General features: G+C 27.9%; 4 protein-coding genes and 1 long non-coding RNA gene across 8 annotated transcripts in view; 2 read left to right on the forward strand and 3 right to left on the reverse strand.

Annotated features, from left to right (window-relative positions):
* The window catches only part of LOC112691695 (ATP-dependent RNA helicase vasa-like), a 10,663-nt gene extending 3,694 nt beyond the window's left edge, over positions 1–6,969 (reverse strand). The window contains exons 1-2 of one of the 2 annotated variants that reach the window (XM_025566054.1): positions 6,704–6,969; positions 22–184 (exon numbers count right to left, since the gene is read on the reverse strand). In XM_025566054.1, coding sequence (XP_025421839.1) covers positions 22–175 — 154 coding nt within the window. In that variant the 5' untranslated portion in view covers positions 176–184; positions 6,704–6,969. Of the gene's footprint in view, positions 1–21; positions 185–3,255; positions 3,841–6,703 lie in introns of those variants that run through there. The other variant, XM_025566053.1, reaches the window with a different exon arrangement.
* Positions 6,970–11,722: 4,753 nt separating this feature from the next.
* On the reverse strand, positions 11,723–39,906 carry LOC112691701 (multiple epidermal growth factor-like domains protein 8). 3 transcript variants are annotated; one of them, XM_025566063.1, is made up of 41 exons: positions 39,793–39,905; positions 39,436–39,718; positions 37,193–37,356; positions 30,570–30,853; positions 30,301–30,479; positions 29,999–30,225; positions 29,692–29,804; positions 29,358–29,605; positions 27,849–28,112; positions 25,830–25,967; positions 25,566–25,749; positions 25,222–25,502; positions 23,898–24,049; positions 23,600–23,809; positions 23,306–23,500; positions 22,920–23,230; positions 22,472–22,583; positions 22,160–22,412; positions 21,838–22,039; positions 21,575–21,766; positions 21,342–21,518; positions 20,795–20,977; positions 19,180–19,364; positions 18,899–19,110; positions 18,549–18,833; positions 18,280–18,489; positions 17,596–17,779; positions 17,297–17,478; positions 16,388–16,532; positions 16,139–16,319; positions 15,728–15,956; positions 15,490–15,659; positions 15,258–15,429; positions 14,951–15,181; positions 14,509–14,887; positions 13,916–14,375; positions 13,538–13,847; positions 13,015–13,175; positions 12,740–12,913; positions 12,440–12,677; positions 11,723–12,364 (listed from the first exon to the last, which is right to left on the reverse strand). In XM_025566063.1, exons 2-41 carry the CDS (start codon positions 39,614–39,616, stop codon positions 12,002–12,004), a joined length of 8,721 nt encoding a protein of 2,906 aa, XP_025421848.1. In that variant the 5' UTR covers positions 39,617–39,718; positions 39,793–39,905; the 3' UTR covers positions 11,723–12,001. The 3 variants fall into 3 exon arrangements, with proteins under 3 accessions (XP_025421848.1, XP_025421845.1, XP_025421846.1); XM_025566060.1 differs by having other exon boundaries at positions 39,789–39,905; XM_025566061.1 differs by having other exon boundaries at positions 39,436–39,906.
* A 4,578-nt stretch (positions 39,907–44,484) lies between these two features.
* LOC112691670 lies at positions 44,485–48,668 on the reverse strand. The gene is made up of 3 exons (XR_003149334.1): positions 48,555–48,668; positions 46,674–47,199; positions 44,485–44,757 (listed from the first exon to the last, which is right to left on the reverse strand). It is a non-coding gene; the product is annotated as an uncharacterized LOC112691670 (long non-coding RNA).
* On the forward strand, positions 48,062–59,421 carry LOC112691669 (coiled-coil-helix-coiled-coil-helix domain-containing protein 2-like). The gene is made up of 2 exons (XM_025566015.1): positions 48,062–48,086; positions 58,959–59,421. The coding sequence occupies exons 1-2, from the start codon at positions 48,077–48,079 to the stop codon at positions 59,321–59,323; spliced, it is 375 nt and encodes a 124-aa protein (XP_025421800.1). The 5' UTR covers positions 48,062–48,076; the 3' UTR covers positions 59,324–59,421.
* Positions 51,616–55,302, forward strand: LOC112691668 (putative GPI-anchored protein pfl2). Its single transcript, XM_025566014.1, has 2 exons — positions 51,616–51,714; positions 53,008–55,302. The coding sequence occupies exons 1-2, from the start codon at positions 51,664–51,666 to the stop codon at positions 55,279–55,281; spliced, it is 2,325 nt and encodes a 774-aa protein (XP_025421799.1). The 5' UTR covers positions 51,616–51,663; the 3' UTR covers positions 55,282–55,302.
* Positions 59,422–61,379: the final 1,958 nt, after the last annotated feature.

A 61,379-nucleotide genomic window follows, 5' to 3' on the forward strand; every position in this document is an offset into this window, starting at 1 on the left:
GAGCAGAAGCAATATCATGACCTGACTGAGCAGAAGCAATATCATGATCTGACTGAGCAGAAGCAATATTATGATCTGACTGAGCAGAAGCAATATCATGATCTGACTGAGCAGAAGCAATATCATGATCTGACTGAGCAGAAGCAATATCATTTTCATTATAGTTGTCGGCCATATTGATATCCTATAAAATTAATAAAAAAGTTAATATTAAATTATGTAAATATATTTTAATATTTTATAGTATTTCTAAAGAAATATATTTAAGCACAATATTAGTATTCAATAAGATATAAGTTTTACTCCTAATACTTAAGTTTCATAAAAAAATTTTTTATATAAATTAAAGTATAAATGAAAAATATGATACTTATACAAAATTTGAAATCATTACATAATTTGTATCTGTACAAAAAATTACTTCAGTTAAGTCACTGAATTTTACAATAAATTCTGTTTCAATCCAATGACTTTCAATAAATTACCAAACTCAAAAACAATAATGTAGTGTTTTATTACTATTCATTTATAGTGTTTAACGAAATCAAGTAATTTATTCATGCATATAATTTATATTTTAAATTAATGCTTTTAGGAAGACTTTTATATTAACTGAATAGTCAGGCACAGATACAAGGGAGAGCTATGGAGGCTGAAGCCCCCCTTAGGTATTAGGTAGAACCATATTGGATGTAGATACTTAAAATATTTAAAAATATAGACATAAGAAAGACTGTACAAATCGACATGAGCAGCAACTCATTTAACTAGCCCTATTTTTTTAATTTCTGGATCGGCAACTGAGTAAACTAAGTATTGTCAAATATAATCATAGGAAATAATCAAATGTATTTTTAATAACTACACACATACATATATATATATATATTACAAATATTTGTACTATTGCCTTCTAACAATAAAAATACTAAAAAAGTTCCCATATCTGTATTAATGTAAGTAAATGACATAAATACACAAAAAGATCCCGCAACAGGTGCCAAAACAAATAAGAATGTTAGTTCAAAAAATTATTATGCATATCGGTTGATGATTAGACGTGATCAGGACTAAGTTATTTTACGATGCATAAGCTTTGTCAACAATTCATGGTCAAAATATATATAAAGATAGATAGCAAACGATTTCGATACTTCGATTTCGATTCAATCAAAAAAAGCTGCGTGCAAAAGATTCTCAAAACAATTGTTAGATATTGGAGATGGGAAAGTTACTACAGATGAAACGGGATGTATAAAATTACCAAACGATTTCTGCACAATCATTTATTCGCACGATGCTTTCATTGACCAGATATGTCCCAGTGTACACAGACAATACAAAAATCATGAGTGGCTGGCAGAAAGAGCAATTTTAGTAGCAAAAAATGTGGAGGTCAACGAATTGAATCTCAAGATACAAAATTTGTTACCAGAAAACTTGGTGTCATACAAATCTAGATACAGTTTGCAATGCTACTGAAGTTGTAAATTATCCAACAGAGTTTTTAAACTCATTGGATTTACTAGGCATGCCACCACATAATTTACAATTGATCATTACAATTTACCATCGATAAAATACTTCCTTCAGAGTCATTTAAAGTTGTAATACATGCAGATAAAAAAACCACCAGAAGAACATAGAGGCAGGTATAATGCACCAACGGCAAATGAAGTTGCTTTAGTGTTAGTAGATCAGCAGTTTGATCAAAGAGACATCATCCTCGAAAACCGAAGTAACTCACTTCACCGTATCAGTGAGATACATCAAGCATACGACGCACTGCAGTATCCTTTAATGTTTTGTTGGGGGGATGATGGGTATGCAATCAATATACCACAACGCAATCCAAAAACCAAGTTACCGCTTAAAAAAACTGTCTCTGCATCAAGTTTTTACTCATATAGAATAATGGTCAGAGAAGGGGAAGACAACTATTTAGTTAATTATCGTTCTCTTTTCAGTCAATATTTGGTAGATGAATACGCCAAAATTGAAACTGAAAGACTAAATTACATCAAAAACAACCAAGCCAAATTGTGTGCAGATAGTTATATTCATTTAAAAGATGCGATTGGACGACGAGACATAGAAGCTAATCAGTTAGGCCAAATGGTTATACTCCCGTTAACTTTTACTGGTGGGCCAAGGTACATGCAAGAAAGAACACAAAATGCTATGACCTACGTTAGACATTACGGTCGTCCTGACCTTTTTATTACTTTTACATGTAATCCTTGCTGGGACGAGATAAAAGAGCTCTTACTTCCCGGTCAAAGATCATATGATCGACATGATATAATTGCAAGAGTGTTTCGGTTAAAAGTCAAAAAGACCATGAACTTATTGACAAAAGGTAAAATATTCGGAGAAGTGAGATTCTATATGTATTCAACAGAATACCAAACTGTAGAGCGGTTCAGGTAGTTGTAAGCTATAACTTATCGAATAGGTTATGATAATAATCATTATCTTAAAAACTAAATTAATATGTATAAAATATTATTTCAAAAATCTTAATTAATTTAAATTTCAATAGATTTAACAAAATTTAATCTTGGCAGGTTACATACATTTATATACTTAAACCCGGCAACGACGGGTAATTCATCTAGTATACATATATATATATATTAGTTACAAATAATAAGTATTAAATACTTAAAATTTCGATTTTTAAAGTTCTCAGTCTATACTATTATATATAACACATAAAAAATAGTTAATTACATAATAATATCGTATGTGATTTACCAACATTTTTAAGATTTATTTATTTGTGATAAACTAAACATAAAAAGGTACCACACTGTTAAAACAATAATTTCCCTTACAACTCTTATTCGTTTGAAAGCCGAATGGTAAAAAAAAAAAAAAAAAAAATGGTGGAGGTCTAACCTAAATCTATGCATGCACAAAAGGATTCAATTTTCAAAAATGTTTAAACGACACGAGAGCAACAGTTTGCGGATGATAAATATAGGTGGTAACAGTAACAGATACCTCGAAATGTTAACATGTTTTAATAAACACGTTGATATATATAATTTGAACGAACAAAGGGCTATATATTTTTAAATCGAGAATTCGAACGCGTCCTACTTGAGGGCGTAATATTTCTCCACGTAGCGATTTTGAACGGTGAACATGATCGTAAAATAACATTTAGTGCGTTGTAGATGAACGTTTTATTTTTATTATTTCTAACCGTATTTTCTATTATCGAGAGGGAGAAAAATAGATTTTACTTACCAACTGCGGACGCGTGTTTTCGGTACGTGCGGGGAGGGTGCGTGATTGTAAGGTTATGCAGCGAAACGTGTATGGCGGACCACTACTGAACGCGTAGACGCGCGTCGACGGGATAACGTTGCCGCGGAACGCGCTGAAAATCGATACGCGCGCGACGGGACGCTGGACCGAAAAACCGAACGTCGGAACAAAGACGATCGGGGAAAAACACGTCGGCGGCAGGTGCAAGAGACTGGCAGTGCGAAAAACGGTACGACGAATGCGGAGAAGAGCGTTGTCGATCGATCGAGGGTGAAAAGCAAATGATGGCCGCGGACAACGACGAAGACGGGTGCGCGAGATCGTACACGATGACGATGACGGGTGCGCGAGATTTTCAAACACGGTTCGGCCTGCGCGCGCGGCGTCGGTGGTGGCGAGGTGTAGTGCCGTGCGCGCGGAACGGGGGTTGCGATTGGTCGAGAGCGGACCGAGGGGGTGCCGTGACGGTGAAAATCGGGCGAGAAATAATGGAGAGGGGAAAAAAAAAAAAACGTTCGAACCACGTGCGTGCGCGTGGGCTCACGTACCCGGCGCGGTATTACCGGGTAACACGACGGAAACCGGTCGTACGCACGCGCGCCCGAAACGATCACATTTTTGGTGATTTCGGGTATTCTACCGATCTTACCAAACGTTCGGTTACACCATAACCGTATCGCACGCACGCGCGTTTTTAACGTTATACGACCGCACGCACGCGCGTTTTTAACGTTTTACGACCGCACGCACGCGCCGCAACGCCACTCCAACACCGGGCAGAGGGACGACAATCGCGTCCCGGGCCCTCACAGCGGTGTAAAAATCACCAATGCACTCGTACACAAAACGTCGTGTTAAAACACGTTGTTCGTTCGTCGTTCGAACGATTGAAAAACACAACTATCGTTACGCACCGTTTATGTACAGCAACAGTACACACCGTACAGCTGTGAATAACGACCACAAGTATCATATTACTGTCTACCGGTTGGTGTCTGCACACACAAACATTATATTACACCGATGAAAAACTGTAATTAAAAACGCGTACGAGTTATTGTTCACGTTAATACGACACAACAGCTATTGTTATTATTATTGTTTTAAAGATGGAATCGAGCACTTGTTAGCCGAATTTATGTATCGGCTGAAACGTAATAATAATGTACCAGTATCCAGTTGATCATTCAACCCCCGGGTCTCTCGATACCCTGTCCGCCCCTGACGCGGACAAGTACCCGATCCGGTGCTCCTCATCGTCTGAGGTACACATTAATTCGATCATTACGCTCTTTTAAGTGTACGGGTTATATCGTAAAACTTCTATATGAAAATGTTCGAAAACAATATTGATGAATCTAAAAAAAATCGTATTTTATAATAACTTTACTTTTTCTTTAATATTACGTTTTATTTTGAAAAAATCAAAACGAGCCGTATTGAATATGTTCGCGGGCCGTAAATTGGGCACCACTGTTGTATACCGTCAATAAACATTTCGTAGTAGATAATACACTAATCGTCTGACGGATGAAAAACTGTATGTCTATTACAAAATAGGTGTCTGTCACAAAATCATGATATGATGCACGTAAAACTAATTGCGTTTAATACGTCTCCGCGAAGTGCCTGAAACTTAAGAGTACACGTATTATACTGGTGAACTTGGAAAATAATGTTAAAAATGTACGGCGTGTACGCAGATACCCTATGGGAACACCGATGTCGATTACGTGTTATGTACCTCAATATATCCACTTGATATGTAGACTATTGTGATTAAAAACGAGTTTTCAGTGTAATATTCATTAATATTTACAAGCAAAAATAACCTGGTCACAGTATATCGCATTATCGGTCAATTTCCCTGGTAAATATCCGCGTTATGTGTACTCGACGCTCGTCGGTATCGTAATGTTATCGCAATACGAATAATAATAATATAGATCTTGCTAGAACCTTCTTCTCAAGATCTTCATCGGTGCTCCAGTAAAATATTTAATACTGAACGCTACGCGCGTGTTGCTCGCCACTGCGTTATTCGTCCATAATTCTATACAATAATATCGTTTTATCAACTTTACGCAGTGCGTACGAGGGCTCACGATCGCACCACGATTTTTGCTCAGATAATATGCGCGCTTCAGAAAAATATCGGTGCGTAGTCCATACTAGCAGGTATTTACGTATTACGTCGAGAATAATATTGTTTGAGCAAATCATGATTGCAGACTGTAATTAACTGTAATTAACGCAAAGGCAACTCTTAGGAAACTCGTGTGACTGGGGGAGGAGGCTTTATCCGAAAATCCTCAAACAAACTTTTTCGCAAACTTATCATATATATATATATATATAAACAAAAGTTATGTGTACGCCGCTGGATGTGCACAACATTAGGTAAAACTATTTCAGCTTGATACACATCACACATAACTACACGGCAGCTGATACTTGAGAGGTTCGAATAATTTTAATGCATTTTAAACACCCACAAGTTGGAGACACGAAATACTGGGACACGGGTGTGCGAATAATCAGAAACATACGATGCCGTTTTTTCGAGTAAACGTTATTCGAACCTCACAAAAACGTTCGTGACAGTAATTCGCTCATACCGCGGCAGGTATAGCCAGGTTCAGATACAAAGGGGGGATATGGGGATTGAAGCCCTCCCACCCCTTATATATCGGTTAGAATCAGGTAGGTATTTAAAATATTTAAAAAATGATACGTTAGAAAGACTTCGTGCATGCGCAACGAATCATGGCAGTAACTCGCTTTACTAGACATCCCCTCTTTTTTTTAATTTCTATGTCCGCCAACCTGTGTACCTACATATAGCGCGGACAGCGGCGTGAGATTTTTCCACGAAGTTCGTCGAAATCGCCGATCGAATCGAAAACGCGTGCGAAACGGATGGAGGTGCGTTTTTCGCGCTGCAGATATCGATCGCGTCGGCGTCAGCGCAAAACGTATGACGCGGCGCAGAAGTGTTTTCCTACAAAACTAGTGGCTGCGCGTCGAACAATTCGGTCGACTAATCCGTACGCGTGACCAGCGTGTACAGCAACGCTACGAGTAAATCATCGGATAGTGTTCGACGATTGCTAACGAATTCGTCCGTCCGAAAAACGAACGTTCGGCCCAACAGGACCATTTTTTTCATACGCGATCGACAGAACAGCAAATCGCGGAACGGAAACAAAACCAACGGTCCGACGGGACGCTGCGCAATGGACCCTCGCTCTACCGCCGCGGTCGGCGAATCGCGGCGCCGAGCTTATTGCGCCGACGCGGAACGTGTTGCGCCCTGTAGGAAAACGTTGCTATAGATTTACAAAAAGAACAAGCGGACCGCGGCGTCAAGCGTACTACGTCGTAGACGACGCAAGAATAAAAAGAAAAAACGCGTCGGAAAACGTACCTTAACGTGCAGGCCCGTCCGGTTCAGCGAACAACAGCAGCGGTACAACAATATTTTGTTATCGCCCCGCGCGTACGTCCACGTACGATGAAATCGATGCGATTAAAATGTAATCTGCGCGTCCGAAAAACTTATCGCGCGCAAACGCTATTACCCGTACACGAATGCCCGGCCCTCCACTGGTAGTGCTCGGGAAAACCGCGCCGTTTTCTCGAACGTCTTAGGGCGTCTTCACACGTAGTCACTCGGCAGCGCTTCTTAGCAGCGCTGCCAATGGAAGAATACCAACGCATACGGATGGTTTCACACACGACCACAGCCACTGATCTGTAGCGCCACAGACAGCGTCAGCGGTTGACTTCGCCACAGAACGCTGCGTCTAAAAGTCGCGCTTCTCGAGACAGAACGTGCTTTTAGATTGGGGGTTTCGTACGCAACCACAATCGCGCGTCTATTTTTGTAGCTGGTCAGCAGCGCGTTAGTATTTCGATTAATCCGCATAACGAGTTCAATTATTATTTTAATATCAGTCTTTATTGATCATTCCGAGTGCTGTCAATAGCTCTTATTTTTTATTTTTGATACCAGATAAAAGTTCTTTGAATGTATTTTTTGACATACGAAAATATGAAAAAAAATTTTCATCATCTCCTTCTATATCATCAAATAGTGTATTAAATAATCCTCTGTTCGGTCTTTCCAGAAGCAGTGGATGTACCCAGAATCTTCTTGGTGTATTTTTACATTTTTCTTTTTTTAATTAATAACATCGCCAGCAATAATTCAGTTTCCACGTCCATTTTGAGACTGATGTGGTATGTTTTTGTCTTCACAAACTGTCTACCGATACACATTCGTAGCACCACTAATTACGCTTCTAAAAATATGAGCAGCACCACTAACGCGCTTCCAAAAACATGAACAGCGCCACTGACGGGCTTCTAAAAACACGAGCAGCGCCATTGACGCGCTGCTAAAAAGCGCCAAGTGGCTACGTGTGAAGGCACCCTAACACTAAGCACGGCGGGGTTCCATGTTGGTCTGAAGAATGTCCCATCCCCACGCGCGAATCAAAATCAAACCAATACCTATGTCGCGATAAAATACCGTGTAAAGTTACTCGTAAATACATACACATTTTATACGCCACTAAATGATATAAATAATTTTACAGTTTTACATTTTTTTTTTTTCAATACATAATTGTATTTATACACCATTCGTAAATAATTTTCCTTTGAAAACGCGAAAAAATCGATTTGTTTTTATGCAGAATATCCGTGTCTACGCTTCCGTACTTGTTCGGGTAAGACCAGGGCCGTAGCAAGGGGGTAGCGATAGGTGCCCACGCCCCGAGCGCAATTCCTGGAAAAGGCGCGGAAACAAAAATCTTGCATTTAACGTTAAAAATTACAACGGTCAATGTCGTGTATTTTGTTTACAAAATCATTAACATCCTTCATACCAATTAAATCGATCATTGAAAACAATATCTAATAAGCGTAATATTTTCAAATTAAAAATACATAAGGGCGCATTTTGAAGTTTCGCCCAGGGCGCAATGTTTGTTTACTTCTGCACTGGGTAAGACGGATCAAGAATTTCAATTTGCAGTAGTAGGTATAATCGAGTTACGTGAAAAAACCGTATGTTACAATATTCAAATGCGAGCAGCGAATAACTAACGGCGCAATGCATGATAAAATATCAATGCACGTCGAACGGATTGTAAAAAAATATGAATAAAACATTTGAAGTACATTGGCCCTTGATGTAGTTTTGCCGATACAGTTGACCGTTCAGCGATCTCCATAATTTTTTCCGTTATTTTTTATTACTATTATTTTTTCTCAACGTTCGCAATCTTATTCGACCGTACGACGCGCGTTTATTGTTTGTCAATAGCGATTTCGGGAATTTTGTGTCTTATGTTGTACACAATATTTGTTTAAGGAAACAAAAACAAAATAATTGTGCTTACGCCGCAGTGAAAAAATTCGCTAATACATATGAGTATAAAATAATCCAATTGTAATTTGATGAACGAAATTATATTAACAATTACTTGAAAGCATACATATATGCATTGCTAAATTTAACGCCGCCAACGATGATTACACCAGTGCTCGTAAACGGTATTTTTCCGCTCCGGTATTTATGCATTGCTCCTTAACATTTAAATACCAAAATACCTGTGTGTCACTTACGTTATCATAAATATAATTCGGTGCGATGTTAGGAATAATTTCCGACCCAGGTATTTGCGTGTTTAGAAAGAAACTCGTAGGTGCCCCACATGTACGTTTACAATAATTGTAAACAACCTGGAGAGGATAACATTTTTTATTTATTCAATCGTATCATCTATCTAGTTTCGAAAATAACGTGTTACATTTTGGATGCGTGCGAGTGTAGGTTATAACTACTAGGTACCTACATTGTTTGTAAGAAAACACCTGAAGATAAGATCATGTGTAACGCGCGAATGCGCTATACATTTTTTATTAAAATTTAGACTCATAAATATTCAATAAAGGGGAATATTGTTTCACCGTACGTAAATGGAAATGTAAATGGTTATTTTTAGAAACGGTTTGAAAAATCATATTTAACAATGTTAATAGACAACGCTGACATAAAATTAAAGTACAGGTTCTGATGTTCATCGAAATATAAGCACATTATAATTGGCGTATCGGATGACGTCAATTAAGGTTTGCATACGACGAATATGTTAATATTACTATTATTTTTGCTGTCGATTTTGATAAACAAATTTGAAATTTTACCCATGTTGGTAAATGTCAAAATTGAAAACAATGGTAAGTTAGAATGTAAGTTGAGAATGAATTATCTTACCATTTATTTTTATCGACAGCCTTGTATTTTGGGATGTGTAGAATATTATAAGCTATAAAAATTAAAACAAAACTAGATAGTAAATATTCAATATCACGTTTTATTATTTAAAGTGTTTTAAACAAAAATGAAATAAAAAACAAAAAAATAATAATAAATTAACAGAGCAAACGCATAAAAACATATATCTGAAGTATAACACTACATTAGAAAATATATTCAATATAATATATAAGTTATGACATTATGTACAATTAACATTTAACAATAGTCAAACTTAATATGTTATATTAAAAAGAGAATCAGAGATGTTATTTTTTTTTTGTCGCTTTTTATATTTGTCAAAAATACATATTAAATATAGGGTTCGAGACTTGCTGCATTTACATATTTTTTAATAATGACTGTGAAATAATCTGAGTAAGATATACCTACATTTGTTTTATGACATAACGGACTGAAATATAAAAATTTGAATTCCATATTTTTCATATTTTGCTGTTTTTTTAGACAAAATATATATTAGACAGATATTTTTAAATTTAATAGTTATTAAGAGCATGTTTACTCATTTTCATGTTTTATGTGAAGTAAATTTATTCTAAAAGTTAACATTTTTTCTTTTTTATTTTACATTTTATTATAATTTTAAACCTTTTTTTTCATTTTAGAAGAAAAGGACAAAGAAAATTAATTCAATCATACAAAGTAGTATTACAGTTTTAAACTTATAGAGTTATAGTTGTCAACAACTAAAAAAAGAAATTAATTGCTATTATAAAAAATTTAGTTGCATGTTTTTGCTTATAGTTTGGTTATTTTAAGTTCATATGTGTATGCATATTTCCTACAATTTGTGTTCAGTAAGTCCCAAACCCTAATTATTACAATTTGAGTTAAAAATGACATTACATTAGAACGAAAAAAAAATCCATCTGAGACGACAGTAGTAAGCGGAAGAACGAATAATAGTTTAAAAGATATACTATACAATTTATGGAATATAACATATTATATTACATTTATATCATTAAGGGATGGAATGGCTGAACAAAATAATACGACTATCAAGAAAGAATGTCATATTTCTATTTGTTCAGGAGGCAACGGGAAACCACTACATATAAATTTCCTGGATAATATTCTAGCTGTAGGCCAAGACCAATCACTAAAATATTGTTAAAAATAAGTGCTAAGCAATACAATTATAATCTTATAATAATATTCATTAAACTCTAGGTATCATCAAAAAATAAATATGATTAAAATCGAATTATAATTACGAAAAATTAATTTTTATAAGGCCGTTATAGCATATTATTATATTTGAATCAATATATATCTACTTAAACTTAATTTGAACTCTTTAATTTGTGTGTTTTTTTTTTTTTTGTTTTTGTATACATGTTTCTAAATAATATAAGCTTTTCTGTTTTGAAAACATAAATAGATGAAAAAAGATACACTTTCTATATTACTACCTTTCCTCAACCAAATATTAAAAACTATTAGATATTCTTAATATTTACTAAATACATATGGTTATTTTAATTATGTACAATTTAACTGAATAAATATGTATTTAATGTTAAGTATGTGGAATGTGGACCCTGTTAAATATAACTAATTTTAATTTGTTTCAATAAAATTAACATTTCATTGGAAGAAATACAACCTTGGAACATGTATCAAAATAAAAAATTTATAAATTAAATTTTAATATATCTTTAAGACTTAATGAAAACATTTATAATAGTTATAGATGTTTACCTACATTTAACTTGTTTACCTAACCACTTTGCCTTAAATTTAACTGTAAAGAGTATTAATTTTTTTTTTTTAAATTTTTTTGATTTATTTACATAAATATAATAGTATATACAAATCAAATTGAAGAGATCAATAAATATAGTTTAATATCATTAAATAATAATAATGCAAAGAGTAGTCAAAAATTATTCAGTTCATTAATGGAAAGACATGGATAATAATTGATACTACTCCTATAAACTAAAAAATACAAATAATAAATAATAGGATAAATCAAAATTAGAGAGTTGATAGAGAATTGGTAACAGCTAAAAAAGGTAAAATTAAACAATCACAAAATTATACTTAGTTAAATTTTCTAATTTCGTGTGGGTAAAATTATGAACATTTATTAAATATTATAATTATTATTGGTCAGTGAGTCATTTGAAGTTGTTCACTTTATTTGTTAAATGCTTATATAAAAATATTTGGACATTAATATTTGAGCTTAATTGATAATCTATGAGGTTTATTGTTTGTAATTAAGAAATTCACGACATATAAGTTAAATTATGAATAAGTGTAATGTATGTGTTAAAAGTACTTAAGTAACGCATATAATTAATATTATTATACAGTAATACTGATAATTTATCTTATTGAATTTGCATGAATTAAATATCACGATTATTGAGGAACATTCCTTCTTTGTCTGGGACCACCAGCATTATAATGGTGTCTGTGCATGTTAGACAAATAACCACCTCTTGGATTGAGCATATTCAACACTAAAGTAGAGCCTAGTGCCAACCTAGTGCCTGTAGACTGTTGTCCACGGTCAGGCAATTTTATCAACAATGTAGTCACTGCAGCATTGGCATCACTGGTAGGTTCGATTGCTATTGGTCTTATGTCACCAAATCTAGCTGCCTGGTTAGTTTCTGGTTGTTGGGATGTGTTCAGAACAATCGCTACAAACGCAAATGGTCTTTTGGCCATGTGCAACATCTCTACGACTTGTTGTCTGCGAGCTCGGCGCATATCAGCTGCCTAGAAAAAATTAAAAACAAACCATTGTTAGTGTTACTGTGTTGTGTTAAAAACGGTAATAATAATGGTATTTACTTGTTTTGCTTTCCATCCGACAACGCACACAGCAAGAAATAGAAAGAAACACGAGAAAAATACAGAGAAAAACACAAAGAGATCAATATGAAGCTGGTCTTGTCTAAAAAATACTGTTCCATACGTAGGTACTGGTACTATATGAGTAGCTTGTACTGGTAACGAGATTGCCATCAATGCCATATAATATCTTGTTGCTGATAAATCATGTTTGTCATGTGGAAGAGTAATAATCAATCTAAAAATCAAGGGGTTAATCTGTGTGTGAATTGATAATCTAAAGACACATTATGTACATACCTATTATTGACATTTTTGACCATTAATAGAGACATACTTTTTTTCATTGTAACATAAGTAGATAAACCTTTTGTTTTGTGCTCTTGATATGTAAATAAATGTTTTGAACCTTTAGAAGTATTTGAACTGCTACTCACTTGTTCAATTGTTTCCATTTCACTATACCACTCAAACCTTAAGCAAAATATATTCTTAGTAGTTGAAAGCATTTAACTTGAATTATTAATTTTAAGTTCTTAAGGATAATTTGATTGCCTGATAAATTGTATAATTACCTCGGATCAAAATCAAAAACATTTCTATTTAGAGATTTATTTTTAGTAACTATGAATATATCTTCATGTGACGTCAAAAAAAAATCAACAGCTCCTTGAGTTATGTCAACAGTGATTCTGATATCAACATTCATAAAACGTGGTTGAACTACAAAAAATGACTGAAAAACAAAAAAAAAGACATCAGGTATTGTAATGAAACTTAAAAATTATAGCTTAAAAAATGTTATGGTAAAATATCATGTAATGCTACTTTATAAATTTGATATTTTATTAATTTTGGTGAAATTAATTTATGTGAACTTCCAAAATAATTTTTTAATTTATATTTCTTTTATTAAAATTGAACTAAATTATTTATCAATTCTGTGTGCATTTGATTTGAATAATTTTAATAATTTATAACACTACATGATTATAAGGTACACTCATATTAATATATTTTTCCAGAGGTTTTTAATTGTTATAAACCTTAAAATTATTTAAATATATGAAATTTAAAACAATTTATTTTTGTACATACTGTTTGTCCCGGATAAAGTGGATTTGGTTTTGTTTTACATTCATCAAGCAGTTTGGCATCAAGGCAAAATCTATAATCAACACTCATTTGCTTGTAACATTGATGACCATCTGTTGGTGTTCCCATGTATGATTCTCTACACTTTGAACACTGGTGCATCCAACAAAGCTGAACAATGTTTTTTAATGACCGATGATGAGGTACACTGCCAGACTGACAATTTGTGTCACTTTCAGTATTATTTTGACAGTCACATTTTTCTCCAGTAATTGGATCACATGTACTTCCGTGACCATGACACTCACAAGGCCTAAATTATGAGGATGAAAGACGAATGTTTATCATTAATTAAAATAAAACTATTAATATGATACTTGCCTACAAGGATCTCGATTATCATTGGAACCTCGAAAGTGGCCAGGTAAACAACCTGAACATGTTGGACCTGTTGTATTGTCCATACAGTTAATACAATAAGCATCAGAGAGAGGGCCATCGTTTTGCATAAGAATGGTATTAGGATCATTAATAATACTTAAAATATTTTCAAATGGTTCAGTATCAAATTTTTCCACACATATATTAGCATGCCCATTGCAGTAATCTGAACAAGGTACACACTGAATGTGTTCCACCGGGTTACCTACATACAATGGTTTACATCGCTGGCATTGGGATCCTTGAGTGTTATTTTTGCAATTCAAACATTCAGTTAAGCGATCAGGGCCAGCACAGTCAGAATGTCCATTACATTCACATTGGATCGTACAATTAGAACCAACATAACCAAAATCACAATGACAGACATCAGGTTTGATGCATTCACCTCTAACACAACCTAAAAAGAAATATGTTATTGTTCTTGACTATTTTTGTTTTTAAATTTTAAATTAAAATCTATGTTAATGTTCATATGATGTGAATATATAATACCAATCAAATAATTTAGATTTTATTTTACTATTTATTACCTTGATTGCAAATAGGTATACATTGAGAATTATCATCTGGTTGATAACCTATTCCACACACACAATGAAATCCTTCAGCGAGATCAACGCATTCTTCACTTTCTGAATTGCAACTATGATGACCATTTTCACATTCATTTTCAGGTGGACAAGTTACATAATACCAAGCGACGGAATTATTTAAGTTTGATTCTTTATTTAATAAAGCTACATCTGTCGATGATATAAGAGTATCATCTATTCCATAGATAAAATCATGGGGTTCTAAATTTTGATAGGCTGACATTTTTGGTTCAGTATTCAAATTTTGGAGTAATTCCTGACATGAATGATTAGGACCAGAAGCTGGGCTAGACATGTAACCTTCAGTACATATTCCCTAAAAAAGAAAAAAGTGTGTAATGAATCTTCAGTAAAAATATTTCTAATCACAAAAATGTACCTGTCCAGTTTTGTTTAACACATTTAAAGCACACCATCCACAATGTGTATGGCGCAAGCAAGTTGAACATTGGGTGTAACTTGAACAAGGTTGAGGGCAACGATCTATGTTGCTACTAATAAGAACAAGACCGCAAACGCCTCCAGCACAATACAACGGTTGGTAGCTAGGAGATATGCACTCATTTAATGTTATTGACCATCTGCATTCATGCCAACCTCCTTCTCCACCCTATAAAATGTAAATAATTTTAGGTTATATATGTTTATACACTAATTATAAGTATTTTACTTTATAAATACTTTACCTGAGATGATAAACATGTTTCACAAGATTTATGCGCAGAACAACGTTCTGGACAAAAAGTAGAATTTTTAATTTTAAAGTTAGATCGTTGATTCAGATCTATACTAGAACAACTCCAATCATACAATGATTCTCCAGTCAAAAGTGTTCCAAAGTCAGAATTACGTACTTGCCTAAATTATATAAATAAATTGTTTATAATTTAATTAGTTTAAGAGATAATCAATTCTTACCGAGTCCATAAACAATTTCCTTGTTCGTGACATTTTTCACAATCAGTTGCCAAACATTGAATATTTGGACACATTTCTACTTTAGTCACAGTCTTACATTGGTTATCACAACTTGAAGGATCTTTTACACACTGACCTTTTGTACCACAATTTGCACACCATGAACAAACCTTAAAATCATAATTAATATTGTATTTGAATAAGCTTATAATATTACATAGAATTAGTTTGAACATACATTAGAGTTTTCATAATGATTGTTCGGCCACATAGCTAAACAATCGGTGCAAGTTGTATATTGTTCGCAAGAACGACTAGATATCCAATTTGAATTACAAGAAACTCCATTGTTTGTTCGAGATGTACCATTAATCGAGACACATGGATTGAAACCAGGACCTTGATGAGTAAAACAATAGCTGACATTCGTTCCTATCACTTGACAAAATGAACATCCAACAAGTGATCTAATTTGGGTAATAAAAAGAACATTAAGTTAATTATATTTATAAAAAATTTTGATTATTAACTAAAAATAAATTATAATATAATAGCGAAGTTTTTTTTATTGTACCATCTAATTAACTTAAAGACAAAATTACTAATTTAAAATGTCAGAATTTGATTTAATTACAAATTAACTACTGACCTGCATTTATCTCGTTTTCCAGACCAAAGATTACAAAGATCTTGTGGTAACTGAATACGAGTTACACGAGATTGTATATCACCAGCAAAACCACCAAGAATGTACATTGACTTAGTTTCTGAATCTAGTGTCATTGCGTGAGCATGAGTAGGAGGTGGTGGCAAACCGATTATAAATATATCTAAAACATAAAAGATATTAACATTGTACATTTATGAGCTGTACATTATATTTGTTCTTTTAATATACCTGGTGTTAATAAACGTATCCATTGATTACATGCATAAGAGTAAGCAATAAGAGTATCATTTGTACTTGGTGGATCAGTTCTTCCACCAAAAACAAACATATATTCATCAGTTGTAATAGCTGAATGTAAAAATCGTCCTCTAGGCTTAAATAATAAAACGAAGAAAATGTTTAATATTTCCAAAACATATATTCTTTTAAATTGTGGTCGTACAAGAAAAACATTTTTAATATTTTTTTTTGTCAATAGCCTAACACTAATTTTTAATACATTTGTAAATGTAATAGACATGTCATTGTAATTTTTCTTATAAATTTAATAATGAGAAGGTAAAATATGATAAAATAAAACATGTTAAAGAAAAATAAATTGGCTGAATTAAGTGATAGAAAGTTATTTATTTTAATATAATGCATTTATTAATGTAAACTACTACTTCAAAATATAATTGAAAACTCATTGAAAAAACGTTTTTTATTCATAAATCTAGTTAATACTTCAATAATGAGATTTATTCTACTTTTTATAACTATTTTAAATTGTGTTATGCCTCTGATTAATATAACATATGTACTCGTATTTTCATTATTATATTATATTTTTAATGGGAATGTAATTCCATTTAATAAAGATTATTATTTTAATTATTATTATAAATAATACATATTCTTAATAACTTTTTTTTTAGTAATTTCCTATTTGGAAAAATGAAATGTTATTATTCATAATAAAATGTAAAATATAATACAAGAATACTTACTAAGTAAATATATTTTATAGTTTAATAGTTTAATAGTTTTTATAATTAAAAAATCATATTTTACAGTGATTCATCAAATATATTTTATAAGCAATTTATTCAATTTTATACATTAAAATTATATATATTATTGACAAAATTCACTTACTAGGCTATTTTTTGGAGGATTATAGTCTTTAAAAATAGGTAAAACAGTCCATATTTGTTGGCTATAGTTGAGTGCAAATAACTTATCTGTCATTATTGTTTGATTAACAGAATAAATATAACCACCAAATACATATAAACTGTCAGTTGGTGCGTGATATACTGTACTATGTCCATATATCCCTATTAATTCAAGTTATGGAAAATATATTAGTCAAGGTTATCTTTATACAAATATTGATTAAACAAAAAAAGAGTAAAGATAAAGTAATGCTGAATGAAGTCTTGTGAGAAACTTACCAGCTGGTCCATAGCCATTTATTTTAAACTTTTTCCATGATTCTAATTGTAAATCATACTCCCATACATCTTCAAGAAACCCATTATCTGGACTAAAACCTCCAATTAATATAAGACTTTCTTTTTCACCAACTGATCGTAATGTTAATGTATGACCGGCTAATGCTGGTGGATCATAATTTGTCTGTAATTTTTAAATACCATATAATTTCACTCAAATACAAATTATACAAGTGCAGAAAAATATTTATTACCTAAATTAAATGTATATATACAATAAATATTAAATATAATGAAAACAAAATTGGATTTGAATATATTCAATTTTACTTATTAAAGTAAAAATAATATATACAATATGTATCAACTTTCTCAGCAATAAACCCCACAAAGTATACACATCATAAGATATAAAAATTTGACTTTTTGCATATTATATGTCACAATAAAAATGATACTAAAGTAAGTATTTAAATACATGATAGTTTACCTTTAAATAAAATAGATCAGAATAACACAACAAAAATTTTAAAGTTTTTATATTAACTAAAAATTAACCTAATTCAATACTATAATAATTAATTAGATCCTTTAAAATTAGTTTTTAAATGATTCTAATAGTTTGTATTGTTGTGACTTTATTAAAGAAATATAAAACTTTTTAAATAAGTGATAAGTTATTACCTTTATACCAATCCATCTTTGATCATTTAAACTAAATTTCCAAAAGTCTGATAAAATCTTCATTGAATATTTTGTAGAGCGGCCAAACGCGGTTTGAATTTGTGTCAAACCACCATAAACAAATATTTCCCTTCGAGAATGTACTATTTCAGTAGCATGAAAATATCTCCCATTTGGCATATGTGCATCATTTGTTCCATCTACTGTTACCTGTCAATAACAACAAAGAAATAATTTATATTTAATAAATGCTATTTCAATTTACATACTTGCATCCATGAATTGTTTTTAGAGTCAAATAAACGAATATCATTTAAAGGACCATGAGACAGCGAATAACCACCAAACAACCATAATTGACCACGCCTTGTTGCAACCACTGAATGTCCAAAACGTGGTAATGTTTGACGCAAATGATCTAAATTTTCTGATACATGTGCAGAATTAAAAAGGTCTGTGAATATAAGAGGTTGTCGCAAATGACTAGATACAGGAACTGGTATTGAACAGTCTTCTCCTTCATAAATACTTTCACAAATGCAACGTCCATATTCCTAGTAAATTGAACAGAATACATTACTCAAAAACTATAAAGATTTTGTGGTTTAAATTTACGAACATGATCACATTTTCCATGCCCTTGATTATGATTACAGTCATTTGGACAAATTAAGTCTTTACAAGAAACACCAGTACTTCCATGTTGACATACACATCGGTTATTATGACAAACACGGTTTGAAGGGCAGAAATCTGGACAACTGAATACAACATATGTGGCATTAAACCCTTCAGTAATTTCAGATTGTTTATAATAAATAGTCATCACACCTAAATTTATTGTTATTTGTTTAATGAAATATTATAGTATGTATAATATAAAGTAGTTTGTATACATACCAGTAACACCTTCGATTGTTAAAGGATATTGAGAGTCTCTAGTGCAAAAAACACCAAGTGAATGAGCTGGATGTGTTCTAGACATTGATACAAAATTTGGTAGTCCATCATATACGTAGACACTATTCATACCACAAGGAACATTTATGTCACTATCAATTGTTAATTGTATCACATAGGATCCACTGAAATAATACAAACTTAACATTAATAAAATATTGATTTTCAAAGTCTACTGTAGAATTTATGGATTCATGCTCAATTTCGTATAATACATTAACAATATAATGTTGATTTCCTAAAAAAAGGCCTGATGTATGTATTGAAAACAAAATATGCTGCATTCTACAATTATATATTATAATGAAAAACGTAAAATAAGACATATAATTTAGAACTCAAGTATATTAGTATAATAAATAAAAATAAGTCTTATTTCCTATAAAATTTAACCCCATGTAAAAACCTTCTCATTAAGTTAATATTACCTATTAAAGAAGAAATTATTATTCTATACACGGAGAATATGTATTTTTGGAGCTTGTATTTAATTAATGAAGTTCAAATGAAAGAAGGTTGAATAAAAAAAAATGTAATTATTTTTTATAATTTATAAGAAATAATTACATTTTCCTTGGAAGTAAATAGTAGAATAGAATTCAAGAAAATGGAATGGTAAATACATATTATGCTGCACTTAATTACAACCAACTCGTATATTTGTAAACTAAAAAATTTAAAAATTTCATTTTATTATAAAAAGTTAGTTTTATAAGGAATTTTCTATATATGTTAGTTTGAATTTACCATTTTAAAATTTCAAAAAATGTTTTGAATATATATTATTAGAGTTCGGGACTTGTTGTATTTGCATATTATTTAATAATGACTGCAGAATAACCTAAGTAAGATATCAATTTATTTTAAATCATAAAAAATTGTATTACAAAAATTTTTTAATTTTTTTTTTTTGCAATTTTCGTATATTTTGCCGTTTTCTCAGCAAAACGCATATTTGACATTTTGGCAATTTAATTGTTATTTATAGCATATTTACGCAGTTTTTGTTTGATGTTAAATACATTTATTTTAAAGGTTAACATTATTTTTTTAATTTCATACATTGGTAAATATAACTAATTATAGAAGAAGTCAGGATAGGACAACATCGTTTACAATATGTAAAAAGAAAATACATTTTCGGTTTGTTTTCGTGTGCCGTGACTTATATATACCGTAATTTTTGTAGTTGAGGTAATTTTAAAGATACCAAAAACAACAAACAATACGCGTATTACACAATATATCACAGAATTTGGAGAAAATATTTTTTCAAGTGATAGAATTATTTTGTTTTATAAATTTTGTGAAACAAAAATAAATACAAATAGGTGATATTTGATTACTCAACACTTGAAATCAAAAAAACATATATAATTTGAATAAATCAAATATTTTAATTACCATTAAAAAAATATTCAGTTGCATTTTTGTGCATATTTAGGTTATTTTAAGTGCATATTTCCTAAAATTTGTGGGCAATAAGTCCCGAACTCAATATATTATACATAAATATTTTTTTTTTAATATTATTATACCAAGATAATACACTTACATCGCTGTTGAATTATTACGCATATTTTCAGGATCAATTATCCAAAGACATTCTTTTGATGGTGGACCTTCTAAACGTGTTTCCCAAGCACTGGTTTCTATAGATTTTGATCCAAAACCTTGAGGACCCATGCCAGATAAAATTCCTCTGGCCATACATTGGTGATAACAAAGATTGCCATTTCTATCAAATTAAATAATTTTATATAATAATATTAATATAAAGTGTACATAATGTAAAATTAAATTAAGTATTGATATATTTTCATAATAGAAACTAGAAAATATAAAAATATTAAATTTATGAGTTTTTATATTAACTTAATTTATTTTATATACTTTCTCAAATAAAATTAAAATTATTAAGTTGGTGTATAATTATTATAAATACTAAAATTATATTTTTTAATAAACTGGCATTAAAATAAATTATATTTTTGAAGCCTAAACTTCTAATTAGAAAACGAGGAGTAATTAATTATCTAGTTATTTAATAAGCAGCTATAAAGCATATAATTAAACAATAAATAATAAATAATAGTATTTACTGTGGATCTCCAAAAAATCCTTTTTTGCAAAATTGGCAATTATCTCCTTCGGTATAATGTTTACAATAACATTTACCAGAACTAGAATCACAAATACCTAATTGTTCATCTCCGTGGTCATTGCAATCACATTTATGGCATCCTTCAAGTGATGTCGCATTACCATAACTTCCAGCTCTAAAATTAAAATAGCAAATAGAGATGTATAGTTATTTTTAACTTATTACACTTACTTGCAGTATTCACAAAACTGTCCAGTGGTCCAATCTTGGCACTGATCACATATACCAGATCGATCATTGCAAGTTGAATGGTTATTACATCCACAGTTAATTGCACAATCGGGGCCAGTCCATCCAAGATCACATTTACAAGTATAGTCAGGTGCACCAATACAATAGCCATTCACACATTTATGATAACATCTAAAAATAAAATATAAAATAAAAAGTTTAATATTTTATTTTATTTTTTTCCTACATTAAAAAATACATACGTTCTAGTACAAGAATGTTTTCCATCGCCAATAAAACCTCGTTTACATTGACAGCTATAGGATCCTTGAGTGTTTGTACATTTAGCTTCTTTATGGCAATCGTGTAGTCCAAGACCGCATTCATCAACATCAGGACATTGTGCATATGCCCAACTAGTGTCTTCTTCATAAGTAATGTTGTTCATTACATAAGAACAAGTTCCTTGAAAATATTACAAATACAATAATCTCTTTAAGTTATATATTACATTTATGTGACCCAAAGTATGTTAAAACTAAAATAATATTAATAACAATTTAAAAAAGTGATTAGTTAACATACCTATAAATGGTTTACTAAAATCGCCTCCAGTACAAATTCCTTGAATTGGATTACTACTGTCATAACACCATCCGCAACCAAGAGTTTTAAGGCAACTGGAACAATTCATATTTTCTTCACATGAAGTACAAGCTGAGTAAGGTTTATCAATTTGCATCTGTCCTGATCCATAATAATGAACACTTCTATCAATCCATTCACGGCAACGTCCAAATTGATATTCGGAGGTATATTCAGAAAAATGAAAACATTCCTATAACATTATTTATAATTAATGAAAATAAGTTTTAAATGAATAAAGAAAAATTTTACATTTGTTGCTCGACACCAAACGCATCTACCATTATCCAAACAATCAGAACATGTATGTCTATTTGAACATGGAATTGGGCATGATTCAACAGACACCACTCCTTCAGGTAATCTAAAAACAGTAGGAGAAAAAAATTATAAATATTAAATACCTATAGGAATTTTAACTGTACAATTGTTAATAATTATTATATAATCTTCAGTATCAAAAGAAAAAACAAATCAAAATTTATATCGTAATTACTTACACAATTAAAAATAAAATATAAAATCCAAGTATTATTAAAATAAATTAATAGATTTTAGTCTAATGAATTTTAAAAATAACTCCTAGGAATTATATACTTTTATTTATGAGTTAATATTCAAAGTTAAATGTTTGATTTGATTTAAAGAATTGAAATTCCAAATGATTATTACAAATTACTATTTGACATAAGTAACATGCCTTCCACGTCTTTCGCACTTAGCTTCTTGACTCCACCATTCACAATACCCACTCTGAATACAATCAACACAATCCACATGATTCGAACAGTTTGGACATAGTTGAGGTGATATAACAAGATATTTCCATTCATTAATATTACTCTTGTTATGGCAAAAAACTGAATCTGTTTGATTTCTTGTAGTACAAACTGATTTTAATTCACACCACGCACAATTAGCATCACTAACACATATGAAACAACTTTGATAGTCAGAACATACTGAACTATCTCTACTATGGTATGGTTCAAGATACTCCATTGTAAAAGGCTGTGAACATTATTAAAAATGTAATATTACATACATTTCTAAAAATAATAAGTGGCAAACAATAATTAAAAATACCTTTGAATTATTATGTCCTTTGTTATGTTGTAACTCTACTATAGCATTACCAGTATTCTGCGAAAATGTTATATTTTTATAAGTAGTCAAATCTAATAAGTATCGTTCAGGAGCATGAAATGGTTGATCTTCAGTAGACCATGAAGATAATTGTAAGCATTGCCAGTTATCTGCTTTAATTGTTATATTGATTTCCTAGTAATTAATTATATTTAAAAAAAGGTAATTATACAATAATATCTAAATATAATATATGATATATTATATTACATTATGATATACATTTATACTCACAGGTTGATACATATATGGCGATGTCATTATAAGCCGAGTATTTGTAAGCCGAGAGCATAATTGTAATTGATCTTTGTGATTATCCCACAACTGAGGAAACCGTAAAAATCCAGAGAGCTTAACAATCATCGAGCCACCAATAGACAAATCTGCTCGAGACATAGGTAAATGGGACGAAACATCAATAACACTTGAATTAACTACAGATACCTAAATAAATAGTTTAATTATAATTAATATCAAAGATCAAAAATAAACATATTTAAATTAACTGATATCTAGAGAAAATTTAACATACTAAATCCGGCTGTGAAAAATTTGCTGGATGTAAATATTTGTAAAATGTCAATCCTGATCTCCTATCTAAAGATCTGCAATCATCTGGATAAGCAACTTCTGTTCCTCCATTGTTAAAAATATTATTATGTAGACCACACACCTCATAATTATCTAATAAGAAAAATAAAAGCAGAAGTTAAAACGTGTAAAGTTTAACTATAGATAGACATTGAAGACTTATTACAATGAAATGCTATACATAATTAAACATACTATTGAACTGTTATGCACATAAATGTAATAAAAAATAAAAATATATAGTGAGGTGATTATCATAAATCATAAATTAAATTAATATAACTTTATATAAATTATAAAAGTTAACCTTAACTAGAAAAGTGGTAATGAAAATAAATTTATTTATATTTATTTATTTAAATTATACTAAATATGGTAGATATAATGTATATACAAAATAACTTGTTTAGTCTGACAATTATTTTGTTTTCTAAGTGGAGAAAGAAATGTATATTTGGTGTTGTATACTTTTATAACGTAAAACGGTACCTTTTATAGTTTTTTTATGTAAAAAAATTACCAATAAAAGCTATAAATTAACTTTAGGAGGATTATTGAAAACCCAAATTTAATTTTTTTAAATAAAATAAAATAACAATTTAAAATATTAGGAATATGATTTTAAATTATAACAATACAATTTAAAAAAAATAAAATAACCACTACATTTTATTATAATGTATTATCAAATTGCAGTTATTAAAAATTAATATTGAGTAGCTGCTCAAATATTAAAATAACCAAATTATAAGAGTATTTAATTTAACTAATATATTCATAAATCAAAATTTCTATTTTAACTTATTCATTAATTTTAAAAGTAAATCTAAATAAGATTCATGTAATGCAATAAATTAGAATAGAAAACTATAATTTAAAAAAAACAAAAAATAGTATTATATTTAAATTACACAAATTAAAACTAAAATCAAATTCTATAGTATGAATTATTAAAAAAAACTGTAATGAATAGATAATTTGAGCAAAATTAATTTAGATATGGTAATAAATATAAACAATAAATATAAATTCATATTAATATATATAAAGGATTATATTTTATATTATTATAACGCTATGTCCTAACTAGTGCGTTTTTAGTGCGTGCGTTTATTACATGCGGCAAAAAACAAACTATTTTGTATTTTGCGTTGCGTTTTTGCGGTGCGTGCACGCAACGCAAACGCATTAGTTAGGATCTAGAGTAAATGTTAAACATCCATAATATAATAAATAAATTTGTACAGTAAAAAATAATCACAAACCATTTTTATGATGACATCTACCATCTTGTATGCACCAAACACATCGACCTAATTGCATGATATGAGCAACTGAAGTAGTAGATTGATTATTATTGAAAGGAGTACTTTCCCCGTGAATTAAACATGAATGACAATCAGTTAAAGCCGAACAGATGCCAGGACATCGTGTTGTTTGTAAATTAGTTGTGCAATTTATACCACCATTGCGTCCATAACAAGTGTCATCGGAAGAACACCATCCACATTCAAGATTTGCTGTACACTCTTGAAGACCTTTATGTCTAAAAATTTAAATAATTAATATTATTTAAATAATACTATATTTATATTTAATTATTTATTACCTTGAGCACATAAGTTCTAAATTATATGAGTCATTTCCAATAGGAACTAATGTTGGTGGTAAAACAAATGCTAATAAATCATTATTTATATTGCCTCGATAACCACCAATAATAATTAAAGTATTTCTGTTTCGGACATCCGCTCCATGTCCAAATACACCGAGTAATTTCTTGTGAGCATTATCTAGAATTAATTATATAAAGTGGCAAATTAATACCTATATATATATATAGGGCATCAGACATATAAATCTAAGTGTATACCTTTGGTTGAAAACCCAAGAACATCTCGACTAATCCATGTATTACAACCTAGATGATATAGATATATTTCATTATCATAACAAATTTCTTCCTTTGCATGACGATGTGTATACCCTCCAAAAACAACAATGTAATTTCCTAAAAATAATGAATTAAAATTAATATATAGCCAAAACTAAAATAAATATTAATATATACTTAAAATATAAATTTAATATATATTATTTATTTATTTATATAATTTCATACATATATACATACATATGAATACTGGGCCCCACTGAGAGAACTCGTGTGGGGGCCCAGGAGTTCAAAGATAACATTACATTTGAATTACAGATAATTACAAATAAAAAAGAGAAAAAAGAAGGTTGTATATTCTTAAAAATATATAATCATATAGCTATTTTTTTTTTTTTTTTTTTAAACTAAAATTAGATAAAAATTGAATATATTGTGTTTATAAAGTACTGTAACAGATTATATAATTAATTCGTCATGAGACTCCAACATCTATTGCAAAATTCTTTTTTTAAATAAATTAATTGTAAGGGTTATTATTTCGGATGGTATTTTGTTACATAAATTTATACCGATTACTTCAAAATATCTACTAGTTGTTGTTTTTTTAGTTCTTTTAATTAAAAAATTGTTTTTTGCGTATCTTGTGTTGATACCATGCAATATGGGTTGTAATAAGTTATGACTTTTTAAAAAAATTGCTGTTATTTTGAAGTATAGTTTCCTAACAGGGAGTACATTTAACTCTGTATATAAATTTCTTGTTGGATACATACGCTCTTTATTGAGCAGTAACCTAATGATTTGATTTTGACAAATTTGAAGCTGAGATAATGTATTTTCAAAAACGCCACCCCAGCCTATTATTCCATATGAAATTATTGATTCCACCAATGCCAGATAAATCTGCCGAAGTTTTGGTAATTCTAGAACTTTATTTAAATTTCTTAATATGTACATCATTTTTCGAAGTTTTTTCGTTAATAGATCTATATGGTTCTTCCATCTCATATTACTACTAATTTCGATACCTAGGTATTTGTAATTATATTCTATATTTATTGATTCACATAAACAGTTGTTAATTTGTACACAGTGAATATTGTGAACCTTTATCTTTGTTTCGGTGGGTAATATACTATTTATTAAGGCATGAGGGACAACACACGTTTTTTCTAAATTTAAAAATAGATTATTTTTAGTTAACCAATTTTTTATTAATTTTAAATCTAATTGTATTATATTAAATATTTCATCCCAGGAATCGCCCGAACATAGCATAACTGTATCATTAGCATAACATACTAGCTGACTTTTTAAAGGGAGTGAGTGAATACCGTTTAGTTGTATGTTAAAAAGTATGGGAGAAACAACTGTTCCTTGTGGAACTCCACATTTTACAAGGCACAGTGAACTAATAGATTCATTTATTTTAACGCATTGTTTTCTATTACTTAGGTATGAAGAAAATAGCTGTAAAGCTTCATTTCGTAATCCTAGTTTATTTAATTTGAGTAAAAGTATGTTGTGGTCAACAGTATTAAACGCTTTCGTAAGGTCTAAATATACTGTAGCGCATTTTTTTGCTTTCATCTAAAGATTTGTAAATGAATTGTGTGACTTCTGCGATGGCTTGATCAGTGCCTTTACCTTTTTGAAAAAAATATATATATATATATAAATATATGATAATTTTATAACTGATTTTTCATAAGCATATTTCTTGACAATTTTAGACTTCTTGAATATTGAGTTTTTTTATATAAATATTTTTTTTTTTTTTGTTAGATTACAAAATTTTAAGCTTAAAAATTTAAATAACTCATAGTTTTAGTATATTAAATTGAAAGCTAGTCACTGTATACAGTTAATATTATATTTCAAAGTATTATAATATCATATGACCTTAAGTATATTATTATTATTATTCAGCAACTTATTAATTAAATAGTAATTTTTTTATGAAAACATAATTGGAGTGATAGTAAATATACAAACCCATTATATTAGCTGAGTGAAAGGCTCGTTCTGTGGGAACATTTGTTGGGGGGTATTTTATTTCTGACCAATGTTGTGATGGTATATTAAAAATAAACATTCGATCACTTAGTTTTGAAAACCATGATGCACTTGTCACAATTCCACCATAAACTATTAAAGATTGTGAACGAATATCGTACACTGTTGAATGAGCAGCCACTCGAAAATTTAATTCCTTGCCACCTCTTGGTTTAATTTCTTTCCATTGCTCATTTTCATCATCTAAAATTGGACATTTTATCTCAGCATTAAAAGTTTGTATAATAATATAAATAATTTAATTATATTCAGTTATTAAGATATATACACTAACTAGAGTACATAGTATGATAAAATATAAAATAGTACCGATTAAACATATTAAATATATTTGATAATTAATTCAGTTTGTTAGTTACAAGCATAATAAATAATGAATACATTTACATTATATCTAAATATAATTTTTTAAAACAAAATAGGTTGTAAATATTTGCACAAGAATTTATATTTTATATTTAAATTATATTGATATTATTATAAATATTTAATAATTTATAATAAATTATTTATATATTTAATACTTTGTTATTAAATAAAAATTTAAGTTAGACTGAAAAATAAAATTTCAGGAGTATTCCTATATAAATAAACAAGCAACTTATTTTTACAAATATTAGAAAACTGAGTCGAATTTTAATTTAATTAAAATGCTTTAGTAATATGTTTGTATTATTTGGATTTTTGAGTACAAAATTATTTACAAAAAAGTTTATTCCTAAATACATTTAATATTTTTATGTATTCATAATACCATTCTTTTTTACAGAATTTAATACAAATTAGTGTTACCTACTAAATCTTTTTGTAATATAAATAAACCTTCATATTTTTACATGATAAACAAATCAAAGTAACTAGAGGATCAATTCAAAATCTGATGGGTCAGAGTAAAAAAAAAAAAAAAGCCTAAATACCTAATACCTATAGCTTTATACATATTTTACTTAGATATTTAATAGTTAAGCTGCAGTTCAATACTATATAAGAATATAATATCTTCATTCTACAACTAACGTGATTTTAAAAGAAAATGTAGCACATGTCAAATAAAAAAAAAGTATGCTGATCGCCAGTTTCTCATCCCTGGTATAAAAAAAAATAATTTTTTGGACAGCATTTTAAAAGATTTTTTTACTTTATACAATGATGTATAAAATATTACAATAATAGTTCAATCATTTTTAACTATAAATACATTTTTTTTTAAATTTTTAATAAAGTATTAGCAATTAAAGAAAAAATTAATTAAATTTAATATGAGGAAGTTTTATTGAATTTCCAAATAATAAATGTTTTGCGGTAAAAATATTTTTTATTTATACAGTTCACTTAGTTAATAACAAGAATTTTTTTGTAATAAAGTTTTTACTTCTAATATTAATATAAATATACTAAAATAATTGTATTATAAAAAATAATTATTACCTATATTTAATTGAATGCAGAATATTTTAGAAGAAAAATATCCTTTACTATTACTTCCACCAACTAAAAATATACTATTAGTTTGTTCCACAAAAGTTACAGTATGTCTAGTAAGAGCAGGTGGTTGGACTATAGAATTTTGAGCTCGTAAAAACCATTTTTTTGAATGTACATTATAAAACCATAATTCATTTGACAGTTGACCATTTTTCAGCTTACCACCATACATAATGAATCCTCCAGTGTATCTAAAATAAATAATGATTTATTACATATTACATTATACATACATAAGTAGGTATATATATATATATATATATATAATATATAATACTTTGTCGCTGCATGGCCAAAGCGCGGTGCTGGTAATCGTTTTTGTTTGATTTCATTCATTATATGTTCATTATTTTCATCATTAGGAAAATCGTACTGAGAATTACGAGCATTCTAAAATTTAAAAAAATATTATTCGGTTAGTGAAATGTACATAAAGGGCTACAATAATTTTTTTAAAAATTAAAAGATAAAAATATGTTAGACATTGAAAAGAAAGTAATATACTTTCAAATAGGTTTGAGGTTTGAACAAATTCATTATTCTTTAAACTATCAATATTTAATTAAGTAATGCAAATAATTTACGTCATTTTGGTGTTCGAGGAATGTTGAATCATCAGCTAGCGATACAAAAATATCATGTAATACTGCTGACCATGGTTTGTTGCGTTTGTGTTCATTTACATGACTAGTATTATCAGAAGTTAAGTACTTTGATCTATTTGTTCCCATTGTTGTATCTCCTAATTTAGCAGTCATAAGAGCATTAATAGTGGCTGATCCAATAGAGTTTACTGTAGTATGTAAAGGATCTATTATGTACAAATTAAAAGTAAAAATGTACATTAAAATAAACACATATTTACTTATGAATGAAAAAATATTACCTATAATATTATAATTTTGGTCATACCACATGGAAGTGTTAAAACGAAATATGACAAGATCACCAAGAATATTATTTAAATCGTAGCCACCGAAAACATATAAAGAGTCTGTTTCCGAAATATAGACAGCAGAATGGGCAGTTCTTGGATGTATGCCTCCTTGATATAAATCATGCCATCTAAAATTTAAAATATAAAAAAAAAATATTTTATTTTATAAAAAGTATGTGATTCTCTAATAAAAATTTAAAAACATTTAAATATCAAACCTATTCCCTGTAGAATCTGAACTATTCAATGTGCAACTCATTCCTGAATAATTGTTGTGACAGTGACATCGACCTTGTTTGCATACTCCCCTGTGAGGTTCACCACATTTATCAGGACATAATTCAATACCGCAATCAGGTCCACCCCATTCATTATCGCACACACAAAAATTTCGAAGGCAAAATCCGTGACTTGAACAGTTTCTCGGGCAATCAGAAACATAATAAGAGGCTTCAAACCCTTCTAATGCATAATTTGTGTCACTAAACAACAATATTAACATCTGAAAAAAATCAATATCAAGTAATAACTCATAAATTATAATAATATAAATTTAATGGTTACATAATAAAAATGATAAAATACAAAAATGCAAATAGTACTTTAATAAAAATTACTATAAGTTAAACAGTAAAACAAAAATGTATTTGTCATATGGCGGTACCTATTTACTATATAAGACATATATTATATTAAGACATATTTGATTTAAAATTAAAACATGTAAGTCTGAATAACGTTATATAACCCATATTTTTTTTATATAGGCTAAGTGATAGATATAGATATAATTTATTCTTTGAGAAAAAATTGAAATAGATCTATTTACGGTTTTTTATGCTTCCGTCTCCCATAATCTCCTTAAATATAGTATTTATTACTATATTTTAAAAACCATTGTTATATTTAATTCATGTGATTCAAACCAAAATGTAGAGCAAACTATAATTGAGAAGACACTAAATTCGCATGTATTGTCTCCGTCTTAAAAACTTACAACGTAGCAAATCTGCGTTAAGTAGAATCAATTTTGTGTTGTTTAATATTAAAGTAAAGTGACTTTAAATCAAATTTAAAGAAAAGGAAATTATCTATGTTTTCATAAATTTTTTTAAGGATATTTATATTTTTAAGAGGATTTTGAGTTTTTTTAAAGTGTAATATTAACTATATACTTATAACTCGCTTAAAGACTTAAATATCATAAAAAACTTGAGTGAAGATATTTTTGTAATGTTATAACCATCAAGTTTGATAATAGAACACTTTATTTTAATATTCAAATTAACAATGTATCTTAAATCCACTAAACACAAAATAACAAATGAGAATATATTATGGTGTTCCAAAATCATCATTACATGTTCTATATGTAATCGGTATTGCTATTAATACGCGGCCTTTTCTTTTACTACATGTACAATATTTTACCGTAAATTTTTTTTTTTTTTTTTAAATACGTTACTTATTATATAAATAAATAAACAAATAAAAATATATACTTTTAAATTGTGAAAATCGATGATACATTTACAAGCAAATATAACTAGAAAGCAATTATATTTATGCAAACATTTATACTGAACAAAAATAATTATTAAAAAATAACTATGAGTTGCTATTTTATTTTTCATATTCAGTCGTAATTTTATTAAATTTTATGTGTTTTTGATGATGAATTTTTAAATCGTAACCGGTCGTACTTTACTAATATAATAATACTCTAGACTAAGCATTTATTTGTTTATTTATATATTAATTTACTATTGTTAACCATTTATTATTTTTTAATTTTAATTTAATTATTATTATTTTATTACTGAACTTATATCAACACAAAAAATAGGAAATTTTGTACATAAGCATTTACGCAAGCGCGTAGTGAAGTATCAACTAATTAGTGGTTGGTTTGATCAGTTAGTAGTAACCTATTTTATATAATATAATAAGCAAAATTTTGCTGGGTATACCACAGTGTAATCGAAATTAAATTAAAGATAATGCTAATTATGAATTAGGTATGTTACTGGTTGTAACAGCTAGATATATGGTAAAATGGAATTGTGGTTCTTATTGTTCTAAGAGTTTGTAATTTGCACCATAATAAGGGTATGTCGTTTGCACTATCCTCAGGTAGTTGAAAATATAATTTGTAATTTGAACTAAATTGAGTACCTATCTGTTTGTATGATCATCGAATTTTCGATAATTCCTCGGTATCCACTTCGACGTCGGGAGTAGATAGACTTAAATGATAATAATAATTTTTTGCCTAAAATAATGAAATTATTATACTGTTATCATAAATTATTTACTATTCTTATAAGGTAGCTTTGAGGTCAATACTAAAGTACCGTATAGATCTAGATGTAAATAAATTAAATAACGGCTCAGAATCTAAAACCTAAAATTCTGTGTTATTAGCTTCTTATACCTCGATAAATAGAAACTTGTACGTTGGTAATATCAAGATACTATCGAAATAATAATAAATTTTAATATTGGTGCAAATTACAATTCCAATTTCATACTACCTGAGGGTGGTCCAAATTACACATGTTGTATATATTTTAGGTTAAATTTGGTGCAAATTGACAACAGTCATTGTTCTAACTCGCAAATGATTGATGAGTAAAACACGTTAAGATAAGTCAATTGTCAACTTGGATATAATTAATATGAATATTATGACTTAATATATATCTAAGGTGACCATATATTTTTCTAGTTAAAACGGCATGAAAAAAAATGTATGTTCATAATTTTAATTATAAATTTTTATTTTTTTTATTTAATAATTATTAACAAAATTAAGTACTATTATGGTTTTAAGGAACAAAAAAATTAAATTAATTAATTACACTTTACTTATATAAGATAAGTGTCTACGCAAAGAAAACGGCCAACAACTACTGTAACACTGAAATAATGAACTATGAACAATAATTTTGTGTTTGCACTAATATTGTGTTTATATAATATTTAATATATAGTATATACTTTATTAGTGTAGTTATCTATCCCAACACACCACACACAGCCCCTGCCATTCGCCGTTGTTACTCATCACCAGGGCTAGGATTTGTATGCAATAGTATATTTTTTTTTGTGACTTCTGATTATTGATTTTATTAGTAATGTCCACGAATCACCTCATGATAAGATAAATGGTGGTGTTTTTATTTTGCATATTTTTGCATATTTTGGATAAAATGCATATTATTGCATATATTGAATAAAATTAATATTATTGCATATTTCGATTATAAGAATGCGAAAAATAAATGTCTTATAGTATAGTTCGTAATTAATATTTATAATTTAATATTAATATTTCATATTTAATTCTAGCCCTGCTAATTAAAGATAAAACTTGATTTTTTTATCAAATATAAATTTTATTTTATTTCACAATTATATTATATTTAGACAAATAAAAATAATTTTTTTTTTATAACTATATTTTTGTGTTTATCTTATAAAAATTTAAATGTATATTTTTGCATATTTTGGTAAATAAAATGTATATTTTACAATTTTTTATTGCATACAAATCCTAACTCTGCTCATCACTTACCACCATGCAGTGTATACACGGCACATGCACACATTGCAGTTAAATATAATAAAAACAATAATTTATGAACAAATTGAAATTGATCATCGTTATTTTTTTACCATTTCTGAAAACGGAACATTTTATTGTCACGAAGATTCCCTGGAGGACAACAGGACAAATATATGAAAAACGGGACATATGGTCAGTGATCATTGGTCACCTTATATACCTTATATTATACCTAACGATGAATTTTTAAATCGAAACCGATAATAATTTATAAATATAATAATAACCCACACTAAGTATTTGTTTATTTATTTGTATAAACTATTTATTTATTATAATTAATAGATTAATTGTATAATCAAGTTAAAAGATTAATTTTTACAAATAGCAATTTACTTTCAGGCAATAGATTATACATACTTTTAATTATTATGGGGAAAAAAACCTTAATTGTTTAATATACATGTTAAAAACCGTCTATGTAGTTGCCAAATTCTTGAAATGGACAGTTAATCCAATTTGTTCAGAAAAGTGCGTATTTCATTAATAAACAACGAACAGTTTTGTTTATTTCATATGCTAAGGTAATTGTCAGTTTTATGTTAAAGATATCGCTTTCAGAAAAAGTATACACGGTACATTAAAAAACTGATATGATATAATTAATAAATCCCAGCAACTGCCATGCAGCAACATTTTAATGAAATTACGATACGAAGGTAATAAAAATGTACGAACTCAGTGGAACTTTTCTTAACGGACAAATTTATTGGTTCCGGCATAGCCCTATTGAAATGATTGGATTACGCTACTCTAAATAGCGGGCACCTCTAAATAAAGGACGCGAATAGGTTTAGGTGATCCGATATGCTTAAATATATCTAAATAATGGACATTTTTAATCTATATAACCTATATAATATACCTATATCTCAAATCAGAATAATACTCAAGTCACATGTAGATCTATTGCGTAAGTGATGAAAATGTGAATGAAAATACATAATAAAACTTCATAAAAAGTAAGGGCTTTAAAATAGATCATGTGTGTTACCAATGGTTCTGCCGGGTCCATGCTAAAAATGTGCCCATTAGAGGTCCACTCATACAATCTGTAGAAATCGCTGAAAATTTGGGTGAAACTAATTTTAAAGTATCTAATGGATGATTAGAGACATTTCGCATAAGTCACAACAGTGTTAATAAAGCAGTCTGTGCGGAAAAAACCGTTGACGTTAATATCGTAGACCATTGGAATAGTAAATTAGTTGAAATGTGAGAAGGATTTTTTTCAAAAAATATTTTTAATGTAGGCGAAACAGACTTCTTTTTTTATGTTTAACCTAATAATGCGTCTCAAAGGCGAAAATTGCAGCAGAATGTAGGGTGATATTGAAACGCATGATAATTGGAAAAGCATTAAAATCGCGGTGTTTTAAGAACATTATTGTAAACTATCTTAGAGTAATGTGGAAGGCTAATCGCAAAGCTTTATTTTTATTAATTTTTCCCAATAGTGGACACCGGTCAATAACGAAAATTTTAATTGTCCTGTGAATGTCCGCTATTAAGAGGTTTTATAGTATTACAAAATTATAACATACAAATGATAGAGCAACCGATAACATTGAGTAAGAATGTGAGATATAAATACTATATCGTCAATAATTATTAAATTACCGCTAATCAGTTTTCTCATTTTGTCTAATACGGTGACGTTATGTATAATACCGACTTGTATAAGAACACAGGGGGCACAGGGCACAGGAAAAACTAAACATTTTGTAGTGATATATTTATTAAGTTGCTAAATATATACTTTAATACTAGGTTAAATATATGTGATGTTTTCTGTGTATTAAACTATGACATAATAATATCCATTTTTTTTCAATTTTTTTTTTTATGTCTACTTTCATAATTTATTTTAAAGATTAATTTGAAATATTTAATTGTTATTTTATAGTTTTTATCATAGGCAGGTATATACCATATTTTTGTCACGCCATTGTTTATTCACGTCTAATATTACGTCAATATTACAATACAACAAGGGGTTTATTATGGAGTAGAAATAATAAGAATTAAGACTTATTTTCTACATCAGACGATAAAAAATTATCACTCAGACTAGTAGTTCCTTTTTAAGATATTTGGTATAGACTCTCACTCTTTAAAAAAAAAGAAAAAAATTTGGTTTTGGTCATGATTCAATGCTTATACTTTAATTTGAAAAATTATTACTATTATAGTGTTACACGTATAAATTACAGATTGCAGTTTAATAATTAGTTTTTTATAATTTGAATAAAAAATGCAGAATCATTTTTAAAACAAAATAATAAAAAATTAAATAAAAATTAAAAATTTTAAATGGTTAATACTCATATATTAATATATAAATAAATAAATTCCTAGGCTAGAATAGTATTATATTTGTAAATTACGATTGGTTTCAAATAAAAAATGCATCGTCAGGTACAGTAGGAATTCGATTAACGGTCACTTTCTGTTATCCGTCATCGCTATCGTTAATGAGGCAATCGTGATAAACTCGTTGCGATGACTATCAAGCATATACAATTTTTTTCTAATATCCAACGTATGCGATAAACGTGACGTGAACGAACAAATAGAATTATTTTAAATTTCATTCTTTCAGTGAGTGACGAGTAACCCGGTCTTATGGCTACGTAAAATACGAAATATTGCGGCTAAAAAACCCGAACTTCAAAAAACAAAAGAAAATAACAAATTATTTTGTTTAAAAATATTAGTTTTAGTTTAGTAGTGTTTAATATGGTATGTAATATGTAGTATATATGATTATTATTTTTCTTTGAAAATACACACATTGTAAAATATATACATTTATTGCAAAATTAATGTTAATTGCCTTTTCGACTAACCGTTATAATTCTGGACCCAACAGTGATGGTTGATCGAGTTTCTACTGTGTATGCAAAGCTATTATATTCGCGAATGAATGTGAAAAAATAAAGGAAAAAATATATTGAGAAAAATTGATCACTTTACATAGAGATTTTTTATTTTAGGAGATCGTTTAATTAGCATTTATTTATTTCTATTTTTAAACTATTTATTTATTTATTTATATATTTTCAGCATTAGTCTATTTATAACATGAAGTTTAAATGTGAATTAAGGGAATAGAGTAGAAGCTTAATGCCAAATAGTTGATTATTATATACTACTGAAATAACTAGATATTTATTTAAAAAAAAAATCAATAAAAAAATGAAAAATACTTACAAAACCTGAAGATGCCAATATTGACTGGGGTTGATTTTTTCCACTATAACTTCCAAGAAGAGGTGAATTAAAGGAATCTCCATCATAAATAAAAATATAATCGTAAGAACATTCAGTGTTCAGAGTCTTGAACTCCAAAGTAATAAACTGATTTGTACTATTCGCTAAAAACAAATGAAATTAATTTAAGCATTAAATTTGCATAAAAATGAATAAAAATTTAAAAAGTAATGTGCAATTATTTATATGATTAATAATAGACAAATTAAAAAAAAAAAATGTTTTTTTTTTTTATTAAGATAATTTAATTATTTGTTTTTAAAAATTTAACGAATAACAAAATTAATCTACACATTTCAATAATCATTTTTTAACCCATTGTTTTTTTGTATATTATTATCTCCTTAAGGAATAAAAAAATAATATAAGGAACCTATGAAATGTTTTCTATTAGGTTGATTTGATAACATTGGTCAGATTAACAAGAGATCTAAACTATAGACACTCTATAGAAAATATAAATAAACCCTAACTAATATTAGAATCTCTGTCGAGCATTTTCATTTCTCACATACTTACGTAAAATATATTTACAATTCAAATATTTAAAATCAAGTAGCTTCGATAAATAGTATTTGAATAAAATTAAATTAAAAAACTCTTGTGTTACGGTATAAAATGATATTTAAGAATTTATGATGAATACAAAAATATTAAACTCTGAATGATAAATATTTATTCTAACATATCATTAAAGTTATTTTATGAATCATTTTCAAAATAGATGTACCAACTAAAAAATAAATTTATATTTATATAAATATATAATTAAGAGAAACGTTTCATAATATAATGTATTTATATTTGTATAGTGTAACTAAGACATTTTTAAAATATAGTTTCAATTTTATTTATTTTTAAATTATTATATTCATAGTCATTACTTGTATATTTTGATTTGTTTATTGGGAATTTAACTAAGCTATTTAGATTATCATTAATGGGTTTATATAATAATCATACGTATGACCCCATGTAATTATTCTGTAATTTATTATTGGCTGTACTGGTAACATATACAGTAGGTATTTGATTTGTAGATTAACTATATTTCTGACTTATTAAAATGATGATTCTATTTAGTTCAGTTTTAATATTTTTTTTCATGTTCTAATTAATTGTATTTATTGAATGTCTTAATCATGCATGTTATCATTATAAAATGATGTAAAATTGTACACATTATGTAAAAAAGGGCCTTGCCCATTAAATATATAAAATACAATAAATACATTTATTATCTAACATTATGCCTTGGTAATTAATCTTATTAACATTTTCTATTGAGATACAATTTTTACATTAAATATTCATACAATGTTTACATTACTTATAAATGTATAATGTACTAAAAATAATGAAAAAAGATTTGACAAATAAATATTATTCAATTAAGGTCTGATTTTAAATTTTTAATTAGATATTAATATTTAGTATTATATTAAAATGTTTAAGTATAGACACCATATGTATATATATTTATATATATTTGTATGCAGTGCCGGCGCTAGGTACTGCGGAGTCCTGGACATTAGCCTTTAGGATATAAAATTTCAATGTGTCTCATGGTATTAAGATAATAATTTAAAATTACAGGGAACCTTTAACAAGCGCGGGGCTCTGGACAAATATCCCATTTGTCCACTCCTAGCGCCGACACTATTTGTATGATGTATATTATATAATTAAAACTGGTATTAAACCTAAATACTGGTTTATATAAGCGGAGAAAAATGTATACTTAAACAGATTGTATAATTCAACCAATTAGTTTCTAATTCTAAACACCAATTTCTAAGATCAAAAAGGCAGAGTAGGCTGACATGCAGAGAGTCAATTGATAAGACAGGTTTTCATTAAAAAACAATCCATGGGAAAACTACAAGAACGATAGATAGATCAAGTAAAAATTACTGATTAATTAATCTGACTATTGAATAGTTTTTAATAAACTATTTAGATAAACATATTTATTTTATTTTTTTCATTACAGTGAATTCAATTTTTAATACAAATTTGATGATTAAAAATCATTTTATTTTTAAATAAATTATAATACGGCAATTTGATTAATAATTTTAAAGCCATCATTTAATATTTTCTTTATGTCAGTGCAACTAACAAGTGATGAAGAAAAAATGAAAATGTTTTAGTATTTAATGGTATTTAACCAAACAGATTACCTTTGATCAACCATTCGCAGTGGGTGTTTTGTGAGTAATTGGTTCCTGGCGGTCCATGGGTGATGATGCCATTGGCCTGTGACAAAATAGTACGGGTCTTGTCGCAAGGCACGTCGTTCGAACGGACAGTGTTCAGCAACAAGATGATTGCGAAAAATTGTCTGGGAAACATGGCAAACATTTCCCCCAACACGATCTAACATATTGGACAAGGAACGAACGCAAAACTCATCGTGCCATTGTGAGATGTAGTCCAGTGTGATCTAAAGTGATCTTGTATGACCTATTAAAACGAATCGGTACATCCACAATCAATAAGGAATAACATACGAAACCGATGGGCGGACGCGTACCTACATAGTCCCGTGCGTCACAGGAGTCGTTACAGGTGTATTGAATAAATATTTCAAAGTTGAATATCGAGTAAACAAAATATTTAACTTATTCATAATTCGGTTCATGTTCTTATCACACTGCATGTATTTTGATTTCAGAACCACTATCACGGTAGGCGTAACGTTATCACGTTGTCGTATTTGTGTGTGGACGAGACGTAAAAATCAATAACTTGCATTTAACATTCTCTTTGTTATAACAATAACGTGTACCGACGGTGATTCAACCGAATACTGTTAAGCAGAGCCGCTCTAAGGACTTTTAGGGCTTTGTGGCGAATTCATTTGGCGGTCCTCTCAATCATCGTGTTAATATTCAAGTAGAATTACAAAAAAAATACACAACAAAGTTTGAAAAATGTCGGTAGAGATACAGTTTTTAAAACCTCAACCGATCAAGGTCGTTTAAATGCATCGATACAATGAATTACGTTTTCTATTACTTCTCAACAATGTATTACCATTTACCAGATTTAATTTAAGTAACGTAGGTATTCCAAGATAATTCATGAATAGCTATAGAAAATATGAACTCGGATGTTTTCGTGTCCGATAGTTGTGATAACGAATTTCTACGTACAATTTGGATTAAATTATGTCGTTCTTCACCCTTACTTCAACAAAAACCATAATAAATATTTAGAAATTGGAATAACTAAAAATGTATCCTATGTTATAGCGCTTAAATATCAATTCAAATGAATTTTATTTAATTAAATTTATTGATATTTCATAAATTAAAATAGTTTAAAAATAATATATCGGTATTCTTGTCGTATGCGGTCTACTGTCCTTTCTACTTGTATGTGGTCTACTACCCATGTTTATGTAAAATATTCCTTAATGTATTATAAATTATACTGTATAGTGATGGTGTTAAACAAAAATAACAAGATTTAAATAAAAACTAAAAAACACAAAACCTATGTATTGAGTACATGGATATTATTTGCATCAGCCTATATACTGCGCCTCAGTATGGATAAATAGTGCACATACCAATAAACTTGATACACAGCTCAACTCAGCAATGAGAATCATAGGGCGAACATTGAAAACTACTCCTTTAAATTGGCTTCCAGTACTGAGCATTATAGCTCCTCCTGAGATCCGAAGAGAACAATCTCTTATCCGGGAATGGATATTAATATTATTATTATTATTATTTTTTAGTATATATTTCTGTTAATATTTACATGTTGCTCTACTCTGTCATACGAAACATATATAAGGATATTATTATTATATGTGGGTAATACGAAAAACTACGTGTCGGGGAAAATCAGAGTAATTAACATTTTATTTATTTAATATACTACCTCGGTAAATTTAGTAAATATAATGGTTATTAGTAGTGATGCACAATTATGTCGTATTTTGATATCGATAACAGACCAATTTTACCGATATTGATATGACAAAATAATATTCGATATCGAAATACGACATCGTAGGTAAATATCGAACATTTTATTGATATCGAAAATTGATATCAATTCCAATGAAAGTTCATTGGGTTATTGTCATATTTTCGAGCCACAGTAAACACACAAGAAAGAGTGTCGATTTCAATAAGTCCTCTTTTCTTAAAAAAAAGCTATGGTATTTTTCTCCAATTGAACAATTGAATAAAAATGTTTGGCCAACATAATGTTTAAAATGTTTTAACTGTAGAATAATATCACGCATAACAGCATGAACTGTAACTGATTTCCTCATACAATTAAGATTACAGTCACGGTTTCTTTAAATACCAATCTTACAGTTTCTCTCAAATTTAATTTTACATGTCTTAAATTAAAAAAAAAAAAAAAAACAATAAACTCAAAACTTGTTTGATAGACGATAACTTACTGCCAACGTTTTGGTTGTTCACATTTCCAGCTACATATACTTCATCATCCATTGATGAATAATTTGCATGTTTCCTGCAACTCCTGTGACAGATGGATCTACAATAACATGAACTTGATAACAATAATTTAACAGATAATATTCAACAATCTCAATTGCATATGCACGTAAGTTTTCGAAATTTAAAGTTATTAGGATAATTTAATAAATAAAACAATATGTTGACTGGTTTATGGTGATTCTAACATGTATTATATATCTATATATTCTAGTCCAATAATGTTGAACTAATGTAACGCGACTGCAAAATTAATTATTTTTTACGCATATAATCAGTTGATTTCTTTACTTACTGTTCACGAATACTTGAAATGTTAGCTTCGAAATTCTTTCCAACTCGTGAGTATTGTAAGAGAGACAAAAACGGTGGCTATGTGGTTAGGCCCAGGCCCAGGTTCCACGGCGGATTTTTCATCTTACCTATCCGATAATGGTTACTGATCATTTATCAAGTCCTTCCATGTTCTTTGGCACTTATACGTTTTCAAAATACCGTAAATCAGTTTTTAATTTTTTCTAAATTGTTTAATAATTTTACGCTGCGAGTTGTTGACCCCATACTCGTTGTCAATTGATATTGCATCAACTGTAGTGTAATGATTAGTATTATAAACAGCTTTTAATTGAGTTGTGTACGTTTTGTACATGGTTTGGTCAAAGTCCTTTTTTAGTGTTTTTCTCATATCTTATTGCTTTATTTAGGGCCACTTACAAGACTAGGCAATCTTTGACTAAAAACTATAATGTTTACGACTTACGTGTTAAAATCTTTGAATCAAATTAAAATAAAACTCATTAAAAAAAAAAAAAATAATAATAAACAACTATAAAATATAATATAGTTAATACATTTTTCGAGAAAATATGATACTAACTTTGAGACGATTGTTTCTGTAATCTCAACTATAATATAAAAAACAAACAATAACGCAGTTCGATAAATTTTTTTTTATTATTATTGAAGCATGAGCTTTTTCAAACCGCTACATTGTAATTTGCTTGTTGTAAAAAATCTAGAAGCGTATAATATTCCTTAATACAATAGGAATTTTATTTAACATTTGATGTATCTAAATGAAAAATTGAAAACTCAAAGAAGTGAAAAGGTTACTAACATATTTTATTTGATGTGTGATGTTTGTTTCAATAAAGATACTAGGTAAAATATTTTGATACAAAGATAAAAATACAGATATTCTTAAATAATAGTTTAATCAGTGACCCCTTAAAAATTAATAAAAATTAATTTAACATAAATTGTGATTTTAAAATTAAATTGAATTATTTAAAAACAAATTTTTTATTGCTTCAAATTTTATATTATTTTCCTTTTTAGTTGCAATTTTTTAGAGTGTCAACAAAATCTGGAAGTGTTATATATAATAAAATATATTTTATTTTCTATTATATGAGACTATTTGCTGTTAAGTTTCTATACTTTCTAACTACTTACTAGATAGTATTAATAAAAACAATTCATAAAAAAAAAAAAAAACAATACTTTCAAATAAAATAAAATTTAAGTTTTTAACTACTCAATCAAATCGCCTTTATACTTGATCTAAGTAACTTAGATTATTAAATTGGATTACTTCTTTTTCTTCGACTATTTGAGTTCGACCACCTTTTTTCCTATACCTCCACTCGTCTCGATTTTCTAAATCTCTTACTCATACACCAACAGCCTTTATATCATTCTCAATTGTATCTAACCATCTCTTTTTGGTCTTCCTCTTTCTATTTTTTTTTCAACGTTAATTTTATTAAATTTGATTATCTACTATAAAAAAATATATATATATGTACAATGTTTATTTAATTTTACAAATTTTTCATGTAAATATTATATTTTAGGTTCATTCCTAAAACTTCTATTACGGGGAATTAGTTATACTACTATTGTACCAACTATACTACTATATTAAGATAGATAAATATGTTATATATTTATATGTTGTTCATAGTATTAGTTAAGTTTAAAACAATGTTAAATATGTAAAAGCACTTCACCAAACTACCTATAAATTAACGCTAAAAAGTGTTTTAATTTTTAATATAAATTATCATAAAACTTCTGGTTATAAGCTACTTACCTTAGCGACTTAAAAACACTATATTATTATTACACGATTTCCACGGTACCAGACCATGTACTCAGTATACCACCTACTCAGTATAGAATGAAAATACTATAATATTTTTAACACGCATCGTGGTGAAACTAACACATTCCTTGTTTGGTTTAAAATCTAATATTTTAAAATTAAAATAAAAAATTGAATTGTAAATTGAGGTATTGTATTTTTAATTCAAATAATTTTAATAGATGAACCGTATAATTACTTCGGAATTAGAATTCTATGAAGTCATTAAAATACTTTGTTTATAATAGTATACACTGTATTATTGTAAGTAATGTATTATAAGTATTGTATGTATTACAATGATCTCTTTCTTCTAAATCTTTCCGAACCACGAAACAGAAAAAAGATACCCACTCTAACTATACTTTTATTACAATATAATATACGCATATTTACAAGTAATAATTAAACATATTTATAAAATACAAATATACTCGTTGTGAATAAAATGTATAAATTTACAAATTAAATTTAAAATATATTTCGATTTTAAAGTATATAAAACATATGTATGTTCTATATGTCAATTATACCAATTGCAAAGAAAAAAAAAACAGTCTTCCTTGAAATGATTTTGAAAATAGTTTATTTTCGGTATTGTAACGAACAAGATTTTAAATCAATGTAAAAGAACCATATATAAATATGTGGATATTTTAATTTTTATTGGCCGGAAAATCCACGTACCAACCGTACGAGCCTAAAGGGCCAGTGTGAGCGCCGAAATCCACATAACTGCTTCCGCTACGGCGTTGTACCGTTTTCGTAGGACTCTTGTTCATTTTCGTCGGATATCCTGACGCAATACAAGTGAACTGAATCAGTGAACAAACCAAAACCACAACGATCGTCAATCGTAACGCGTTCATCTGAAAATAAATATAAGAAATAATATTATATAATATATGTATATAATTATTCATAATCAAAACATTATGTTTAATGTAATATAGAATATTGGTTACATAATGAAAACGTCAATGGTCCCGTACAGTGGCGTATACAGAAAATATTTTCGGGAGGGGCTACTATGGACAGAGTTAAATTACCTCTGCTATCTAAGAATTACTAACAAGGCACAGTAGGTACTTATCTACATTTCATTTACAGAATGTCATAAAACGATTTGACGTTGGACGCAAATTCTAAATAAGCATAAAGCACCATTAAGATATAACATACGTTTAAAATAATTTTTAATTTTTTTTAAATATTTCGGAGGGGGGAGCTGTAGCTCACTAAGCCCCCCCCCTATATACGTCACGAGTCTCGTAGGTAGTTATACAAAATGTACAACTCTGAGTTAGATATAATTTCGATGACGAAGTGATACTCGTGATTTATTTTAAAAATCATAATAGCCCATGTTGGAATTGCTGCTATGAATATAACTCAATCGTGTGTTATATTGATAGTTAAAAATAAAAATGGCCTGCCTTAAGTACGAACTAGACGAAATCGCCTATTAGAAGCCTTCTACGATTTTTATGATAGAAGCAATCCTTTTTGTCAAAATCGTGTACATAGATACACAACAAATAAAAAAAAAAAAAACATACATTATGATAAAACCAATACATTTTTTGTTTCACTCAGAATATCAAATATCAAATAGGAATTGTACAAAAAGTACCTATTCCACTTTGGCAGTGGATGATTAATTATTGAAAAGAGTATTCTTCGAGAAAATATATACCTATAATATTAGGTATGTAACTTTTACTCGAGAGATTTCCCAGAGTAAACAATAAATTGATTATTGTTATTATTATCATTATTATTAGGTACTCATATTCGAAAATTAAAAAATGGGTGATGGAGACGCGACGTATCATATGAAACAGTGAACAAAAAAAAAAACGGAGATAGAAAGTGTACAATGATTGTGTATATTGATTTTCAATAAAACAGTAAAATGAAAAAAAGGAAGAAACTTGTATATAAGGAATATACAGTTTATTATATACATAGAAAAAATTAAATACTAATATACGATTATAATTTATTGAAAATACTTACAGCTAGTGCTGTTAATATATTGTTAGGTGTATGAATATTATTTCGAGTTTTGAGTAATTTAGATAACACTATACAGTAGGATAGCGATAATCCGAACAAGATTGGGGAAAGGGGTTGTTTAGAAAATCTATGACTTAAAAAAAAATTAATTTTTTTGCATTTAAAATTTTTAAATTCAATTTTATATAAACATAGTTGATAAAGACAATGAATACAATTAAAATTAATATTATGATGTATGTATATAAAATTAGACACCTTTATATTAATTTAAAATATTGAGCTATTTTTTTTTAACACATGTAGATATTTAATACATATATATATCACGATGCGATAATTCTCAAGCCCGTTTGGATTAGCCTGTGTTCGAATTAATGCGACCCAGCTGTATATAAAAGACAATGGGCATTGTTTTACAAATCGACACAAGTTGATTGAGTATAGTACTTAGCATTTTTAGAACAATTATTTTATCTGTTACATTTTATCTATAATGTGAAACACAATATATCTAACAGTATATGTAACTATAAACATGTTTCATCTTACGTATAAGGATAATTTTGATTACGACGTTAGATACTATAAAAGAATATAGTAATACTGTTGCCCGACGAGTTATAATCAGATATTCACACGGTTAGTTAAGAAACAAATCTTAATTATTTTATTGTAATAATGCGAGTTCATAGACGAATAAAAAAAAACATGAAAACATAAAGGTAAACTATTTGGCTATTATACTGATACATTTTATACTTACATTTTCTACAGAAAATGAAATGTTGAGTTTAAAAATGTTGATTTCTAGTATAGTTGTGGACTGTTGTAGACTGGTAGTCAAGATAGTATATGCTGTATTAAATAACTAGTGGATACAGCGAAAAATCAATTGTGTTCGAGTTCGATGTATTTATTGTATACTTTCACTAGCCATTAAACCGCATTTAATACAGTCACTAGATACCGTTAAATTGTGAAAAAACAATTTTTTATTAATTCATTGGTCGGATATTGTTAGCGAAAATGGGAGTAGTTTTTCCACTAGATTTTACAACGCAGTGTAAACGGTTGATTTAGAATCGTATTAAAATATAACTGTTTAAACAATTTTCTATCTTGTTTACATCTAATTATACTACTGCGTGACACGTGAAATACTACGGTGATGGATATGTTTTTAGAATTTTATGCTTCAGGAACTCGTCTTTATTTTCCATCTTTAAGCCATTGATTTTTTTCAATTCGCAATTTATTTATTATAATGTTGTGGGTATCGATAATATTCACTGCAAAATAATTAAAAAGTATTGAAGTAAATTTTTATGTTATATTGCCTTTAAAGGCAAAATATAGTTATTGTTTTGTACATTATATATCGACGATAAATCATTGTAAAATAATTGATTATGGCCTTTGATAATTAATAATTGTATTTTTTTTTATTTCCCAATTGATTGATTTTAAAATATATCATAAATAATTAACTTACAAGTCTACTAAAAATAAAATCAGCAGAAAAATACTTTTGCTTTTTAGAAAATAATTATACATGATTTTATATTTAAAAATGCCTAATTTTCAAAGTCGTTAAAATTATGAACTCGCGGATATTATTATTTTACCAACTATAATAAAATTAGAATAATAATTCACAATATTAGGATTTACCATTTAAGATTACAAGATATTTTTCATGAATATTTTTTTTTTCGAAAACGAGAAAAGTTTCAAAAATCTAAACAATATACCTACACATTTGTTGTTATATTTTTTTATGAAGCGTTTTGTTGGTAAAAATTACAGTACTCAACAGATATTTTTGAGTAAACAACATATAAAATATAATAAGCATTTCGAGGAAAAAAGTAAACATATTATCAACCAATGGTATCATATTAAAAAATACTAAGTAGGTAACAAAATATTTAACATTTACTACGTTTCATTTGATTATTATTGATGAATGTTGCAATGATTCATGTCGCTCGTTGATATACATGAAGTAAATATTCAATGTATGACATCCGTACAAAGAAACATCATGTGTTATAATTATTAAATATTTTTAATTCACAACTAGTATAAAGTATACGTACCTAATGTAAGTGTCACATATAGTTTAAAATATGTTTTGTATAATACCGATGTCAGTGTGTGTTCAATATGTTTACAGGTAAGTTATTTATTACATCATTCAAATTAAATTGTGTTATGTGTGTTGTGTTAGAATAATGTATTTTTATTTATTTTCTAAATAAGTATTGTTTAAAATTGATAATGTTTTTTTTTGTATCTAAATATTAACCCTATTACAACTTAAAATAACATTAGTGTGCAACTTTATTTATTTTATTTTTTACCAAATAATCTAAAATTTTAATTTACTTTTTACTAACAAACTTTTTGGTCTCAATTTTTACCTATATTGTTTATTTTAATTTAAAAAATGACGAGTAAAAATCATATTATTATTTTGCTTGTGAAAGTTGGTATGTTATTTATTTTAAAACATTTGTGATTTGTTAATAAATGTTTTGAATTACTTTTTCTGTACATAAGAAGTTAGAGATATATGCTAATATTCGTATACAAAATGATAATTTTATTTAATTTGAAAAATGTATGTTTTTTTAGTACTTACTTAATCTTATTAAAAGTGTTCATGTTTTATATTAAAAACAATTGGGTATTAGATAATTCATTATTCTTTAGATGGTTTATATTTAAGCACCTTAAAGTTATTTTAGGTATCTGATTTATATTAAACAACTAAAATAAGTGAAATAAGTTGATAGTTTATTACATGTTGTTACAGATATAGTATTAATTAAAATTCAAGTGTTGTAACGTGAGATGAATTCAGATAACTTCTATATACTATTATATATTAAACTTGTTAACTGTGCATGTAAGTAAATATATACTAGATCTAGTTACATCTAAAATAAAATAAAATAATTGTGTGCCTAACTATTCAAAAAATGTCAGTTGTCATTATTTTGATTACAAACAAGTAGATATAGATAATATTGAATGCTATCTGGTAACTGATAAAACATAGAATTTTAGTAGGCTACTAAATATAGTTCTTTTTTTTTTAATTTAAGTAATCAATACCTATCAAAAATATAATGGCCTTTAGATTTACGAAATTATTTTAAATAGTTTTTGATGTTTTAAATGGAAAAATTTTTATTTAAATATTTAATAGATAAAGCACAGTAGTTTTTGAAAAATGTTAACATCATAGGTACATATTGGTTTGTGGCAGAGGTGAAAATCTAGAGGATTAGGGGGGTTAATTTTCCCTCTTAATTTAGAAGATTGGTAGATAATGATCAATATTCGTTGGTAAATGTTTAGGTAACAATAAGCTTACACCAATAAAATTATACTACGTGATTAATATTATGCGAGCGCAGCGACAAGTTTTTTTTTTTCATAAGTAGGTATTGAAAACTTTTATATCTTCCCACTTTTATATTTCTAACTAATTAGTATCTCTGTTTTGTGGTATAATATTAAATAACAATTCACATATTCATTGAACTTACATTATCTGTTTGTAGTTTGAACATCAAGTATACTTATTAATTGTTATTTATTGTATAGATAAAGATAATATTTACCTAAATTAACAATAGGTAATAATAGGTAATATGATTTAAATTTATGAATGAAAAGGTATGAAGGTACTTATAAAATTTTACCCCTTGTTATTTTATTTTATTGTCAAATCGTTATTTTGAAGAAAATAATAGAACGGTGAGAATAAATTACCGAGTCTATTATCATAAGCGTGCACACGGGGTAGTCAGGGTAGGTACTTGACTATTCTGTGAAACTTCCCACCCTCACCAAAATATTCAATATGATCACAATAATAAATAAACATATTATTTTCAACCACTTCGAAACATTAGTTAACATTAAAAAAATGTAAGAATACTGGAGAAATATAGTTATTAAGTTAAATGAAGTTACGAATGCAAATTTTTTGTTAATATTAAATGATAATGTGTTATGTTTGACTACCCTGCCAGTTATGTCTGCACACGCTAATGTCTATTATTAAAAATTGATAAAAACACCTAGGTATTATTTATTTCCTTATATCTCAAAATATATCAGAAACCAACATTTATTAAACAAATAAGGTAGTTAATATTTAAGATATAATTTGGTCCTTAAAAAAAAAAAAAAAATAAAATAAAACATTAAATTGTATTGAAAAAGATGAAATACGTTTAATTAACATATTAAAATGAACTTCTTTTTATGAGCAGATCTGACAAATATGTAATATAAATACAATATTAGTATTAATATTGGTATTTAAGAATAATTGATAGGTAATATATTTATTTATTTTTTAATTATTCATTTATATTTGATAATAAATTAATAATAATTATACATGAAACATTATATAATTTATAATTCTTTATATAAAATTATAGGTACTTGTAATTTTTATTTTATGTCGAAATACTTATGTTAATAATTACTTGATGGTTGATGCTACTTAATTTAACAAAATTATCAATCGTTAGTATCAGTTACAACAATATCAAATTAATCAACTAAATTTCAACGATAAATTTAACATAAAATATATTTCATATTATATTACAGTTTTATCAGGACCTGACATTGTGTGTACTATAATATATTTTATGCAGTATAAAAAATAAAGTGAGTTCAACGAATTTTAAATGTATGTTACAATCAACTATTTTATGGAGAAATTACAAACACAATTATTTATACAAATAAATATCGTATTATACTAAGTACCGATAAGCTACATCGAATCTAGGATACCACTACATTAATTTTAGGATGTTCATCTTGAACCGTATAGTGCATCACAGACTTATTATAATATGTATTATATAATATTTATTAGAAATTTGTAGTTTGGTACGGAAAATTTTAAATTTTAGGCTCCGAGTCTCATTATGATTATTATTATTTACACATTACAGTTTTCAAATATAAAAATTGGATCATTTGTATATTTATAATCTATATAAAATGGCATATAATATTTTATTTGGTAAAGTAAATAAATACTCGTATTTACTGACTAACAGTAGCGTAATTATGGTGGGTCAAGGGGGGGCAATTGCCCCCTCTGACAATTTTTTGAGAGATAAACACCACTGCTACCTACAATTTATGTTTATCTAAACCATAAAATAAGTTAAAAGACTTATGTAAAATCAAACAATTAGATATAGTATATAAAATACATACAATAAAGATATGTTTTAACTGGTGAGGGGAGGAGTGTGAGGGTTTTGGTAATAATAAATATATTATATTGCCCCCCCCCCTAGATTTTTTTCCAGTTACGCCACTGTTGACTAATGTTATTTATTAGTAAAAATAACGTAGCCAAATATAATATAGTTTTTTCTACTATTACGAAATATTTGATTAATTTACAATAGTTAATACTATACTCATTTATTTTAAAATCAGTCGATGTTATATTATGTTATTAAAATGTTGTATAATCTCGCGATGTTTTTTACGTGAGTCGGTATACTTATTTTATAATATTCTACAATATAATTTGATACTGTGATAAAATTTAACTATAAAAAAAAAAAAAATAATCGTTTTGGTATTGTAATAACGTGCTCCGATAACATTTTTACTATCAACATTTAACATGGTATATAAACCCCTAGTAAAACAATATGTAGTGTCAGTTAATACATTACAGAACTTCTGTTAAAATTATGGACCGTTTAAAAATTGTTTTAATAGTATTTGTGGCGTTGGTATCGAAGGTAAATAATTTTATTATAAATTAATATTAATAGTATATTAGTAAACCAATAAAAAATGTATTGCACCATACCATATTAAATTTAAAGCTGATCGACAGTTATATTCTACAATCATTTTTTTTTTTTATAATTTAAGCGAAATAAATCTTTTGAAGTAATTTTCATTGAAGTATTAACAGTTACATCAAAGCTGCAGATTTCAGCTAATTTTTCATGTAGTTAAGTACATGCGATTTAAAAAAAAATTAAAATAGTAAAAGCTACCTATATATATTTAGTTTTAAAAAATTATTATTTAAAAAAAATGTACATAAATTGATTTATGTTTGTATTTCTCTAAATAAAAATAATTTTTTGGATTTTTATATTGTTATTTAATTCTGGTCATATATTTTCAACAATAATGTTTATATGATAAACAACATAAGTTTCAGTTAAGTTTAAAAATTATGATAATTTTAAGTCAATTGGAATTTAGTTTAATTATTGTAGTTACTTTTTTACAAAATAACTTAAAAATTTTATGTAGATCCGTTAAAAACAAAATGTAGATAACTTGTTTATTTTTAAATTTACTTGTATAAATGCATATAATGTTACAATGTTTTGTGTTCATTGTATCACTTAAATATCATTTACATAATATTATACTATACCTACGTTATTTTTTATACATAAACTCATTCATTATAAAATCTTGCTCTAACTTAAGTTGAAATTTGGTGAAATTAATGGGGAGGGGGGTTTCAACAAGGCAATTAACAAAGTTTGACAATTTGACATATTCAACAATTTAACCTAAAAAACAATTAGGTGCCTTATTTTAAAAATTTTTGGAGTAGGTATTCTAAACAGAAATTATTAGTTAATTAAATTAAACCACCAATGTGGGTATTATTACATATTATTAATATTACATTAATTACGATCGTTCCAAGTCATGACAATAAGTTTGTAAAATCTTACGAATTTGATTTAATTTTTATCATAGAATATTTTTTTTTAAATTCAGTTATTAAAAATGTTATTTTACAATTATCATATAATAATTATTGTATTTTATAGTCACTTTATAATTTTTAGGATTAGGGGCTAATATCTGTACTTTACATTTCTGGGGAGGGGCTTAGTCCCCTTAAGCCGGGAGGGGGGCCCAATTTCCACCTGTGTTTTAATCGTTTTATTAAGATTTATATATATATCCTTATAATAGTATAGTATTAACAATTTAAAAAATCATTTATGCAAATAATAATATGGATTATTGTAAAACGTTGATTTTGTGTATTTTAGGACGGTGCCCTTTCGTGTTCATTGCAAAGTCATAAGTCTCTATGTTCCTCAACGAAAACTAATAAAATTTCAACTCCACACTACTCTTCAGCTCCAAGGCCACTCAATACAATACCTTCACGTTGTGATTCATCAACTTCTTCGAGCTCTTGTTCACCAAATGCTGTACCAAATCCCCCAAATGATTTAACTCCGCCTTCGGAACCAAATTCTTCTTCAGGAACATCTTTGCCAATTCCAGCTTCAACTGTAAAGCCAAAATTAATGGAATTTTCTAGTTACAGCAAAACACTTTTGAATATTATAGCTAAATTATTATCTTCTTCAGAAGGTACCAGACCAACTGCATCTCAAATACCTCCTATACCTACGTTGAATCCAGAGCAAGTTCTAGCTCTAGATACTAAACCATGTACTATTCCTCGTATCTGTAATTCATTATCTAGTTCAAGTCCAATAAGTTCTGGTTTATCAAATGCTCTACCAAGACAGCCATGTGTTTTAGGTTCACCTTCTACTGTAGCACAAGTGCCAAGTCTACCAGTTTCTAAACCAGCACCATCAATTTCACCTACCAATTCATTTCAAACTTCTAGTGTTCGTTCAGATTTATTAGATTTTTTCTTTCAACTGCTAAAAAGTGTTTTTGGAACTAAACTTTCATCGACTTCTAAGATAAAACCTTCGTCACTGCCATGCCCAATCTTTAAGCAAACATTAAACAATAATGTTGAAATGTTTACACCTTCAAAATCAGTTACTACGACTTTTAATTGTACATCATCATTCGGCTCAAGTACTTCATCAAATGGTATGCCACTTATTTCAAATTTACCTCCTAAGATAACAATTCCAGAACTAATTCCTGAAGAATTCCCTGTACAACTACCAAAATCAAATCCAACATCATCTCAAGCACCAGTTTCAATATTAGTGCCAATATCTGCTCCAACATCTACTATATCTATTGTTTCTGGTCAAAATAATTCAGCCATTATAAATCTTTTAATTAAATGTTTATTGTCCAATCGAGCACCTACAGGTGAACCTGTTTCTTTAACATCAAATAGTTCATCACCATGTTCACTCTTTACATCTACAATAAACAAAACACGGATAACCCCGTTAAAACCACAAACTGCACCTGTTACCTGTGCTAAGACATTTGGTTCTAATTCTTGTTCGTCGAGTGTTTCGATTTTATCTCCTAATTTAACCTTAGATTCTCCACCTTTATCAGCACCTTTGACTTCAACTTCAGGTATACCTTATGGTTATAATCCAAATTTTATAAAAATTTTAATTAATCACTTATTATCTGCTCATCCAACGTCCTTACCTGCGTCCTTAAATACATCATTTCCCATTTTTGATACTAAATTTAATACTACTTCGATGTTTCCTTCTAAACCAAATACATTTCCAACGTCTACTTCCAAAGGACCATTACATGAATTAAACAATAACTTATTGGGTGCATTATTGAATAAATCGTATGATTTAGCTACAAAATCAACTTCATCTTCAACACCTGTCTCTATCACAAATCCAGATGCATCTAATAGTGACAATTCTGTTCACACAAATCCTTTGTGTAAGGTTTTGTCACAAACTTCGATTACTTTAAAAGCACCTCCTTGTTTAAAATCATTAAATTTACATCCTCCAAAACCTACATTAAATATTCCTGTATTATCTCTCAATTCCACGCCATTGACAACAAATACACTATTGAATAAATCATATGATTTATCACCTAAATCAACTCCATCTTCAACACCTGTTCCAATCACAAATTCAAATATATCTACTAGTGACAATTCTGTTCAGACAAATCCCTTGTGTAAGGTTTTGTCACCACCTTTAATTCCTTTAAAAACATCTCCTTGTTTACCACCATTAAGTTTACATCCTCCAATACCAACATTAAATATTTCTGTATTATCTATAAATTCCAAGTCATTGCCAACACGTGTTCTTTGTACATCACCTTTACCACCTACAGTACCAGTTCCCAATACACCATCTCTTACTGAACCAAAACCATTTCCGGAACAAAATGAAAATTTAAATGTTGACATAGTTTTGAAACCGACTTTAAGGCCTCACTTATGCCATTTGAAACATTCACGACTATTACATCCTATATCCACATCATCTGGTATCACACCTCACATTAAGCATATTTTACGGCCGCTTACATCATCTTCAACTTTACCATGTTCTAAAACCTCTAGATTAGTTTCTGGTTGCAAACATTTATCATTAGTATAATAAATATGTTTGAGCATTAAATATTTTTTTTAAGTTATAATCAAATGAATATTTTTTTAAATTATTTTTATTTTTGAGTCATTTGTTTTACCTTAGTTTTTATTTATTTTAGTACAGATTTTATTTTATTTTACTTGTATTTTGTACAAATATGTATTATAATGATAATCTAAAATATATTATTAATTTTATATTACTTATTTTATTTTATTATTATTTTTTTTTTTTTTTTTGTAAAAATTAGAATGTAACCGTGTCTTGTGATTCCTGTTAACAATAAATTAAAGAATCAAGTTAAAAATATTGAAATTTTTTGTTTTTACGTAAATATTATTATAAAAATTAAATAATCATGTTAATTAAAATGGTCGCATACACGGTATAGCAGATATCATATTAGATTTTGTAGGTTGAAGGCCCATCTTTGGGTATTGGGTTCTGGCCGTGAACACTGAATGTTATGTATAAAGAATTTTAACTATAAAGATAAATAAATACGGTTGAGAGTGGCCCCTTGATGTACAATGTCATAGTACTAATCAAAAACTTTGGCTCCACTGCTGTATATTATAATAAAAAATTCAATAAAATTGTTTATTATAATTTGGGAAATTAGATTTTTCTAAAGAACACATTTTTTTATGTGATATATGTACTAATTAAAAAAAGTAGATTAACTTTTTTTAAACTGAGTTAAGTTAGTATTTTTTTCCTTATTAACTTTTAAATTATCGAACTAAATTTATGTATCGTTAACTGTTAACTTTTAACTTATCGATCTTGTGTTCTCTTAACTTGACTTAACTCGCGTTAATTACTTTCATTAACTTGCCAACCTTTGTAAATAGCTAGTTAGTTTTTATGGTAAGAAATACAATGATTATATACTTAAGTACTTACCTATTTGAGTTGGTAAATAATTGATAATTACTGATAATAACTGATAAATACTCATAAAATATAAAATAATTTTATTAATATTAGTAGGTAAATGGTTTTGTTTACAATTATATCGTAATTCTTAATTAATTATAACTTATAACATTTGTACATTTTAATTCAAGTGTAAACAATCAGAGCAGTCTTAAGAAATGGGCCCGAAAGGCCTAGGCTGGGGGTCTCAGGATTTAAAAGGCCCCAATTTACAAAATATGAAACATATATATTTTTATATATATATATATTTTTTTTTAAATAAGTTTATTATTAGCTAATACCGTGTTAAAAATATAGTATATATATTTCAAAATTAATGTATTAAATACCTCCGATATATATATATATATATATATATATATATATATTAGGCCCTGGAGGCTAATGTAATGCAAAGTATTATCAGTTATAACATTTAAATAGGGAACGATTTTTTATGCACAAAAGATTCTCAAAATACGTTCCCAAAATGCTTTATAATTTATACTTATACTAGAAAAATATACTATGCCAGTTTATATGTTATTCTGTGCATATAAATAATTTCGTTTTGTTTAAAAATAATAAATTTGTATGATAGGTACAACTTTTTTTTATTCGTATAACACTGTATGTATATATATATATATATATATATATATATATATACTTGAGTACAGTGGTTAAAGTGGGTGGAAGGAGGGGGACGGAATTCCCTTTCTTATTTTTTCTTATTTAAGGTAAGATTGCGTCTTCTTTAATTTAAGTCGCCAAAAGTCCGGGTGGATGCTTAATGGTCACTAAAATACAATATTGAATATACAATACTTATTATAATATTACAATATTACATGAAATTTAATTTCTTGATTAATTTGAATAAATGGAAAAAATATCGAAGAAATAATATGTAAGTATAAAGATAAGCAAAAATGGTAGATAATGTACACGATGGGTTAATTTAATTAACGCTGTGTTTAATTATATACGACCCCCGAGTGGTTATTACCCACAGCTCTAAAATTAAAGTGAGTGTGATATCGACTATTATTTACAATAAATATAAACAGAATAGAATAACTATAAATAATATAAATATTAAATTGTGATAGAGGATAGACATTATCTTATAGACAGTACATACCTTATGTACAATGTACGTATTTGTTACTGTCTACGTTGAACAACAACTTGCAAGGTTAGTAACTGTTTTTTTTTTTTTAGTTTTGTTAAGTTTAAGTTAAATTTTTAAACATTACCTGCTATGTATTTCAATTTAATTTTACTGAGCAGGCATATAAAATAATTTTTCTTTGGGGGAAATTTGTTTTTACACCCTATGAAAATAAAGTTTTTATGAACATATATGTGTAACAGAAAAGGCTTAGACCTCATGGATTTCCTAAAAAAGGTTGATAAGATTTAGAATTAGGTAGGGGAGCGCTCCTCAATTTTTGATGAATATAGTCCCCCCACAACATTTTAACCACTGCTTGAGTATGAGATATGTTTCAAGCAACATATTATGATTTAGTATACTTTAAACTATTCAATCAGTCGTAATTGTCAGTAATTGTCTTTAGCAGTGTTAAAAGAATAACGTAAGGATTCAAAAATTATTATAAATTGTTGCATTCAATCTAGTTAAAAATTACATATTTGGTTATTAATAGTCATAAAAATTAATTATATTTTTTCATGATACCTATTTAATTCAGTGATGATAATGAATATTAAACAGTTGTATTGATATTAATGATTTTCGATAGATATTATCAATAATGTGGGCTGTTAAAACATAAAAAACCCGTCTAATGTTTAAACTATAAATTTTCGATGATCTTAAATAATACTTAATAGACCGGTAGATATACAACTATATATGAATTAATTACCTATACATAATAAATGTTTATAATATGTGTGTAAAAGGAATAGTTCAAATTATAAATGCTGTGATCATAGGGCGTGCGCACTATGGATGCCGGGTGTGCTTGGGCACCCTCTGAAATACTTATTAAAATGGGCGCTATAATTTAAGTCTAAGATTAATGGGCCTATATTTTAACTGATGTTGTTCAAATTAAATATGACTTATTCTAAAATATTTAGTAAAAAATAAATGATTTTTCGTAATAGACAGAATAAAACTAAATTTTCTAAATTTTCGTGCAAAAATGTATTATGATAATATAACAGTTAATGTGTAATATTAGCAGTAATAGACTACAAAAATACAAATCATAAGTAGTTGAAGCTATCTAGGAAAAATTTACGAGATTCAAGGAAAAAATATTCATCGAGACTAATTACAGTAATCAATAAAAAATTAAAGTCATGTTACACGTTTTGTTAAGATAGGGCCCAAAAGAATAGTAAACCCTCCCTGAAATATAGATCTGCGCACACTCATGGCTGTGATCTTTATACTCATATACTTTTGAAGCTGATACAATCATATTATAAAATATAATTTATTGATAAAATTAAATATGTTTCGATCACATTGTAAGTGAAACACTTAGTTTTATGATAAATGTGTATTGTAAAATGATTTTGTTTGTGTACGAATTTGCAAATAAAATACTAACTTTACATAATGAAAGTATTTGATGGTTTTTTTTATCGTATATTTCTTTAACATTGAAATCCATGCAATCTACATACACACTCTTCGTCGAATATTATATAATTTCGAAATTTTATTTATTACTCGATCTTATATTTTTTTGAAAGATATTTTTATTTTTTTTTTGTACCAGATCACACTTCAACGACAAAATGGCAAGACGCGGACGTTCTCCGTCCAGCACCGAGAAGATCAGCAGCCCCAGCTAAAACACAACAATATGCACCTGTTGGTTCAACCATTAGACATACTGTTGGCCATGCAGTCACCGGTATGTTTAATGGTAGTGGTTCCAACAATGAGGAACAACCTCAAGCTCAACCTGTACAGGCAATTCCAATGGAGCAAAACAACCAACAAGGTGCAAAATGTGCATTTGAAATCAAACAGTTCTTGCAGTGTACACAAAACAATGATGATATTTCATTGTGTGCTGGTTTTAACGAGGCCATTCGCCTGTACAAGGAAGCATACCATTTGATGTTATTTAGATATTAAGGAAGTAGTTTCAAAATTATAATGGATTATGTATAATCAATACTAAAAACATGAATATTATCAACCATCTTAAATATTGTTCGTATGTTAGTAAATTATAAAAATGATATAAAATACAATATATGTTATTGTATGCATATTGCTTGTAATAATGTAAAAATAATAATAAACAGTAAAAAAAAAAATTATTTTTATTTACGTATTTAAAATTTACATAATACATAATACGACTTTTTTAAATTTAATATTGTTAGTTTTAGAAACATTTTAGTAGGGTCCATTAATAACATGTAATTAGTCTTAAGTTAATTCTACAATTAATGTTTTTTTGAAAACACATTGATTTTAATTAATTATACAAAATATCGATATTTCAATAAAAACGATGTTTGGGTTACAAATTGTTTCAGGGCCGGCATAAGCCTAAATGACGACCGAGGCCGAAATGCCAACTGGCGCTTTTTTCATACAACTACTCGTAATTTCATTATACATGGAAAAAAATTTTGTTCGTGAACAGAAATACGGAAAAATTATATATTATACAAAATTTTTTATCGTCTAATTTTTTAGTCGAGAGTCATGGCGGCTCGACACGATCTCGATTGAACTATAACAAAATAATTTGGGGATTATAGCAACATAACAATAAAAAATTCTTTGCTAAATAATAGTAAATATATTTAAAATATACTTAGGTATATTATTTTAATATACGGCTAAAAGAAATAACCATAAATATTATCAATATTTCAATACAAAGTTATAGGTATTTTACATTAAAAAAAAAAAAATTAATAATATTACTATCATATGTGCAAATAAAAGTAAAGCAGGTAAAAAGCAATTTCGGTGACCCCTTGAAAATGGCACCCTAGGCGACCGCCTGAATTGCCTTACCCTCCACCGGCCCTGATTTGTTTAACTCAGTTCAATCAAAATTTCTGTTTATATATACGTAATATACGTACTATACTTTATATATTTTATATATGTAATATACTTTATATACGTTATATATTCTTCTATACTGTAGATTATAATACTTATTTACGAAATGTGAAATATAGTTTTTTGTATGAACAAAAAAAAAAAAAATGTTTTGAAAAATAATTCTGCAAACATTTATTATACAAGAACTTATTCTATCTAGAAAATGTATATATTTTCATCATCACCAGTAAATAATTAATTTTAAAATGTTTTGTTAAGATGAGCTGTTGACTAAAACCCGAATCAAACAAAGTGCAGTCACCTAAATATTTCAAAGAGCTTAGGACGCTAATGCCATTCGACATATGAGTATACAAGTATGCACGTCACGTTAATAATAAGAATCGATATTGAAGCATAATGAATCTTCTGCATGAAATAATATTGTACAAATTACTCATTTAACTATAAACCTAACGAAAGAAACAAACAACAGTTTTAAATTATTATTGTTGTGCTAATAACAATTATTTTATTTGTAAATAAGAATATAAGTACTAGTTATTATTAAAACACTGTATATGTTTTTTTTAAATATGTGTACAAATATTAAATAATAAACATATAATAAAAGAAAAAAAATTAAAAATCCCTAAATGTATAAATTTTTTTTTGTTTTATAAAAATATTTTAAATGTATCTATATGATTATTACTAAACAAATATTTAACAGTGCATCCGAATTGCACTCCAGAAAAATAATTGGACTTTAGAACATCCGAATTACATGCCGACTCTTACCGAGGTCTGTCCAAATTGCAAGCCTGGGTATAATTATATAATAAAATACTTAGAGTTAAATATTCTTATTCATTTTATTACTTATTCAAAATCTTTTCCGATATTGGAGTTTTGCCTTTTTGAATTTTTAAGTTAAATTATAATAGCTAATAAATTGGTAGTTAATTACTTATCCAAACTAGTCACAAACATTATTTTCATATGATATATATATTTTATATTTATACATTAAAATATGAAATTTGATTGTTCAGTGAGATAATGAATTATATCATAGATCCCACTGACTAGTCAATCATAACAATCATATTATTTTTTAATC

Source organism: Sipha flava, unplaced genomic scaffold (genome assembly GCF_003268045.1).
Source record: "Sipha flava isolate LNK unplaced genomic scaffold, YSA_version1 65_pilon_pilon, whole genome shotgun sequence".
Taxonomy (NCBI): domain Eukaryota; kingdom Metazoa; phylum Arthropoda; class Insecta; order Hemiptera; family Aphididae; genus Sipha; species Sipha flava.

Excerpts from the sequence above, each read along its gene's own strand:
- LOC112691701 (XM_025566061.1), bottom strand. The coding sequence starts at position 39,616 with ATGTTTGCCATGTTTCCCAGACAATTTTTCGCAATCATCTTGTTGCTG. Across the intron at positions 28,113-29,357 it reads CTGCATTCAATTAAATATAG|ATGATGAAAATGAGCAATGG; the intron begins GTAATAATTATT and ends GTCCAATTTTAG. Across the intron at positions 25,503-25,565 it reads TTAGAACTTATGTGCTCAAG|ACATAAAGGTCTTCAAGAGT; the intron begins GTAATAAATAAT and ends TTAAATTTTTAG.
- LOC112691668 (XM_025566014.1), top strand. The coding sequence starts at position 51,664 with ATGGACCGTTTAAAAATTGTTTTAATAGTATTTGTGGCGTTGGTATCG. Across the intron at positions 51,715-53,007 it reads TTGTGGCGTTGGTATCGAAG|GACGGTGCCCTTTCGTGTTC; the intron begins GTAAATAATTTT and ends TGTGTATTTTAG.